At 35.3% G+C, this 72,089-nt stretch overlaps 1 protein-coding gene and 1 long non-coding RNA gene across 21 annotated transcripts; one reads left to right on the plus strand and one right to left on the minus strand.

Annotated features, from left to right (window-relative positions):
* The first annotated feature begins 21,383 nt into the window (after positions 1-21,383).
* LOC141676508 (uncharacterized) lies at positions 21,384-25,387 on the plus strand. Of its 20 annotated transcripts, none has more exons than XM_074482165.1 (10): positions 21,384-21,852; positions 21,934-22,008; positions 22,280-22,319; positions 22,417-22,582; positions 23,202-23,350; positions 23,480-23,509; positions 23,841-23,959; positions 24,363-24,548; positions 24,780-24,851; positions 25,080-25,385. In XM_074482165.1, exons 4-8 carry the CDS (start codon positions 22,564-22,566, stop codon positions 24,481-24,483), a joined length of 438 nt encoding a protein of 145 aa, XP_074338266.1. In that variant the 5' UTR covers positions 21,384-21,852; positions 21,934-22,008; positions 22,280-22,319; positions 22,417-22,563; the 3' UTR covers positions 24,484-24,548; positions 24,780-24,851; positions 25,080-25,385. The 20 variants fall into 20 exon arrangements, 10 of the variants coding, with proteins under 10 accessions (XP_074338266.1, XP_074338268.1, XP_074338271.1 ...); XM_074482167.1 differs by having other exon boundaries at positions 21,968-22,008; XR_012557045.1 differs by adding an exon at positions 23,645-23,696 and having other exon boundaries at positions 21,384-22,008; positions 23,205-23,509; positions 25,080-25,384.
* An 820-nt stretch (positions 25,388-26,207) lies between these two features.
* LOC141676576 (uncharacterized) lies at positions 26,208-29,711 on the minus strand. Its single transcript, XR_012557077.1, has 4 exons — positions 29,132-29,711; positions 27,483-27,547; positions 26,658-26,902; positions 26,208-26,523 (listed from the first exon to the last, which is right to left on the minus strand). It is a non-coding gene; the product is annotated as an uncharacterized LOC141676576 (long non-coding RNA).
* Positions 29,712-72,089: the final 42,378 nt, after the last annotated feature.

Here is a 72,089-nt window from a genome sequence, read left to right on the forward strand (position 1 = left end):
CTGAAATGACAGGTTGGTCCCCCATGTGGGCCCCACTCTGCTGACATGGCAGGGGCCCTACTGACGTGGCGAGTGGGTTCCCAATATGGGCCCACCCTGCTGACGTGGCAGGGGTCCCCATGTGGGCCCCACTCTACTGACATGGCAGTGGGACCCTGCTGACGTGGCAGGGGGTCCCATACTGATGTGGCAGTGGTGAGGTATTAAATCAAATATTTTTAGAAAATTTGCACTACCCAAGATTTGAACCCAAGACCTCCTACTAAACAAAGTTGAGTGCAAACCACTACACCAAGGAAGACAATGTGTTTTATTCCACAATATTTAAATATAACCTTATAGAAATAATTCATTTCTACTTAAAGTAAAGGCTCTTTTAACTCCTTTAATTTTTTTAAAATAAAATTTCGATGATCCGTCCGTACGGATGTTAGAAACTATCGATTTCAGGGGTGTACCATCATTATTAGGATTTCATTTATTTATTTTGTGGGATAATATAGCGGTCAAAGCAGTCAGAATACACTATGTCCTGTATGCGTCCCGAATGAAGTATCGATTATTTTAAATTAAAATTTTGACGATCCGTCCGTATGGATGTTATAAACTATCGATTTTTTGGGTGTACCATCATTATTAGTATTTAATATATTTATTTTCTGAGATAATGTAGCGGTCAAAACAGTCAGAATTGACTAATCCCTGTATATACTACTGTCCTGAAAGAAGTATCGATTCTTTTAAAATAAAATTTCGGCGATCCGTCTGTATGGATATTAAAAACTTTCGATTTTAGGGATGTACCATTATTTTCTAAATATTTGTAATTAATATATAATTTATTCTCTAAATATTTTAATTATATATTAGATTTTTTCACAGATATTGAAAATATGGGGAAAAATAATAAAAATATGACTTTTGATTTTTATAATTATCTAGACAATTGTTTGAGTGTATTGTAATTTTTGTGGAATTTTTAAAATTTTCTAGCTATTTTATAGTGATTTTTAAATAGTCTTTAATTCAGTAAATAGAAAATAGAAAAGTAGCCACTTGATTTCTACGTGGCAGAAAAGTATTAAGCGGTGAATGCATCACGCGGATCACCAGCTTCAGTTTTAATCTGGTCCGTCTAATCGATTTAAAGAAAAACAATTTGGGTAAATCCTCACCGTTGGTTCATATAAACTCATCTGAGCAAATATTCTGGTCCGTCTTCCTTAAGCTTATCGGACTTCTCTGAGCAAATATTTGGGTCTTCCCATCACATCCTTGTTTATCGAGCAAATTGAACGATTTTATTCAGCAAATCGAGCACTCGGGCTTTTTATCGATTTGTAAGTTTTCATAGATTAATACAATATTTGATTGAAATTGATTGGTTAATTTAGGGTTTTCAATTTTGGGTTTTTGGCCCCAAAATTAAAAATCCATTTAGGCTCTTATTTTCCAGTTGCTTATAAGGTATTTGGACGCACTTTGATTTTTCTTTGCTTGCTAGGTTCTTTTTCACTTAGTGTACAAATGAAGGTAAATTTGCAAGGCTAAATATTTCATTGATTTTAATCACTTGTGGTTCTTAAAAAAATTTAGGTAGAATTTTAAAATATAGATAAATAATATGTTCGCAATTCAAATTGATATTGGGGAATATGGCTTACCTTGCTCTGTCGGCTTTGGTCTAAGGTGGTTTTGATCTTTTTTGGTTCACTTTAAGAAGCACTGAACTATATCTGAACTATGTCAATACCAAGTTTAAGTAGTTAGCTCTGTTTCAATAGACTGGTTTTCAGTATTTTAGTATTTGTAAGTGCGGTTGCTCTGTTTTGTTCTTGTTTGCTAATTGTCTTCTCTACATAGAATTAATTTCATGAAATGACTCCACTAATTCTATGTCTAAACTAAAATATGGTTGAGTTTTTTTGAATCATATGATTTTAAAGAAAATGTACTGTAGGTTAGTTCATTGCTTAGTTTATATATACTTAATTTTTTGTTCGATTTGTTAGAATAATAATCATGGTCAAAGTTATTGACAATTATATGATAAAAACTTTGAATCTAAGTTAAAAAATTTATTATTATGCGACCAAATCAACTAGTTAGAATTGTTTAGCACTAAATATACTTCTTTTATAATAATATATTTCTAATACTTGCAAATACTTGCGAGAGAGAGCTCATGGGGTACGCACCGATTGTTCTTGTAACTGTTCTTTATAAATGTTTACAAGTTACTATTCCTATGATAAATGCATGTTCAATCTTAAATTATTTTGTTATATTTGCAGCTAATGAATTTACCGTCCTTTCTCGAACCAACACGTCCTCGTAGTGTTGTTTTGACTGGATATTACAACAAGGTGAAGCGAGTCTTCTGTTATAACTATATCTCGTTTATAGCATGGTTAAAAAAGAAAATAACTTTTATATTTATTTTCTTAGGTAGTTGAAGTTAGATTAATAGTGACAAGACGATTATTTGTCTATGTGCCTACGCTTTAGAACTTTTACCTTGAGAAATTTCATCGCAACTGAATCAGACAACCAAATTTACTAGCAAAAATCTAAATAGAATATCGAATGTAGAATGTTGAACTAAGTTAGTATTTCATTATACAGAAAACTGAAGCAACGTATCACATATGACTCGCTTCGTCAAAAGGTTTGGTTTGGTGTTTTTAAAACTGAAATCGGGTTGAAAATATGATTTACTGATCAAAAATCGACTCAGAATGATTCTTAAAACAAGCGAGCTTTCGAAACAAAAGGTTTTGTGTCTCGAAAGTATTTTTATTGAAAGCGGAATATTTTTCCGAGTCTAGAGGCTTTCGTAAAAATTTAATTATATAACCTCGTTCGACATCTCCGATAATCGTAGGTTATGTTCCTGTATTTTCGGAATTAATTTCCTGAAAATCGGGCAGCGTCTCCTTTGTTTATCGGTCTACCCGTCGAACATCCCGACGTCAAAACACAACAATGCAATCAATCGCAATCCCAAAATCCAACCACCAACTTCAGTTATCAACGTCAATTCGGAAATTCCCCAATACTAATTAAATATAATTATCAATCATTATCACCCGTATTTTTATGTTTTAAATCGTATTTTACAAATTTTATTCGTATTTTGTGTTTTAGATTGTAAGACTCAGATTATATCATCATAGTCCACCGTCGGCTCGCCGAAGCTCATCGCCGACGGCAATAAAATTTACGGGTACCCGATTAATTTCTGGTTTCCAACATAAATTTCACCGATTATTCAAATTATTTTCCGCACGAAAAAATATATTTTATATTACGAATGCTACTCGAATAATTCCTGCAGAAAAATAATAATTAAAAAAACAATTCGAATTAACCAAGACACAGTAGAGAAACACAGGGCAACAATCGCACACAGACATAACTACACGCGCTCCAACACACCCGCCACCACACTCCTCGCCGGAAACGGAAAGGAGGGCGGTGACAATCGCAACCAACCAAGCAAAACACACACAACTAAGGCACAACGCACAAAACACATATATATACGCATATATATATTCAAGGAACATGGGCAAACTCGACAGGGAACCAGAGGACAGGCCGGAAAAATCAGGCAGCCACCGGAATAAGAAAAATAAACCGTGAACTCACCGGAGAAGAAGGAGAACAGGTAAAGCCAGAGAAATAGAGAATCACAAGAAGGGGTGATTTTGCTCGAGTAATTTAAGGATTAAAACAAGAGAGAGAGCCGAGAAATACAGGGAAAGAAGTTGAGAGGTGGGATGTTCGGGTCAGAGAAAAAAAAATCGGGCATAAACTTTATCATGTCACAGCAATTCAAGACACGTGTCCACTAAAAAGGATACGTGTCCCTTTTTATTTTAGCGAAAAAACCGTAATTCTGACATCGAATTGCAAATATAAAAACACATACCGCTATTTAAATTTATCAAAATAATTCCAAAATAATCTTAAAATTTTATAAACATCCCGAAATTTATAAAATACAAATATCAAATTTTTAACCCATTTTTGTAATGCAACTTAAGTCCGCTTTTAACAATTAAACGAATCAACGTACGGGTGTAATTAATCCCAAATTTTCAAAAATAATTTTAAAATTCTCAGAATATCCCAAACTTAAATAAATACGAGTTTCATAATTTTTGAAGAATTTTGGAATTAAATACGGATTTTACAAATAAATAAAATCAGAAAATCATTTAATGGTAAATACTCAATGAAATATTGATTTCTCAATTTTAAAAACTCCTCAAAATAATTAATAAAATTATGAATCCATAAAAATGATTTTAGAGATAATCCACGTATTTATGAAAATAAATCTTGAATAGAATCACCTTTAAATATAAAAACAAAACAGAACAGTTTCACAACTAATTACACAATTAATCCTCGAACACCAATAATCACATATAATTAGTAACAAAATAATATCCAGCTAACTGAACCCATATACATATTTTATTTAATAAATCTGAATCACATCTACACATTAGATCCGAGAATAGATTACTTAGCCGCTAAGTAACTATAAAAACGATACAATTAAAAACCATAATTGGATAATTATCCAAACCGAGCTTCTCATAAAATACCATATACGAAAATAATGTAAAATATCCCGTCTCTCGAGAATACGGGTTTTGTTGATTTATCGAAATGGTTATTGTATAGAAAATCTTTCGCTGGGCCGCGCACGGGTTAAACCGTAATCCGGATTGAAAAAGTTAAAAAACAGAAAATGTCCGGAATTACCAGATTAAGTTAGGAAGGAGTTTTCGGAAGAGTTTCGGGTGATAAAAACGTAAAAATGGTTGAAGTTAGACGATTCCCGGCTTTATAAAATAATTTTGTACTTACTCAGAAAATAATTAATAAATACATAAATCATTATAAAATCATCTAACAATCCAAAAATTACCAGAAAAATATAATAATTATCTATATTTTATTCTGGACATATAAAAATTAAAATACTGAAATAATATCACATATAAATATCTCAACATCAATTCCAATTATCAGCTAATTCACCAAAAATCACATAAAAATCACATAAACAATTCCAAATAATAATAATAATAATATTTGAAAATATGGGATATTACAATCTACCCCCTTATAAGGATTCCGTCCTCGGAATCAGCAGAAGAAAGCACTAAGGGTTTTCTAACCAACTTTCCATTTCCAAATAGCCTCAATTTTCCATAATCTCAAACAAATCTTGTATTCCTTGTATAATAAAACTTTTACAGGAGCTTCACTGTGTACCACTGTTCCGTCTACATCCTTTGACCAATTCCTCAATAGAATCACTTTTACTGATTGCGAGAAAGAAAAATAGAGAGAAAGATAAAGAGAAAGAAAAGAAAGAGAGAGATAGATAGAGAGAGAAATAAAGAAACAGACCGACTTCGGTATATGCCACTGATATTTTAATCACATTGCAATCCACTGTTGATGTTGGTAATCTCATCTCATAGCCTTACTTTGACTCGACCAGGATAACCGAGCTTAACTTGATTGGCATACTTTCGAATGTTTGGGATGATAAAATCATGGAATTTTAAAAAGAAAAGAATTTGATATTATAACGGAACCAAAATCTGAATTTGAGAAAAATATTGTTGAAATAAAAGAATAACTGAGAGATCAATATGATCAAATGAACTTGGTATTGCTTGTCCAAATTAAGACACTATTAAAGGATGTTAACCTTCATATATTCACAACACACACAAGTGACGGCGTCCCATCGAACTCCTATCACACAGACAGGTATACCTTGTGTCCCCTATAGTTAGGGTTTTTCATCTCAGTCAGAATAAAGGAATATCAAAGGAATTCAAAATCAAATGAATAAAACTGAAAAGATTTCAAAGCTGATATTTCTGGAGAAAAAATGAAATCCAGAAAACAAGATTCTGGAACAAAATGATTAAACGAGTGTTAGGGAATATATCCTCTAACAATTACTTCTTTTTTTGAGAGATTTCAAAAGGAGTTATAGAGAGAGAAGGTATTGCCAAGGTCTTAATACTTATCTTCTATTTGAACTCTTCAGTTGACTCGTCGTCCGATTATAGACACTTCTTCATGTTTTAAGGATATCGATAATCTTCATCATCGTCAAATCATAGTAGCCTCGAAATATTCCACAGTAGAAGTTTGCAACTGCCAGGAGTTCCATCCAGCTCAACACAACCATCTCAAACGAATACGCCTTATCTTAACTTACTCGTTGGTACTATATCCAATAGTCCAACATGAACTCGATATGAGCTCAAGCGTCCTCACATTGCTATAAACACTCCTACACACTCTCATTTCTAGTTTACTATAACTTCAGCTCTGATACCAACCTGTAACGCCCCCAAATCCGGGGTCAGAGGATTTGGTCGTCACTATGAAACCTCAATCTAAAATAACCTGTTAAATCAATAAATAAATGCCAGCGGAAGATATTTATCATCTATGACCCCAAACTAATCCAAGATCTTTTAAGGTTACTGTTCTAGAAACAAGATATCCAAATTCCACAAATAAATTTTCACTTTCTTTTAAAACTCTTTTCAATAATTCTCAATCTCGAAACTAAATCCACTAGTATAACTTCGAAATGAAGTATACTAGGCCCAAATAAAATATCCAACTATAATATAATATAATATAAACAACTTTACACAATAAGACTTACACTAATTCGCAAACCCTGGACCAACCACCTTTCAAAAACTTCTTCTTTGCTTCCTCGAATTACGTAGTTGAACAACGCAAGCTAATCCTCACTGGAGGTTAAATTTAAAAACAGGCAAGTATGAGCGAAAGAAATACTCAGCAAGATCATTGTAATATATATATGGTATTTTGATATAAAACCGACATCTGCAATAGCGCAAAACATTTTAAAATCATAATTGCTGAAACAGAAATTTATTAAAGAATCGGATAATTATTTCTCCCTGTACTCAAAACTCCTTTTGATATTTTTGAGCGAAACGCTTCAGCAATACTTTGAATCTTGACAAGAATAAAACTCGTAAAACTGTGTTTACGAAAATATCGTGAACAATAACAAGAAATAATGATTATGGATTGAATCATAAACTTTACTCAAAACCGAACTCTTCAAATTAATACTTATTTTGCTGTCATATCAAATTAGATATCAATACGAACTTTGATGTTCACAACACCCATACTGAAGTCCACATCAATCATTTATACTAATACCACCTTTGATATTTAACAACAACATAAGTATCAGCATAAATCAGAATCTGAATCAAAACTGCATTTCACCACTATTCCAAAACAGAAACAGTTGATAAATCATTTATTCTATGAATATCAAAAAAACGATATGATAATTTAGATTGGGATCATTTTCTGACGGACGTACTATCACATGCTGATCAGCCCGTGTGATAGCACAAGGTCATGAATCGTAGAAACGTGACCCCAAAAACACGAGTACTCAAACAAAAGGCAATATACCTGCCTGTGGCAAAAATTGTGTCATAATATTCCATATGGCACTTAGAAATAGCCCTCCGCTGGATCGTCCGTCCCGGTCACTTACGCAATTATGATCCAATCTTAAAACCTTTTATTGAAATAGGGTCATAATAACTGACACCCGAAATAATTTTATTCCCCCAATTCTTGGGTAGGAATATTCGCAACCAAATCACTTTTCTCAAAATCCAAAACATTTATAAATCCGATAATTGGATAAGTAAAATCACTTAGCTACTCTAAACATAGAATAACGGAAGAATACTTGCATAAACAGAATTATTTAATTTAGCAATATTTAAAACATTTATCGATTCTAAACTGAGAATAGGGAAAGCAATACTTGCTTGATAAGATTCAAAATAAATATCACTTGAACAATAAGTGATGATAGAAATACCTGCCTTTGGAATTTAGCAGTTAGTCACACTCGTATAAACATAATTATCTCAGTCTGGCATCTCAATGCATCACCGCTTTTACTTCGCTAAATCTCTGATCTGCTGCTCATGTAGTGCTGCAACCCATTATTCCATAAAATTCAACTCTATCCTACATCCATTTCATCTGGTCCTGATCGTCTTGAAAGATTCGCATCTATAATTAAAAGATAAAAATTTAATCGTCTAAATGATAAATACTCGACGAGCTGCGCGTCAAAACTCTATTGTCTAACCATACGATGGCCCACACATAAAGAAACGGTCAAATACAAGACTCTTGACCCACGTACACATGTAATTCACATACCACGTAATCACATAATCCACGTATCACATAATTCACATCACATATGACTCGGTTCGTCAAAAGGTTTGGTTTGGTGTTTTTAAAACTGAAATCGGGTTGAAAATATGATTTACTGATCAATAATCGAGTCAGAATGATTCGTAAAACAAGCGAGCTTTCGAAACAAAAGGATTTGGGTCTCGAAAGTATTTTATTGAAAGCGGAATATTTTTTCGAGTCTAGAGGCTTTCGTAAAAATTTAATTATATAACCTCGTTCGATGTCTCCGATAATCGTAGGTTACGTTCCCGTATTTTCAGAATTAATTTCCCGAAAATCGGGCAGCGTCTCCTTTGTTTATCGGCCTACCCGTCGAACATCCCGACGTCAAAACACAACACAATCAATCGCAATCCCAAAATCCAACCACCAACTTTAGTTATCAACGTCAATTCGGAAATTCCCCAATAATAATTAAATATAATTATCAATCATTATCACCCGTATTTTTATGTTTTAAATCGTATTTTACAATTTTTATTCGTATTTTGGGTTTTAGATTGTAGGACTCAGATTATATCATCATAGTCCACCGTCAACTCGCCGAAGCTCATCGCCGACGATAATAAAATTTACGGGTACCCGATTAATTTCGGGTTTCCAACATAAATTTCACTGATTATTCAAATTATTTTCCGCACGAAAAAATATATTTTATATTACGAATGCTACTCGAATAATTCCTGCAGAAAAATAATAATTAAAAACAAAATTCGAATTAACCAAGACACAATAGAGAAACACAGGGCAACAATCGCACACATACATAACTACACGCGCTGCAACACACCCGCCACCACACCCCTCGCCGAAAACGGAAAGGAGGGCGGCGACAATCGCAACCAACCAAGCAAAACACACACAGCCAAGGCACAACGCACATAACACATATATATACGCAGATATATATTCAAGGAACAGGAGCAAACTCGGCAGCGAACCAGAGGACAGGCCGGAAAAATCAGGCAGCCACCGGAATAAGAAAAATGAACGGTGAACTCACCGGAGAAGAAGGAGAACACGCAAAGCCAGAGAAATAGAGAATCACAAGAAAGGTTGATTTTGCTCGAGTAATTTAAGGATTAAAACAAGAGAGAGAGCCGAGAAATACAGGGAAAGAAGTTGAGAGGTGGGATGTTCGGGTCAGAGAAAAAAAACCGGGCATAAACTTTATCCTGTCACAGCAATTCAAGACACGTGTCCACTAAAAAGGATACGTGTCCCTTTTTATTTTAGCGGAAAAACCGTAATTCTGACATCGAATTACAAATATAAAAACACATACCGCTATTTAAATTTATCAAAATAATTCCAAAATAATCTTAAAATTTTATAAACATCCAGAAATTTATAAAATACAAATTTCAAATTTTTAACCCATTTTTGTAATGCAACTTATGTCCGCTTTTAACAATTAAACGAATCAACGTACGGGTGTAATTAATCCCAAATTTTCAAAAATAATTTTAAAATTCTCAGAATATCCCAAACTTAAATAAATACGAGTTTCATAATTTTTGAAGAATTTTGGAATTAAATACGGATTTTACAAATAAATAAAATCAGAAAATCATTTAATGGTAAATACTCAATGAAATATTGATTTCTCAATTTTAAAAACTCCTCAAAATAATTAATAAAATTATGAATCCATAAAAATGATTTTAGAGATAATCCACGTATTTATGAAAATAAATCTTGAATAGAATCACCTTTAAATACAAAAACAAAACAGCACAGTTTCACAACTAATTACACAATTAATCCTCGAACACCAATAATCACATATAATTAGTAACAAAATAATATCCAGCTAACTGAACCCATATACATATTTTATTTAATAAATCTGAATCACATCTACACATTAGATCCGAGAATAGATTACTTAGCCGCTAAGTAACTATAAAAACGATACAATTAAATACCAGAATTGGATAATTATCCAAACCGAGCTTCTCATAAAATACCATATACGAAAATAATGTAAAATATCCTGTCTCTCGAGAATACGGGTTTTGTTGATTTATCGAAATGGTTATTGTATAGAAAATCTTGCGTTGGGCCGCGCACGGGTTAAACCGTAATCCGGATTGAAAAAGTTAAAAAATAGAAAATGTCCGGAATTACCAGATTAAGTTAGGAAGGAGTTTTCGGAAGAGTTTCGGGTGATAAAAACGTAAAAACGGTTGAAGTTAGATGATTCCCGGCTTTATAAAATAATTTTGTACTTACTCAGAAAATAATTAATAAATACATAAATCATTATAAAATCATCTAACAATCCAAAAATTACCAGAAAAATATAATAATTATCTATATTTTATTCTGGACATATAAAAATTAAAATACTGAAATAATATCACATATAAATATCTCAACATCAATTCCAATTATCAGCTAATTCACCAAAAATCACATAAAAATCACATAAACAATTCCAAATAATTATAATAATATTTGAAAATATGGGATATTACAATCTACTTCCTTATAAGGATTCCGTCCTCGGAATCAGCAGAAGAAAGCACTAAGGGTTTTCTAACCAACTTTCCATTTCCAAATAGCCTCAATTTTCCATAATCTCAAACAAATCTTGTATTCCTTGTATAATAAAACTTTTACAGGAGCTTCACTGTGTACCACTGTTCTGTCTACATCCTTTGACCAATTCCTCAATAGAATCACTTTTACTGATCGCGAGAAAGAAAAATAGAGAGAAAGATAAAGAGAAAGAAAAGAAAGAGAGAGATAGATAGAGAGAGAAATAAAGAAACAGACCGATTTCGGTATATGCCACTGATATTTTAATCACATTGCAATCCACTATTGATGTTGGTAATCTCATCACATAGCCTTACTTTGACTCGATCAGGATAACCGAGCTTAACTTGATTGACATACCTTCGAATGTTTGGGATGATAAAATCATGGAATTTTAAAAAGAAAAGAATTTGATATCATAACGGAACCAAAATCTGAATTTGAGAAAAATATTGTTGAAATAAAAGAATAACTGAGAGATCAATGTGATCAAATGAACTTGGTATTGCATGTCCAAATTAAGACACAACTAAAGGATATTAACCTTCATATATTCACAACACACAAAAGTGACGGCATCCCATCGAACTCCTATCACACAGACAGGTATACCTTGTGTCCCCTATAGTTAGGGTTTTTCATCTCAGTCAGAATAAAGGAATATCAAAGGAATTCAAAATCAAATGAATAAAACTGAAAAGATTTCAAAGCTGATATTTCTGGAGAAAAAATGAAATCCAGAAAACAAGATTCTGGAACAAAATGATTAAACGAGTGTTAGGGAATATATCCTCTAACAATTACTTCTTTTTTTGAGAGATTTCAAAAGGAGTTATAGAGAGAGAAGGTATTGCCAAAGTCTTAATACTTATCTTCTATTTGAACTCTTCAGTTGACTCGTCGTCCGATTCTAGACACTTCTTCATGTTTTAAGGATCTCGATAATCTTCATCGTCGTCAAATCGTAGTAGCCTCGAAATATTCCACAGTAGAAGTTTGCAACTGCCAGGAGTTCCATCCAGCTCAACACAACCATCTCAAACGAATACGCCTTATCTTAACTTACTCGTTGGTACTATATCCAATAGTCCAACATGAACTCGATATGAGCTCAAGCGTCCTCACATTGCTATAAACACTCCTACACACTCTCGTTTCTAGTTTACTATAACTTCAGCTCTGATACCAACCTGTAACGCCCCCAAATCCGGGGTCAGAGGATTTGGTCGTCACTATGAAACCTCAATCCAAAATACCTGTTAAATCAATAAATGCGGAAGATATTTATCATCTATGACCCCAAACTAATCCACGATCTTTTAAGGTTACAGTTCTAGAAACAAGATATCCAAATTCCACAAATAAATTTTCACTTTCTTTTAAAACTCTTTTCAATAATTCTCAATCTCGAAACTAAATCCACTAGTATAACTTCGAAATGAAGCATACTAGGCCCAAATAAAATACCCAACTATAATATAATATAATATAAACAACTTTACACAATAAAACTTACACTAATTCGCAAACCCTAATGAGATAAAGATAAACTAAGAGCATATGCACCCCTAATGGGCATCAATTCATCAATTCAATCAATGGAGTTAGTTACTATTATAGTTACTATTATGTTCACCTCCAACAAAGGTTGGCTCAGTTGGTTAAATAGGGAATAATTATCCTCTTGGTCACAAGTTCGAATCCCACGAGAGGGGAATTTATGATTATGCCTCCTGAGTCAGAGCCTGTCGTATTTATCTTGGTTCACGTGGTTTGCAGGATATTACGTGAGCCCGTTGGATTTACCCAGTACGCACCCGAAGGGTAGCGGTTGCGGGTTATCTACGATAAAAAAAAGAACAAATGCCCGAAATATAAACAATTTTTTGTTATAAAAAGTAAGATTTTGCGATATTTACCATCGTCCCCGATTTACACACCTACCATGATTTACATAAGCATATGATCTTTTTAACTATTTACACATTTATTTTGGTTTGATTAGTTTAAGGTTAAATTGATTAAACTTTTACGGTAAATTACGCATTTTACATAAGTAAGAAAATTTTAAAACTTAGATTATTAAAAAAATTATGTTTTAAATATATTTTTTTAGTTTTTTAAAAGAAATATTCAAAAAATATATTGATCAATATTTGATTCATTTGATCATCCAATGATTTTGTGACATGACACATGAAATATGATCAAGGGTGTATAATTTTTTACTTATGGCCTGTTTGGTGGACAACATATAAGTTGTTTATTGACTTATAAGCCCGTAAATATTTATCGATGAGTGTTTGTCAACTCACCTTATAAGTTATATTTTCAACTTATAAGCTGATAAATTGAATGTTAGTAACTGTTAGGAATATGTTGTAGTCTTGATGATAACTTACCAAAATACTTTAAGTAAAATTGTTAAGTGTCATTTAAAAGCCTTTAACAGATAACCACAGTCTGTCTATCCGTTGAAGGAGTAGCTTATATTAATAAGTGTGTAGCACATTCTTTATACTATGATAGCTGAAGGATTTGAGAGTTATGTTGACTACTAGAAAGATATACAAAATAGGTGGACTAAGTGTAGATATAAAATGTCTTGTAATTTTGTATAAGTGAATAAGTATCAACTGCTAAGAAAACATCTTCAACTGCTAAACTACAAGTTTCAACGGATGACTCAATATGCCCTTAACGGATAAACTAGTCAAGAAGTCTTCAACTGATATCAGATAAAGTTTCAATGGATGCTAACAAGAAAGTTTCAATAGATGACACTATACAATGTCAACGGATGACAACAATGAAGCATCAACGAATGATCAACAAGATAGCAGTTAATAGTGACTTGACAGGGGCTGACAGAATTACATTAGTTGATAGTGCACAAAAGGAATGTGGCAGCCTGCTTACAGGTTTTAGAAGAAAGTGAAGGATTTCCATTTTCATGCGAAACAAGGCCGTTCAAAGATGTTATATCTTACGGGGATTGCATTGGACAGAGAGATGAAGACGCATGTGTATGGACCTAGCTGTTAGGACTTTTATTCATGTTTATTACACATGTAAACTTGGTTCAGTATAGATCAAGTGTAGCAAGTATTTATAAAAAACAAAAAAGAACTCAGGAGTTTAGCAAGCTATATCTTTAGAAAATACTCTCAAGTTCAAAATTGTAAGAAAATACTTGTAAGCAGCTGTGTGCAAATTGCATCACAGAGATTTCTTCAAATATACGTGTAACAGCCCGCACTTCCGGACTGTTAATTCTAAATCAAAAGTAAAACAAAATACAATTATTAATTCAAAATTCTATTACAAAGATTATTATTATTATTACAAAAGCGAAGCTAACAGAAGCGGTCCAAAAGTCAATCTACTCCAATTCTAAGTCCTCGAACTCCCATGCTATCCAACTCGAATCTTAGACGAAACCTGAAATTGTAAGAATGAGCTATACAGCCAGCAAAAAAACAATCGATCCAACTAGTAGGCCAAGTAACATATACACATAACAAATTACATAATCTATACGATGTGATACACCAAACAAACACTTTCGATACATATTCTTATTCTTATTCTTATTCAATACACACAATTCACATACCACATAAACAATAATAATTCAAAATCAATAACTCATGTCACGACCACTACAACCCGGTGATAACAGTCCTAAATTTTCAAAAAACGGTCACTACAAACCGGTGACTACGGTCCTAAGTTCTTATTCGATATTTTCACAAACCATGGCACAAATCAGAGATCTAAAATTATCGTTGAGACAACACACGTATATATCGATACATATTCTATAACACATAATACTTTTAAATATATCATCACTTAGCCCAAATTTTGATAATCAAATATAGACACATGACTTACAATTTCAAAAACACTAGTAATATCGATCGAAAACTTACGTTAAAAAGTGGCTAGATCTGAATTAACTCTTTTTGACCATCTAAACGATGTTTTCTTGATAAAACATAAACCACGAAAGTTGTAGAGAACGAAAAAAACTTTCTGAAAAGTCCAGGATCACTGAATTCTGACTTACGATGAATTTTCTACGAATTTTACAAGATTGCTGATTTATGTCAAGAATAGCCCTACGAATTTTATGAATAAAAACGAGGAAGACGAATAAGATCTATTTATAACGATACAAAACCCTATATCTTAACCTACAAGTTATCCATATTAGAATCTGATCCAAATTTTAGGCTCATTAGTCTGATCCAATTTTAAATCCTAATCTTTATCTAATTTTAATACCTTTTTTCTATTATTCTATTATTAATCGAATTCTAAAAATTACGGGATATTACATACTACCCTCCTTAAAAAGAATTTGGTCTCCAAATTTAAAACAATCATAAAATTCGTGACACGTCTACCCCCTGATCTACCAAGGTCAAACTATGGTCCACAAGATCGAATCCTAGGGAATGTATTAGTCTCATACCTAACACATTCCGAAAGACAGCCTGCTCTAGATACCAACTGTAACAGCCCGCACTTCCGGACTATTAATTCCAAATCAAAACTAATACGAAATACAAATATTAATCCAAAATTCTATTACAAAGATGACTATTACAAAAGCGCAGCTAACGGAGACCGAAGTCCAAAAGTCAATGTACTCCAAAATTTAGGTCCACGAACTCCAATACTATCCAAATCAAATCTCACATCGAACCTGAAATTGTAAGTAATGAACCAAACAGCCCAGCAAAAAAACAATCGATCCAACTAGTAGGCCAAGCAACACGTACACATATAACAAAATACAATAATCTGTATGATACGATAGACGAAACAAACACTTTCAATATATATTCTTATTCTTATTCTTATTCGATACACACAATTCACATACCACATAAACAACAATAATTCAAAATCAATAACTCATGCCACAACCACTACAACCCGGTGATAACGGTCCTAAATTTTCAGAAAACGGTCACTACAAACCGCTGACTACGGTCCTAAGTTCTTATTTGATATTTTCACAAATCATGGCACAAATCAGATATCGAAATTTATCGTTGAAACAACACACGTATATATCGGTACATATTCTATAACACATAATACTTTCAAATATATCATTACTTAGCCCAAATTTTGATAATAAAATAAATATGAATGACTTAAAATTTCAAAAACACTAGTAATATCGATCGAAAACTTACCTAAAAAAATGGTCAGATCAGAATTTACTCTTTTTGACCATCTAAACGATGTTTTCTTGGAAAACATATTTTAAATCCTAGTCCTTATCTAATTTTAATACTTTTTTCTATTATTCTATTATTAATGTAATTTTAAAAATTACGGGATATTATAATACATCTCTGGTGGAAAGATAAATTCACCGGAAAGTTTTTAAACATTGTGTTTATTTACCTTGTGTGAGTAGAATACATTAAAAAAATTTATCTGCATTGTTGGTTATTCAAAAACACAGTTGTATATTCTATAAAGAGTTTTTTAGAAAAGAAAAAAAAATCAGAATTCCATTCAACCCCCTTCTGTAATTCTGTTGTTGTATTGTTGAGAAATAACAATGACATACTTTTTTCTCAACTAATTTTGATTTTTCTCCTTTTTATTAACTTAAGTTTTTACTATAAAATTCATGAATTAAGATAATTTTATTTAAAAATTATTTATTTTAATTTATTTAATTAAAATAAAATATGGCTTATAAGTAAAATTATTCAAATACTTATATATAACTTATAATGATTCAGATACTTGTTACTTGTAAGTCACTTATTTATTTTAAATTTTTCCAAACAAATACTTATTAGCGATTACATTAGGAGCTCTGACACATTTTATTTCAATACTTAAATTTATTCTGAATCATAATTTAGATGTATAAAAAATTTAATTCCGCCGGAGTAGAGGGTGCTTCACTCCCATCTCTATTTCACTCTTATCCAAATTCACCGAACCTATATTGATGTAATTAAATCATTTTAAATAATTGTAAATATCTGACACACTCCACCATTCTTGTCTAGCAATAATAATATAAGTACCATGAAAGAATAAACACCAACGATATTTTACAAACATGTTGAGCAAGTAATGTGACAAGATTATAATTAGTAGTTTCACTACACATGAGGGCAGACTGTACATGTGGTTATCATTTTATAGTTTACTAATATTTTAGTTATATATATTCAATCATATATATGGCCGGTTTCCATGTTTGAATCTCGTTAATACATAATTTTATGAATGCTAACATAGGCGATGCCCGTTCAGATTCTATACATATTAGAAATCTTGGGTTAAAAAAGAAACGAACTTAAAATCTGAAAAATAATAGATAAGTTTTTATCACTTAATTATCGATATTTTATCACGCTCAATATAAATTTATATAATTTTTTTCATTTATAATTTTTTTAGCTAAAATGCATACTTTAATTAAGGAATGAGAATGATAACGGAATTCATAAAAATGTGAATAAAATAATATGATTAAAAACATAGCATATGATTTTTCCAAACATCAACATTATTTAGATATATATAATCTATCAAGTCATGCATCTGCAAAATTCTACATAAATCATAATCATTACGGTGTACACCAACTGCGGAGAAGGTAGTTTTAAAAAAAAGTATAATTTTTTTAAGGTTCCTCGCCAAATAAAAAACTTAGGGGTGCTCACGGATTGGTTTGGTCCAGATTCTTATTTTTTACGAATCGAATCAGTAAGAACGGTTTTTTAAAATTCAAAATCAAACCAGACCAATTAAATGTCGAGACCAAACCAAACCAGGCCATAAAATAACGGATTGGTTCGGTTCCGAACCACGGTTTGAACTTAATTATTTACTTTGTTTTGTTTTTATTAAACTTACAACCATACAGTTATTTAACTAAATGTAATATAAAATTTATTATCTATTACAGATAAGTGTGTGATGTATATTTACAAATATTCAGTTTACATATAATTTTTATTTACTTTAATTTAATTTAAATAATATTAAGTATATGAAGTAGAGTATAATTATGACATATTAACAAATAACTAAGTTTTTATTTTAAAAATAATTTGATGTTTTTAATATAATATACACTTACATACACAAAACCATAGTTTATAATCGTAACTCATATATATATATATAGTAAATTTTTTATATATTATTTGTTTTAAACAGTTTTAATTTATTGGAAATTATAACCAAACCATTTATATGTAAACGGTTCGGTTAATCGAACCATTAAAAACAGTTTTACCAGTTTCGGTTTTTCTTGGTTCGGACTGCCATGGTCCGGATTCACGATTTGACGGATTTCTTGAACACCCCTAAAAAACCCCAACAAAATGGAAGATTAACTATGTTTTTATAAACTATAACATAAATATTTCAAATTAAACAAATATTACACTTAAAAAAATTATCATCCCACAGAATAGCAGAGCTAAAGCTACATACAACTAACTATATTCTCTCTAATAGAGATCGGTTGATTTTTCAAAAATCACTGATATAACGCTCGAAAATCGATCAAAAATATTTATCCGATTTGATCGATTTTCGATAAATCGCCGATAAATTATTCGATTTATTAAAAATCGTTCAATAAATTATAAATCGATACCTCAACCGAATAATCTCGATTTCTAAAATCTGTGACACTGTATATTATAATATTATATTCATGTATAATATCACAAAAAAATTCAAAAGAAATATAAACCAACCACATAGACTCGCTCTATATTTTACGGACACAACCCTATTAATATGAATGAACTCAAATATTATTTCCACTGTAAACTGAGTAATCAAAATATTAGAAAATAATAAGCTTACCAACCAAAACATATTGCCGGCAGCGTAGCGCGTGCAAACAGTACTGGTAACTTATAAAATTTTCGTACCATAAATTTTCGCCCATTTTCATATTACCAAAAAATGAAATAGTTAGGGTTTAAATGGCCGTTTTTTATTACACCGACTAAGCAAGTAGCAGCTATACATATGGCCGAAACTAGGTCCAACGATACACAAAAAAATTAACGGAGTAGTACTTGAAAGTGCAACCGAATATACGGACTGCCGGATACTATCATTTAATTAAATGGGTCCCATCTCGAACTTATATAAAAACTTAAATTAATACTTCTTCGCTCCTATTTTAGTCGTCACATTGTTAATTGTTAATATTGCTAAGATTTGATCGAATTTTATTATTATTTTATAATTAAATAAAAATAAATAATTATATTATTATAAAAATTTATTTAATTTTTCTTTTAGATTTTTTAATATAAAAATAATATTTAATATTTGATAAAATATTACTTAATTTGAATAATAAAAAGAAACATAACAACTAAAAACGGATAAATAGAGTACTTACGATATTAATTTGTTGCCCTACAACCATCAAACAATTCAAAGTTGAATAATAAAAAATGCCATTTTTCCTAGCCACAAAATTTGACCACCCTACGTGTAGCAACTTAATTTGTCTCTTTTTTAAGAAAGTCCAAATATTGAAGGCATGGAGGGGACGATGCTCCATTACATAACTACTATTAGTCACCTTCACCACATTTATGTTATTATATATATTTTTTCAATTTATAGTTGAAGGGATAATTCTTGGATATAATAATGATAAAAATATTATTATTATTATTATTATTATTATTATTAAAGTAAGGTGCGGTTGGTCGTTGAAAAATTATATAAATGGCACTGTCGAGTATACAGCCCCAAATGTGTCGGTAAGTTAAAACTATTTTAGAATCTAGTTAACAAAAAAGGTTGAAATGCTCTGCATTGCATAATTCTGAAAATATTTTTTACCAATTTTTTTTAATTACATGATATTATGTATCCTAAACCCTTTCTTTCGTATATGTCCATCTATTTATATTATACTATAATAACCGCAATGTGATATAATTTGATCTAACGATTATCACCTAATTTTGATTATTAAAAAAATAAATAAAAAGTGTTATATTTTTGCTAAACTACTAAATTATTAAGCTACTGCACGCATAATCTACTTATCCTACTAAACTACAATCACAGCTTAATTTTATATATCCGCTAAACTACTAAATTGTTAAATTACTAAATATAGTATACTTATTCTACTAATTTAGCATACCTATTATTTTTATTATAAATTTATAACTATTACATATTATATAAATATTTTTAAATAATAATATACCGGAATATTTTTTAAAAAAAATATTAACGGAACCGTGTATCGCACGAGATTTAAGCCGATAAATATAATTACACACTGATGGTAAATATACTCCCTCTCCAATAGTACTAGTCTCTTTTCTTTTGAGAAAAAATAAAAATTCAAATGATCACTTTCAGTTATCAATATATATAATATAACGATATTGAACTTGTACACTATAAAATTATGACCGTGGTATACTGGTGTGCTGGAGATTATATTACGTGATTGATCTTTACATCTTTATTTACGTGAGCTATAGCAAGCACAAGATGCAAATTACAGTAGTACATTAAAAATAAAAGGACATGAAATATGTATTACATAACAAATTTGCAGAACGCGCAAGGGCAGGAGATGAGAGGAGCAGGGAAAACAAGCTTTTGAAGCATGTGAGATTTGTGGCGTGTGATTATCATGATGAGCACATCAAATATCAGAGTCGAGATTTCTGAAATTGGGCAATGAAAGCTTTGCTACATAAAAATGTATCAATGGACGAAGTATGGATACCTATCTCTATTTGAACTATCACTACTAGAAATATGGGATCAGACATCGGTTCAAAACCGATGTTAAAAAAAATCTGAACCGATGTTTTCGCGTGTGATGTTAAATATCATCACCCTTTGACATCGGTTAACAGCCGATGTCTATTACAGTATTATACATCGATTTTAAAATTAAATGTGATATCTTTACACCAAATTTCAGCTTATATTACAGTGTTTCTAAGTGAATATGAGTATATTATGAAGTATTTATCCATTAAAATATGAAATCTACAAGCTCTAAACGCCATTTACTAAAATTCTTTCGAACAAACCGATGTGAAATGCTAGATCAGACATCGGTTATATTAGTTGCCCGATGTGAAATGTTTGATCAGACATCGGTTAAGTTAGCCCCCCGATTTGAAATGATGGATAAGACATGGGTTTTCTTCATGAAACCGATCACTACACAATATATGGCCTCTCCCAACACTTTTTTTGGTGTTACCAGTAAAAATGTTACCTTACATCCCCCAAAATTGATCTAAGCTAACATATTTTTTTTAACATTACAGTAGAGATTAAAAAGTGTTACCATAGACATGAGCAAATTGCTATTGTAACATAAAAAAAAATGTTAGCATTGCTATAAAAAATGTGTTACCATAGAACTGAAATTTTAGGCGGTTCTTTTATATCCCTTTGGACAACATTTAGGCGGTTCTTTTTTTGACCAAATTTTTGGGCGGCCCAAAACTAACTAATACCCCGCTTATCTCAAAATCGTATCTCAAAAACATACATAAACACTCTCGTCACACTCTCACACATCAAAATACACACAAAGAGTTGGGTTCAGAGCTATTGCAGAAGATAAATTAGGGTTCAGAGCGATTCAGAGTCTTCTCAGTTAGGTTATAGTTGTTAGGTTTGAGCTGGGCTTGAAGTGAATTAGGGTTCAGAAATTGGGGCTTTTCTCAGTCGGGTTTAGGTTTTGATGGGGGTTTCTTTTCAATAGAACTTTTCTCAGTCGGGTTTAGGAGTTGAGTAATTGGGGTTTTCAATCGCGATTGAATCGCCGAATGTTTAGATATTATTAAAGTTTTCGAGTTTTATGTATTTTGTATCGACTTCCTAGTTGTAGGTCTTACTGACGTTTGCTGTTATATACTCACTGGGATCGATAAATATTGGTGAAATACCTGGAATTTCGTGAGTATACCTTCATTTTATTCAGTCTTATCTTTTCTGTCATTTTTCCTGACAGAGCAGGTCGGTACTAATTTTTGCTAGATTTGATCTGCACCTGTAATTGCATGGACATCAGTTTATAGAAATTTACAGGCCATATTGCCTACTCATGTTAGTGTAAGGTTCTTAACCTCAAGTTCTTTATAACTAACAATTTGTGAATTTCATTGATATGTGCAATTTCTTTGTTAGATTAGAGTGCCAGTTTGAAATTGTAATTTCTTTTATATGGATATTAGTAATACTCTGCAGGAGAGATTTTCGTGTATAGTGGTGTATGTGTGTGCGCGCGCTCGCGCAAATATTAAAAAATTAAATAAGAATCTGCTTAACTATCCTGAATTCAAACTTCTGTTATTACAAGTTTTGAAATTTATTGTTGATGCAGATACAGAATAAAATAAATGTTGTGGGATTGCATGATAAAGGTTTGTGAATGATGTGATATATATATATAGCATTGTAAAATCTAATTGAATGTGATTTTTTCAGAGTTTAGAATCCTAATTGATAGTTTTTATGCAGGTTGACTCTATATTTACGGGGTGCAGGTGGCTTCTCAAAATCACCTCACTCATATTCTTACACTAACAATTAAGCAAATCGGAATCAAGCAAATAGGCACGTAGCTTTTAAACATCCTATTAGTCAGCCATTTGCAGTTTATGAGGAATGTACGCATCTCTCCAAGGTATGTCACATATTTTTACATATGTTGCCTCAGTGGGATGCATTTTGTTTTGGTGCTAACTGTTAAGGTCCATTTATTACTCAAGTGTTGGGTCTCTTCTGTAATAAGGGGTGACAAATAGGTTTTTTGATACTAAGGGGTGGCAAGAAACTCTCTGAAGTTATCAACCAGAACAATGTAATCCAACTTCCCGACTTCAGTTTTTTGATACTCTTACTGCTACATGTATGATAATTGATGTGTCTGCGTATTAAAATATCGAACATTTTAATTTTAATAGGAAACTGTTAGGTATAGAGACAATAAAGAGATTGCGGAGAAATAAGATCAGCTTTTCAACATTAATTACTTCATGGTGTCACCTGAGTACAATAAACAAGATTTTGTCTATCAAAATTTTAATTTTTTTGGTCTAATATTTGTCAAACATATAATATAAACTGAAGCACCTGTTAGTACTATATCAGATTGAATAAAAAATAAAGAATTTTGAAATTGTTGTAGATGTTATTCACCTTTAATATATTCATGTCATTTATTTATAGTATAACTAAGCATACAATTTCTCTTGGGAGCATCTCATTTGTGTTTTGATTCATAGTTTCTACTAATAACAAAGCAGGAAGGCAGTCTTGGATATCTCTGAGGCAGTGTAATTGCACAAAGGGGCCTATGTCCATCTCTCTAATTGTTACACAATCTAGGTGCACTTGTTGCTTTCTCAACCCTATCAAATTCACCGCCCTTCCTCTCTCCCACCGCCTTCAGGTTATAATCTATCCCCCCTCTGTATGTTTTTATTATCAGATATGCCATTCAATCTCTTTTTAATCTCTTAGCTATACTGCTCATTTTATATCGAATTGCTTACAATTATGCTGTATTACGGGCAATTAGCCAGGAGATGGGCTCACCAATTGTATACATGTAAGTAGTTAGTTTCTTTACCACATGAAAGCCTTGTGCCATAGTAGTTTTAAGTTTTATAAAATAGCTATTTTGAAGCGCATATACTAACACAATGACATGAGTCCACATGGTTTGTTCTTACATGTATGATAGTATTGGCTTTCTGCACAAGTGTTCAGGAATTTTCTAGACGATATGTCAACATGTAAGCTTCTTCTCTGTACCTGGAAGACTTTTATTTCAATGATCACTGATTGGATCTTCTTATGTATATAGATACCAAGGCCCTGTTGCCAATATAAATGGTTATCTTTGTGTTTGTTGAATATCCACGGTACTCAGTTTGCAGGTCAACATCTTTCCCAATGAGAAGACCTTTGCATTAAGGTACCAGACAACTGACATGTTGGAGACTATTTTAAGACAAGGGGTTCTAGGTGAAGATGACATCAGAGAAGAGTTTCCTAAGTGAGTGCATCTGTGTATTTTAAATATTTCTGTTATCGGTTCATGATTAGAAGTATACCTAAATACATTTATGGATTGGTAATTTGGTATAATCCATCTGTTGTGATGAAGAATTTAAGAAAGTAGTCATTCATTGTATTGGTAATTTGGTATAGTCCTCACCCCATTACTGGATTGATGAATTGCAAATTGCATAAATAAAATAATGATCTACGACAAGAAGTTTATACTTTAAGGTATTCTGAGATAAAGTCCCTAAAAGCATATTGAAATAAACTCATAGCGCTAGTTGCCATCATCTCTGAAATTTTCAACTTACTTAATATCCCTTGATTATAACAATCTGCCACAACTACTAATGTCAATTTGTTCTTATCTCATTGTCATCATAAACTAAATGCAGAAATCTGAAACTTCTCTCTTGGCGACCTGCTATTGTATGCGAGACTTGTCTCTTTTCCTTAGAGAAAGATATGCGAGCAAGAGCATTCATATCATGGATCCCAAAGGGATTATTGAAATGATTCTAATCTTTCTTGAAGAAAGAGGAGGTGAAGTGCTTATTGCCCCTTGCCTAAATGATTTAAAGGTATTTAATTAAAAGACAATGCCACCCTTTTTTTTGCTAAATCATAATGACACCTCTTCTAACGTTACACTTCATCTTAGTAAATGGTACTCTACACATATAATTCTTTTAAATTAAAATTGGGGTGTACTTCAACTGATATACTTACGCATTTAATAAGCTTTCTTTTTTCGGTCTATATGTGATTTACTCAATTATCATATGATGTTCTAATTTTAAAGTGTTCTGTAGGTCATCAAAATTAAGGACATCATAAGACCACCTGAGAAAGAGAATTTTGTTGATGTATCATACTCTGCCGAGGTCTATTCTTTTCCTTTTTAATTTCTGATATCTAGTTTGAGGCTTATGTGTTGCAGCTATATATGCTTCTGCATATTTCTAAAAATGCTGCATACAATGGCTGATTTAAGCTCTGTATCTTGTAATTATAATGATTTTTATATAGTGATAATTCGGTTATTTGCGACTTTATGTTATCATTACGTTCTCATTATCGATGCTCACATTTTCCTTTTTTCTCCATCATAGACCTTTAACAGCGCTACAGTTCCTCCTTCATCCCTAGACAACTTTCCCATACACTTTTGTAGTAGGGTTGTTAGCCCATTTGGATTTGACTATTACTTTTCTTCAATCAAATCAGTTGAGCCCCTCATAGTGGAGCTGCATAAAGCACAAGTGGAAGTACATGAATTGTTTGTGGTAAGGAAGAAACTTGTTCGAAGATAAATTTGATGTTAGAACTTGAGATTATTTTTGTTTAATTAGAAATATGGTCAAAAGTTGAGGCTTTTGGATGAATTTGCAAACTTTGTTTATTTTATTTGACTTAAAACTTTGTATTATTCTGTTGTATTTGAATTTTGGATTTGAGTTTTTAAGTTAAATATGTATTTAAATATTTAGTGTTACAAGTGTAATTAATAGACATTTTTATGTTAGTTAAAACATGAAAAATGTTTCAATAAATACAGAAGTGTTAAAAAGAAAATGTTATAATAAGATATAAAGATGTTACCAAAAAAAATAAACTGTTTTATCATCCGGTGTTACAATAGCAAATATGATGTTGCTAGAGAGTTTATTGCAACATATTTTTTTATGTTACCAGATATTTATGGGTGTTACAATAGAATTATGGTTACACCTACATTTTGTAACCATAGATACTGAAAGTGTAACCATATGGGGTCTATTGTTACATTTTCAGCTATGTTGCCAAATATTCAAAATTTGTTACCATAGACCCCTATTGTAGCACGAGCAAATCCAACACCACTAAATTTTCAAAAAGTGTAACCATAGCCCAATTTTTTGCTTTAGGTGACATTTTTTGGCCAGTTTATACTTTTTTTTGGGTGTTGCTAGAGGTCATATATGGTGTAGTGGATGTTAAATCTTTTTGTTTAACATCAACCAATTTCTCTAACCGATGTTAGTTGACTTAAAATATATTGTGTTTCTTTTCAGAACCGATGTCAAATGACTATTTCACATCGGTTTTTTTAGTTCTTTTTCATTTAATATTATTTTACATGATGTCTTTTGTACATTTTTTTACATCGGTTTACATGTACCATTGTGATGTTAATGTTTTGTAAATTGCATGCCATCCTGGTACTATTTACATCTATAGGGAACCAAAACAATGCAACATCCCAACAAAAAACATCCAAAGAGAAACATAAAGGTATTCATCCAAATTACAAGTATAATACCAAAATATTACTCATATCATACTATACATACATTTCATATAAAATACAAGCATTCCATTAGCCAACTTATACTATACTAATTTTTAAGTACCCTATTCTTAAATTCCGACAACTCCATCCAATTTAGCCAATCAACCCAATTCCGACAAACTAAAGAAGAGTCTGACTTCTGCATGATCAAACCAAAGAGCAGCAAATCAACCATGCAGGCCGATAATGTGTACGTCTGGTTCTAATGGTGCCGATGATTTAGACTGTAATAAAAATAAACAATATCAATCATTACTGCAGAACATTTGATATATAAACTATAATTAATAAAAAGTTTATGTTAGATGATAATATGATTTCATAAAAAAAAAAAGAAATTGAGATATAAAACATATACCCAATAAACATCTGAAAGTCCTGTAAAATCCTCCTCTGCAGAACTCTCCACAGCACTTGGATCAAGCTAAGACTCATCGATTGGGTCTCTATGAGCCTCGACATCTAACTCCTTCATTTCAGACAATTCCATTTCTATAGTGATATCAACTCGGTTATCCATCAATATAATCTAAAACCTTGCCAGATGAAAGAACGTAATTTCAACACCTTTATTTGGCAAATCATATACATCTTCACCATCATCTGCAGAACGCCAAAACATCTTGATGAACACTTTAAATGCATCCATATGATTTTTAACATATATTAATCTTTAAAAGATAAATGGGGTCTTGGAGTAAACTGGAGGGTAGTAGATCTCTCATTCTTACAGTAGCTAGTTTTAATTATATACTTTGTTCTAGTAGTGTTTCTGTAACTTCACCTTGCTATAAATCATATTTCACGATATTACATAAAAATTTTGGTCATATGACAATAGACTCAATGGTATAAAGAATGGTAAAAGACAAGGGACTGGCGACTAATAACAAACTTAAAGATACATAGTGGCTAGTAAGAAATAATGTCTATGGATAATCAGCTTAAAAATATAACTTCAGTAATGGTTTTGAGTAATTGGATACTGCAAATAAAACAGAACATTGATACATGTAGCAGCTCGGAGACTTGAAACATTATAATTTTCTTCTCCCAGGGAAAAGAAAATACATCACTTGTGTCCAGAGCTCAAATTATTGACAAGTTTAACACACCTACAATATTATTACCATGTGAACAAATTTTATTATTTGACTATTTGAGAATACGATATCACTAATACCTGTACCAAATTCAAATATGTTATCCTCTGTATAGCAGAATCCTCCTCTAGCCGTATAGCAAAACCTGATACAGAAAAATTAACAGAGTGAAAAGTTTGAAATTAGGTTCCAATATAACTGAAGAAAACACAAAGATGATTTAATGTCTACCGATAAATATAAGGGGTGTGTTTGCAGAATTGTATTTAAAAAAGCAATAATCAAACAAATGGAGTAAATCAGAAAGATTTATAGTTTCATACTACATATTCACCAGCAAGTCAAGCCTAAAGTAAATACATATACTAAATCTCAAGCAAGTTGTAAAAGATAATATGCAAAAAGGCTAGCTTTTACCAATAATTGGTGATATATTAGAAAGGGTTATTAATGCTGAAGTGAAGTTTCCTTGGACCCGAGGTCCCAAACAAAATGAGTCAAAGTTCAACTTACATATTCCATAAATCGCATTGTACAAACTAACTTTGTTCAACAAAGAGAGTCAAGTTCAACAATTGTAAGTTTTCAGATAAATATTCTCAACAGATTTTTGACGTGCAATCAATTATTATTTATTACAAACAACTTGAACGAGTGAGGTAAAACATAGATAAAAAATCAGAAGAAATATGCAAGAGTAAATGGCAATTAGATTTTTTCCAGTGGTAACGACCGGGGAATTGAAAAATCATGTAGCTCTCAAAATCTATTCTTACACGATTACATCCTATGGAAGACAACACAGAAGCACAATTATATTGCCCTATGGAGAATATAGTAGTCAACTAGTTAACAAGTACAATAGTTCTTTTAAGTCCCATAATTCGTGTAGATGTCCATAACCAATTACGAACACACAGCTGATGAATTTGAACATAATTACATATACTTGCAGCATTAAAAACTCTTCCATTTCTACAGATGATGCAAGGTAACATAAGACATTAAAAAAAACATTTGCATTGCTGTAACACAACTAACTAGTATCAATCAAAATTTCCTAAACTAATTATTAAATTAAACATTTGTATTGCTATCCCAGAAGTATGTTCACCGAAACTCCAAGAAGTATGTTTAGCCAAACTTATTTTCGATAAGTATTACTACACCTATTATTCACTGTATCACTGATCTATATATAAATGATCAATATATAATGTATAAAGAATCACTGTATGATTTGTATCAGTGAGTAGAGGAGGGAGATCCGACTCTGAGTACAGTTTATAAGATTAGTTTGGTGTGTAGAATAGTAAGGTATCATTGTCCAAACTCCGAATTGCATACGACAATCGACTTTTATTCCCTAGTAACACTTGTACAGAATCGTCGGAGAGGCCGTAAAACATAATGCATACTTTAAAATCAACATTGACAACTGAGATTTATGTACACAGGGGACACACAAGCATCGATTCCCAAAGTCTCTTTCGTAGAAGCTTGTCAGGCCTAAGAATGAGTCGATTATTTTGTGCAACTTATAAGTTGTTACCACTGTGATTTGTGTGTGGTGGAGTGAAACATACCAAACACTCTAATAATCTTATCTTGCCCAGAAGGGTTTGGATTGCCACTATCAGCCCTTCGAATATCAAGTGAATAAATCATGCATCTACGCCTCTTATAAACATATAGATTTTTCAGATTTATACATAAGAAATTAAAATACCTGGTCCGCATATACTTATCCTTGAAAACTTGTCAGAGCCATTTGACAGCTTATGCAAGCCATTTGCAAGAGAGTTTTCTGTAACACCTTATCAAAAATCAACATTCATAACGGGGGGGGGGGGGGGTCTGTAAATTAGAACCGATAGAAAAAGTGAAACATAGAGAAAGAGAATGAGGGAGAAAGAGAGGTGAGAAACATCCAAATTACCAAACTGTATACATATATACAAAATTAAAATTTACCAAAATAATTTTGAAATTGAAACCTAATGGAACGAAACCCATGGCCCTTTTCAAGCTCTAAAGCCATTATTTAGGTCTAACCTTACCAATTTGAAGCTCAATTTGGTTCCTAATCAGGTCCAATTTCAGTGTCGATTATGTACTAGTTTCTAATTAGGGTTTACGGGAGGGAGTGGCAAGAAAAGAAAGAAAGAGAATAGAGATGAGGGAGAGTCGTGGTGTTTGAGATGAAGTTGAGGTTAGAGAGAGAGATGCCATTGATGTTTGAGAGAGAGAGAGTCGGGTGTACGAGTAAAGAGGGAAAGAGGGAAAGAGGGGAGATAGTTTTGAAAAGAGGGAAATGAAATATGTGTAAAGGGGGGACAATTTTTTTTGTTAAAATTAAAGGGGGGAAAGTGTACTGAAACCGGGGGAAAAAGAGAAGTAAATTTTTATTTTTTAAAAAAGATCATAGATAACGGTTAACAAAATCAACTGATGTCAAAGTTAAAAGCATATATTTGGTTTTTTTAATTCTGAATATAGACAACGCCTATTATGTGAAATCGATGTTAGTATTCGTATTCAACATCGATTTTTTCTAAACCGATGTTAAACAGGATTTTAACATCGGGTGTATTAAATGTCGATGTCGTATCTACTATTTCTAGTAGTGTATGTGTGGAAGTGTGCACATCCACAATAGGAGGCCTTGAGACATATAATTTAAATTATAGATTTCATAATTATGATCCGACAAATACAATCCAGGTTTACGACTTTCAGCAAGCAAGTAATAAACATAGGCATGATTAACGCAGATATTAGCGTCCAAACCAGGATTCTTAATTATACCAAAGCTGACAGTTTAAACAACTTAGACATATACCAAAGATCAAATGTAGATGTTTACGAGTTTTCAAGTTTTCTGTATTTAACAAATACCATAGCTGACAACTCTTTGTACTCATCCGAAACTTCATTGCCTCTTCAAATGATATTTATATAATCCAAAATGTTAAAAAGACTACTGGTACTTGATTAATTATATGTATGATGTTCTCAGTCGCTAATGTATGCTAGAGGTTTGAGTTTTCTTTTGTTGCTGCTGCATTGCTGCCAGTTTACCAAGAATGTGATATTGGTGGCATATGATGATTATCATATGCATAATGAGCACATCGAGATTGATGAAAATGCAGAGGCATATGCACGGCCTAATGTCGATCCGCCATTGATCCTTCATATGCATCATGTACATATCCCTACTAGCCATTAATCCATATTTAGAATCTTAAAGAATATATGATTGTCTTAGGCAAATAAGTTGGATTACGATTAACTGATTAAGCCAGCAAGCAAGAGAGGCATATATATTCACAGACGTACAACCAAGATTCTAAAATATTTGGGACTGATTGCATTTTTTCTAAAACTCATCCACATCCACAGCAAGTTTATACATGAACCTTGAGTTGTGATTAAGTTTTAGTTATGATCAAATGAAGAAAATTATACGACATGAAAGAAAGGGTGGATTCTACAACCTATATATATATTTTTAATCACAAACTTTGACATACGCAGTAGCCATCAAAATTGAGGATTCGGATTTGACGGTCCTCCACGACCTTGTCAAATTCAGCCCATGGCATCTTGGTTACCGGGTTAAATTCCCGGCTGCGGATTTTTTTTTTTTTTTTGAAGAATGTGACATTTGTGGCTTTGCTCTAGTTTTCAGAATCCTTTATAAATTCAGAATACGTTTGCACTCAACTCAACCCAATCTTCCTTGCTTCTTTGATTGATATTAAATATCCGAAAAGTTAAAAAGTGGTAACGTTACATAATTAGCATATGAATGTATCGCTGTCACTAAAAAATGCAAGCAGTTAAAGGTTTGTTCTTGTTGCTTGTAAGCATGGATGCTGCATTGCTGCCGGTTTACTTGCATTGTAGTGAAAATTTTCTACCTTAACCCCGCCGTCTTCAGTTTTACTGGTGTTGACACAGTGATGTCGACTACTGTCTGATCTCGACTAGTAGTAAGTTCAGTATTGATTTAATTAACATTTGAATCAGAACAAGTAATATGTTTTTAGTGCAAATCTTGATTAAATAGATTATAGACTAAGCTCCAAATAGACTTGATGTTGAAACTAATAAACTTCGTGAATCAAAGTCTTTAGCCTCGATTTTAATCAGATTCTTATCTAGTTTTGATAGCTGAGGCTTAGAAACAGTGATGAATAGAAGTTTTAGTTATGATCAAGAATGAAAACTGTAAGGCATGGAACAATTCTTGAACCTTAATATATACATTCCTTTATTTTCATTATACAAGTGGTTTCCCCCACATTAATCCTTAATTTTAATCGCAAACTCTAGCATCCGCAGTAGCAAATCAATATGAAGATTGAGTTTGACGGTCCAAACACGATACTGTCAAATTTACCCTGTGGCACTTTGGTTACCGGGTTCGATTCCTGGTTGCGCATATTATTTTTTTTCCACAATCCACTATGTAACAACTTCAGCTTCTTATTTTGTTTTTTTTTTCACAATCCATTATGTAACAACTTCAACTTCTTTGATAGGGTATAACTGTATAAGTAATCTGGCTAAGACTCAAGCGTGTATAAGTAATCTGGCTAAGACTCAACCTGGATCTAAGGGGTATCAGGCTCAATTGATGAACCAAGACCCCCTCACCCAGCGCAATCGAGTGGAGAGACCCAGACTCAGGGCCAACCTAGGACCTGGATCATCTCCCAGCCAGGATCCAACCCAAGACCTGGGTCATCTTCTACCAGGGTCCAGCCCATGACCTGGATCACCTGCCTACCCGGATCCGGCCCAGAATCAGGATCACCCTGAGGGGGTTCCAGCAAGCACATGCACATTCCGCAACCCGCCAAGGAAGGGTACGTGGGCACGTGATAATGACAGTTATCAGCAAACAATATATCAGACAAACACGACACGTGTCAGAATGCCGTTAGGACATCTTGGAGGGGGTCCTCTCCTGGACACGTGTACGCGATCCACCCAAGCCAGGCGTCCTCCGCCTCCAAGAACCAACGGTCCTGATCTAGAGGTACCAACCCCCAAACCCTACCTTTGAGCTATATATACCCCCAAAGATGAAGGGTTTAGGGGTTAGAAAACACTTTCATTACACACACACACACTCTCAGACACATAGCCTATACACACACAGCAACCCTAGTCCCCTCTGTCTTCATCTTCCCCAACCAGCTTCTTATTCTTACACCGGAGGCGCCGCGGGGACAAAACCCCCCTCCGGTGTTGTTTTGTAGGTTCCCAACAGCAGCTACACCTCATTCAAAACCAGAAGGTCCAGGAACGGCGTCGGAAGGAACCGCCCCGCTCACCGGAGTTATCATTTGGCGCTAGAAGGAGGGGCTCTCCATCCTTGGGTCTCGGTGCCCCTGGATTCATCTTCATCAGCAAACTCTTAAGAGAGTCCACATCTTAAACCTGTAAGAACAAAAGCAACCATACCCTCTCTTGAATATGAAAGTTATTCATTTAGACCACGTTTGTGTGAGCCCGCTCTCGTTGATTAGTTTTGATTGTTTGGGGTTTGATAATCTTGGTAATCTTGAAGCCTGGGGTTTGTAAGTTTTGATAGTTTTAAAACACAGATTTACTTTAGTTTGAATATTTTCTTTGTGTTCTAGAGCCTGTTGTTCTTGTTCAGTAGTATTGTTAGCAAAACCCAGAAAGTTGTTTAGTGTTATTCTAGAATTTTTTTGTAATCTTCAAAAAAAAAGCAAACTTAGATCCACATTTTTAGCCTCAAATCTTGGTCAGTTGTTTGTACACTTGTGGTAATGGCAAGAGCAGGAAAGAGTACGGTTGACAGACCCTCCGCCAGTACCCATGTTCAGGACCAGGACCACTCTCAGGCTCAAGGACCCGGGGGGACCAAGAGACCCTCCAAGAGCAACCATTGACACAACATACCCTGATCCGGGATGTCAAGAATGTCATCGAGCTCAATCAGTATAAGTATATTAATGTTCCAGTGGCAGAGGAGCATATGGCCAACTTAACAAGCCATGAGCTGGCTGAAGCATTCAGGCTCTACAGAGATGAACAAGCCCGGGCTCAGATAGAATATGAGCAAGAGAATGAGCAAGAAGAGTTCGGGGACTCTCAGCAATCTAGGAGACAGAAGCAACCAGAAAGAAAAAGTTGGAAGAAATGAGAGAACAGATAAGACGAGAAGAAAAAGCAAAGCTTGAGCTAAAGATTCAGAAAAGAATACAGTTGGAAGAGGATAGGCTCCTAGCTAAATGCAAAGGTAAAAGGACCCGGAGGGACCCCACCCCCGAGGTCATTTCTGATGATGAAGAGGAGGGGCAGAAAGACCTGAAAGACATGCTTTATGAGCTCCAAAGAAAGATGGAAAAGGACTCTAGAATGGAAGTTGGGGAAACTCTAACACCCTTCAGTCATTCTCTGGAAGCCATCCCTCGACAGAAAAACCTCAAGCACTACAACTTTGATTCTTTTGATAGATTGGGGGATCCGGAAGAACACCTGAATTATTTTGAACAAATTGCCCAGATATACTACAATAATGACTTGACAAAGTCTAGATTCTTCGCCTCGACCCTCAAAGGGGGGGGGTTAAAGGTGGTTCAGCAGGATCCCCTCATGAAGCATCCATTCCTGGAAAGAGTTTAGAGGAGCCTTCCTCGGAAGATTCATAGCCAATAAGACACACGAAATGCACATGTGTCACCTCGAATCTTGATGAACGAGAGGCACTGAGAATATTTCGAAGGAACCTGGATCCAGAGCACAAGGAGAGATACATTGTAGAGCTGATCAATAAAAAACCGCAAAGCCTAGCTGCTGCCTACTCTATGGCAGCCAGATTCATAAATGAAACAAATATGCTCCAGGCTATGAGAATGACCCGGAATAGGGGATCCAGGGGTAAGAATTCTGATGACCGACCGAAAGGGGGTTACCATAAGGAGAAGAAATTCAAGCAAAGCCAACAAACCCAGCAAACAAATGTGGTGCAAAATACTCCAATATTTCAGAGGCTAGGCCCTAAAACAGAATCTAAAAGCAACCCTGGTCCACCTAGGCAAGCCAGAGAGCCCAGGTAAGAACCAGACTGGACACCACTGAACATGACCCGGGAAGAGATACTAAAGGAGATCAAAGGGAAGCCATTTTACTACCCGCTGAAGCCCATGCAAACTCCCCCAGAAAGCAGGCCCTACAACAGACAATGTGACTATCATAAGACCCATGGGCACAAAACTGAAAATTGTCTCTCTCTCAAATATTTCATTGAAGACCAAGTCAAGAAGGGTAACCTGAATCAGTACATCTCCCGGTATACAAACCAGAAGGATGACAGGCAAAGACGAGGAACGAATGTAGTGAATGTGGTCCTAAAAGGGTCACACTCTCCCCCTAGGAGCCCGGGCTCAGGAGATGAAGTATTCTCCATCCAGTCGTACCCATAGATGGTGATCTCATTCAGCAGCAAAGATTATGAAGGAGTCAACCCGAACCATAATGAAGCTTTAGTGGTGACACTTGATATCTTTGATAACGAGGTCAGGAGAATGCTGATAGACAATGGCTCCTCAGTAGACATACTCTTCAAGCATACTGTGGACCGATGAAACTAGGGAGCGTCCGCTCAAATGAATGCCGAGAGGACCCTCTCTATGGGTTTGGGAACAATTTGGTCCCGATCCAGGGGACCTTATACTTGCCAGTAATATTTGGATCGATCCCAAACCAAGTGACCCATGTCATAAAATTCTACGTGATCAACACTCCCTCATCCTACAACGGCATAATTGGCCGATCAACTCTAACCAGGATCCAAGCAATCACCTCCATATCACATTTGAAAATCAAATTCCCAACTCCAACCGGGGTAGGAGAAGTTAAGGGAGATTATGTGGTAGTTGAAAGATGTTATAGCCAAGCTCTGGTCATGGATGAAACTCATCAAGACAACAAGAGGAAGGCCGCAGTCCTTCGAAAACAGCAAAGTATTAAGAAACATCGCCCCCACTCAAGGGATGATGCGAGAAAAAAAAGTCCAGATCATAGAATCCATCCCAGATCCAAAAGTAACTAAGCCAAGCTCGAAAGAGCAAAAAAGCAACCAAGTCACAACAGAGATTGAATTGAGCCCAGACCTCGACCAAGGAAATCCTACTGTGCAAACAACCAACCCGGAATTAAGTCAAGTAGGGGAAATCAATTAAAAAGAAATGACAGCCCAGGGTCAGGTCTATATGAAGAAGAATGCAGAAGCCCGGATCCAGCAGTTAGTGTCAAGTATGGATCATTCCAAGATTGAGGATGCTGTAGAAATGGAAACAATTCTGATCAATGCAAACAATCCTTCTAAGAGGGTAAAGATAGGATCTGGACTCGAGGCTAGCTTCAGAAAAGACCTGATATCATTACTCCAAGGGTACTCTGACATATTTGCTTGGAGCCCCAGAGACATGCCCGGTTTGGATGATTCCATAGCAATACATAACTTGGATGTCAACCCCGAGAGGAAACCGGTTAAGCAGAAGAGAAGAAATTTTGCCCCAGAGAGGCAGAAAGCAATAGATGAAGAAATTGAGAAACTACTCAAATCTGGAATCATATGCGAAGTCAAGTAACCGGAATGGTTGGCAAATGTTGTGATGGTGAAAAAGGCAAACGGGAAATGGAGAATGTGTATCGACTACACCGACTTGAACAGTGCATGCCCCAAAGATCCTTACCCTTTGCCAAATATTGATCAATTGATTGACGCAACATCCGGGCACGTCATGCTGAGTTTCATGGACGCCTATTCGGGGTACAACCAGATCAAGATGAATCATAAGGATATCCTAAAGACAGCTTTTATTACCCACAGGGCAGTCTATGCCTATTTAATGCTGCCTTTCGGATTGACCAATGCGGGAACAACCTACCAGAGAGCATTGAATAAAATCTTCAAAGACCAGATTGGAAGGAACCTTGAATCCTATGTTGACGACATGATTGCAAAGTCCACAAGCATCCACGGTCACATAGGAGACCTAAGAGAATGCTTTGACAACCTGAGAAAATACTCACTCAGGCCTAATCCAGAAAAGTGCACATTCGGAGTAGGGGCAGGAAAATTTCTCGGATTCATGATAAGAAACTGGGAAATTGAAGCCAACCCAGAAAAGATAAAAGCAATTTAAGAGATGAAGCCTCCCAGAACACAAAAGGAGGTACAGAAGCTAGCAGGGTCACTGATAGTGCTTAAAAGATTCATATCAAAGCTAGCTGAGAGATGTCTACCCTTCTTTGATCTATTGAAAGGGGCAACCAATAAAAGAGAAGTTAATTGGAGCCTGGAATGCCAAAACGCATTGGAAGAAATTAAAAAGTATCTTTCTCAACCCCATGTGTTAACCAAAGCCCAACCCGGGGAGCCCCTATCCCTTTACCTATCAGCAGGGGCCCTGACAGTTGGAGCAACCCTGATCAGGGAAGAGAATGACAAACAACAACCAGTTTACTATGTGAGCCAAGTACTAAAAGACACGGAGACCCGATATCCAAGGCTAGAAAAGTTTGCTTTTGCCTTAGTACGACATCCAGGAAACTCGGACACTACTTCCAGGGAAGGGAGATCAGGGTTGTAACCAATCAACCCTTAAGGAAGATAATACACAAGCTAGATGTCTCAGAAAGGCTAGTAAACTGGGTAGTTGAGCTAAGCCAATTCAACTTGAGTTTCATTCCAAGAACAACAATCAAAGCCCAGGTTCTGGCTGACTTCATAATAGAGTGAAACTTTCTTGAAGAAGAGCCTAGCCTAAACATTGACCCTGAGAGAAGCAATGACAATAACCCGGGAGCATGGGCTCTCAAAGTTGATGGATTCTCAACAAATGAAAGGTCAGGAGCAGGACTCATTCTAAAGAGCCCAGAAGGCTTCACAATTCAAACTGCAATCTCCTTTGGCTTCGCAGCAACCAACAATCAGGCAGAGTATGAAGCGCTGATAGCAAGATTGAAGCTAGCAAAAACCTTCAGGATCCAGGACCTCAAAATCTACAGCGACTCCCAGATTATAGTAAAGCAAACAAACGGCGAGTACATAGCCAAGGATCCAGTTCTAGCCAAGTACCAGGCTCTAGTCCAAAGCTACCTGGCCTCAATACCAAAAACACAAGTCCTTCAAATCTGCAGAGAGGAGAATTCAGAGGCTGACACACTATCTAAACTGGTTCAAAACTCATCAGACTTGGATTGCTCCGTCTACTTCGAAGAGTTACAGAGACCAAGCATGGAATCTGAAGAGGTTATGGAAATAGATAACAACCCGAATTGGATGACTCCATTTATCAACTACTTGGAGAAGGGAGAGCTCCCGGAAGATAAAGGGAAGGCCCAAAGGTTAAAAGCCTAAATAACAAAATTCTTCATTGAAGAGGGAATACTCTATCGCCGGACCTTCTCGTCTCCAATCCTAAAGTGTATTGGCTCAGGGGAGGCACATTACTGTCTGATGGAAGTTCATGAAGGGATATGCGGGGATCATATGTCCGCAAAGGCCCTAGCTCACAAGATCATAAGCAAGGGTACTACTGGCCAACGATTCACCAGGATGCAACATATTTTGTGAAAAAATACAAGGAATGCCAGTTCTTCAGCAATGTGACCCGGATGAGCCCAGTCCTACCCTCCTCGATCTTGTCACCAATCCCCTTTGCTGTACGGGGAATTGATATCATGGGACCCTTCCCCAGGGCCAAAGGAGACCTCAGGTACTTGCTAGTCTCAATTGATTATATGACCAAATGGGTAGAGGCAAAGGCCATGAGAACAATAAACCAGCAAGATTGCATTAAATTCATGGAGTACATCTTGATGAGATTCGGGATCCCGAGAGTGCTGGTCTCGGATAATGGGCCACAGTTTATTGGATCAGAATTTGAATCCTACCTTCAAGAGCGGGGTATCCGGCATAAGAAATCATCTGTAGCCTAAAGAACCAATGCCTGCTGGTAAATCAGTCTACCCTCAAGGGAATGGCCAAGTAGAAGTAACCAACCGGATCCTTCTCCGGGGAATCGAGAAGAGGCTCAGAGAAAGCAAAACCAAATGGCCAGAAGAATTGCCTAATGTACTATGTGCATACATAACAAGCCCTCGAACAAGCACATGAGAAACACCCTCCAAACTGGCTTATGGGACTGAAGCAATGCTACCAATTGAAGTGGGATTCCCCTCCCATCAAGCAATAAACTTTGATAAAATAGCAAACGAGGAGGGGCTCAGAACAAATATTGAGCTAATTGATGAAGTCCGAGACCAGGCGGTGGCAAGGATGGAGAAGTACAAGGAAAAAACTAACGAGCACTTCAGCAAGAAGTCCCGGGTCAAAAACTTTCAAGTTGGAGACCTGATACTTCGAGACACAGAAGCTTCAGATCCTACCAACATTGGGAAGCTAATGTCAATGTGGGAAGGCCCTTATAAAATCAAGGAAGTTCTAAGGCCAGGAACATACAAGCTCATGAACATGGATGAATCAGAGATCCCGAACACTTGCCATGGACTCAGGCTCAAAAAATTCTATCAGTAGAAAAAACAACCAAAAGCAAACAAAAAACTTGTAGCCTAAAGCAAGCATCCATTGTATGAAAATTCCAAATCAATGAAAAGAGTTCTCCTTTCTCAAAAAATTGTTATTTCTCTTACCTTAGCAGTAAAGCAAACAACTCGGATAGAAATTCAAATCCGGATTGACAACAACCACTATTTACTTAGAAATTTTCTAAGTACATAGAGAAAATATTAAAAGCAATCATCAATCTGGTTTGTCAGCATACCCGGATTGAAAGCAGATATAAAAAAATAAAGAGCAATCACCAATCCGGATATGGCATCATACCCGGATTGAAAGCAAATATTATAAGCAAAAAAACAACCCGGATAAGCATCCAGATCCGGGTTGAAAACAACCATTATGTACTCAGATTGTTTTCTAAGTGCATAAAGCAACATAAGCAAACATCACTCCGGATTGGTAGCATACCCGGATTGAAAGCAATATTACAAGTAAAACACAACCCGGATAAACATCCAGATCCGGGTTGAAAACAACCATTATGTACTCAGATTGTTTTCTAAGTATATAAAGCAAAATAAGCAAATATCTATCCGGATTGGTAGCATACCTAGATTGAAAGCAATATTACAAGCAAAAAATAACCCGGATAAGCATCCAGATCCGGGTTGAAAATAACAATTATGTACTCAGATTGTTTTCTAAGTGCAAAAAACATCAAAAGCAAACAATAATCCGGCTTTGCTATAATACCCGGATTGAAAGCCAATATAAAAAGCGAAACAAACCCGGGTAAGAATCCAAATCTGGGTCAAAAGCAACCATTGTGTACTTGGATTATTTTTTAAGTACACAAAGAAGCAAAAGAAACCATCAATCCGGTTATGGTATCATACCCGGATTGAAAGACCATATGAAAAATAAAAAATAACCCTGATAAGGCTTCATACCCGGACCCACCCGACTATAAACCCAATCCGGGTAGAGGGACATAACCACAGCTCGGGTTAAAATCATTCGTGCGCTAAATATTTTTTAAGTGCCAGCAACAACTCCGGTTAGAATCCAATCCAGGATCCAGATCAAGCAACAAAGTGAACTGCCCCGGGTTGGCCGTCTAACCCGGATCAAAAGCTTAAACAAGTGCGATATCCTCTAAACAAGCGAGTTAACAAAGCAAATCTAATTAAAAGCAAGATCTGGATTGCCACCAATCCGGAATAAATCCAAATATTACAGTTAAGTTCGAATTAAAGTACGAGAATCAGAAATCCTAGAAAAGGGAAATTACAAGGGCTGGGCCCGAGAAGCTTAGCAAAGTTGATCAGGATCTAGAGGAAACTGGGGATAGGACCGTCATATGGTTCCGGTTCACCTCGGCCCTCTTCAACAGCCGATTTCGCTGTAAGGAACTCCCGAATGAAACTGTCCCAGTTGGCCAGAGGGTCGGATTTGATGTGCCTCTCTGCAACAAGCGAGGCTCTGCAGACCTCGGGAACCCCAGCCTGGGTCACCTCAAAGTCGTAAACATCGCTAGCCTTGAACTCGGTGATGATAGCTTCCTTGTTCAGGTTCTCCTTAGCAGCCAGATCAGATTTAAGCGTCTCCACCTCCTTGGCAAGACCATTAGCCCGGGCCTTCTTATCCATCAGCTGCTCATTCAACCCAGATTCGACGGTCTTGAAGCCCTCCCGAGCCTCATCCAACTCATCCTTCAGACCATCAGCTCGAATCTTCTAAGCCTTAGTCCGGTTGTTGGCCTCCCGGACCTCTGTGAAAGCTATGTTAGAACATATGGATATGGCACTCCCAACCTGAAAGAAGACAAAGAAGAAGCTAAGAAATCAGGTGGGAAAAACAATCCGGACATAAAACCATAAAAATAATCCGAGTCTCACCTGACCCCATTTCCCGGTCACCCTCTTGAAAGCTGATGCCATACTAGAGCCCTAAACCTCCTCCCAGTCATCCTCGGAGGGGATGCTAGACATGAATCCAGCCAAATCAACCAGGGACTCCCCACCTTCACAGGATCCCCATCCGGACCTTTCCCTTCCGAGTCATAGATAACCCGGCTAGAGATGGCAGCTTTGCCCCGGGGAGACTTGGTTGGGACTGATTTCCTTTTCTTCCTTGGGGGATCCTCGTCATCCGGAATCTCCTGAACCTCGGGCTCAGAGTCCCCTGCATCATGGCCCGGATTCGAGACGTTCTGGGGGACAGAAGATTCAGCCCCACCCTCGATGTCAGCAGATCCAGATCCTAGTCCTGGGGCCCCCTTAGTAGTCTTGAAGGCCAGGCCAAGAGTATTGAATGTTGCGACATAAGCGGAAGAAGACATGATTCCGAGAAAGTCACGGTTAAAATGAGGCAGACCTGTAGATAAACAAGAAAAGGAGGTCAAATTCCGGAATAGGATGATCCGGGTCTAAATGCACAATAAAGGACCCGGATCTAGACAATACAAAATTTATATTACAACTCAAAAGCAAATAGGACCGGGATCCGGATCAAAAAGTGAAGCAAGAGACCCGGATCAAGGGCCAACATATTCTCTAAATAAAGTACGATTCAAAAGCAACTAGAACCGGGATCCGGATCAATAAGCGAGGCAAGAGACCCGAATCAAGGGCCAGCATGTTCTCTAAACAAATTACAAGTCAAATACAAGTGGGAAAAGCAAATCTAAACAGGACAAGCGATCCGGGTCATGCACATATAAACAAATAATAATCAATAGAAATGGAACAGGGATCCGGATCAATGGACAAAACAGGAGACCCGGATCAACGGCCAACAAGATATGGAACTACGAGTCAAAGGTAAATGGGGAGAGGTTCCAGATCAACAACCGAAGCAAATGATCCGGACCAAGCAACCAAAAAGGTAAGCCAGAAGGAACACATAATCCAGACCAACCAAGTAGCAAAACAAGAAAAATTCAAAAGGGAAAGGACCCGAATCTATATATCTAAAAACTTACAACCGAGTTTAAAAAACAACTTGTGGTTCATGAAAGTGTCCCGGGTCGGCTGGAATCCGAGGGAATCACAGAAAGTCCTCATTTGGGACAAGGCCCGACCTTCAAGTATAGCTGGGCTAAACTTGGTCTCAACACCTTCCATTGTAAAATAAGGGAGATAAGCTAGATCATACCCCTTCAGCAGAATGATCTCCCCATTCCAGAACTTCAAGGAGGTCTGGTGCATAATAGGCTTGGCTCTACCCGGGCCATACCCACACTCTGCGGCCCGAAATCTAATCTCGTAAAAAGGTTTCTGGCTGGATTTGGAAAGATAGAAGATTTGGTGGAAGAGCTTCAGGGTTAGCAGAAACCCGGACTTGTTGCAACAGGCAATGAACCAGGTCATAGACTTTATCCCATTCAGTGTGATCTGCATTGGGTATATCTTGTACACATGCTTGCAGAAGTGTTTGATAAATATATGGCAACAGGGGCTACACCCGGATCTAAGATGCTCCATCCAGACCGGGACAAACCCGTCTTCCGGGCGGTGATAGATCCTTTCATGAGGTTCCGGCCACCTCCACTGAACATCAGGGGTCAATTGGAACGCAGCTCAAACCGCCTCATCCATCTCAGCCGGGTCCGCCTCGGAGTATAAGTCTTTCAGTTGATAATGATCCCGGCTTATAAGGAACCCGACGAACATCCTCTCGAGAGCCTCCTGGTTATACAACCCGGGGTGACCGTTAGGCTGTCTGTCATACCTAACCCTACCATAATAGACTTCATTATCAATGTCTGCGGGCTTCTCAACAAAATGGTACTTTACATCTATCTAATATCCCTCAGGTGTGAAGGGGACCGAATTCCCTGGAATCTTCTTGTACCGGAACTTTGAGATTATCTCTGTGGAAGGGGAAGCCTTCTTACCCATTTCTACCCGAATCTGCGTCCCCTCAGATGAACCCTGATCACTTCCTTCACTTGAAAAACCAGGATAACAATTAAAAGCTCTTCTTGGAAGCCTTTTGATCCGGACCATATACCTATTGAAATCAGGATGAGTTAGTCTGGATTCCTACTATTTTTAAGTTTTTGCTAAGCGGTCCGGATCAATGGCGTTATGTTAATCTTTCTATAACCTAATGATCCGGACCGCTAATGCAAGTCCAATCCGGAAAAACATCAACGATTCGGATCCAAATTGGAAACCATCCCAGAAAGCATAGAACAGTTACGAGCCCGAATCCTAAACAAGTACCCAGGATCCATATTGAAAGCAACAAAATAAAATTCTACACTAGCATGGATCCGGGTTATGCACCCTCTACCCAGATAAAAAACGAAACCTCTACCCACAAACAGTCACTTTGAGAATCAAAATGCAAAATATACAAAACAAACATATACATACACATATTTTCCTCAGGAACACGAAGAACAGCCTCACAAAGCCCAGAAAAATAAAACGCCAAAACCCAATTTTCGTGTAAAAAACATAGTGAAAATAACCAAAAATCTACAGATCTAAACATAAAAACCACAAAACAACAATACCCACCACAAAATAAGACTAAAAAGGCCGATTTGTACTTCCAATTCATGAATGGAAAATAAAACTCGAGCATGCATCAATTCAAAGAAAAAGCGCAAGAAACCGAAGAAGGAAAGAAGGGAACTCATGAATCGAAAGCGAACGGAGAACCACGGTGACACAGCGGCGGAGAAATCCAACGGAAAATGCAGTCCTTCGAAAAATCTTGAGAAAAAGAGAGAGGAAACAAATGATTGTTCGGTTATTTATGAGAAAAAAAAAGAAATGAAAAAGGGGTGCAGCCTTTTATAGGCAAGGGAAAAGCGAACAGCCCCTGCCACATGGCAGGGTTTGGTTGGTCCAATAGCAGTTACAAAAAAAATATATATATAAATATATATGTGTATTTACACACATATAAATGCAAATTTAAACCCCATAACCATTAGAGGGCGCTTTTCAAGGAAAGTAACTGCAAAAATTCAAAATCATGGGGGGAAGGAGCAAAACCGTTACAAATTCCCAAATTTTTTCAAAATTCAAAGCCCTAAACCCGGATCATGATGAACCCGGATCAATGATCTTCAGGGAGCAGAATTTTTTCTGAAGCAAAATACCACTATCTTAATCTGGATCGTCATCTACTGCACCAGATCCGGATTGGGGGGCAACCAGGGAGCATAAATTTTTCCTAAAGCAGCTAAGTTCTTTTACCTTAATCTGGATCTGTCTCTGCTACACCATATCCGGATTGGGAGGCAACCAGGGTGCAGAATTTTTTCTAAAAGCAGCCAAATTCTTCAACCTTAATCCAGATTGGCATCTACTACACCAGATCCGGATTGGGGGGCAACCAAGTGCAGAAATTTTTCTAAAGCAGCCAAATTCTCCTACCTTAATCCGGATTGGCATCTACTACACCCAGATCCGGATTGGGGGGCAACCAGGGAGCAGAATTTTTTTCTAAAGCAGCCAAATTTTCCTACCATAATCCGGATTGGCATCTACTACACCCAGATCTGGATTGGGGGGCAACCAGGGAGCAGAAATTTTTTCTAAAGCAGCAAAATTCTTCTACCTTAATCCGGATTGGTATCTACTACACCCAGATCCGGATTGGGGGGCAACCAGGGAGCAGAAATTTTTCCTAAAAGCAGCAAAATTCTTCTACCTTAATCCGGATTGGCATCTACTACACCAGATCCGGATTGGGGGGCAACCAGGGAGCAGAAATTTTCTCAACAACAGCTAAGTTCTTCTACCTTAATCCGGATTGGTATCTACTACACCAGATCTGGATTGGGGGCAACAAATATCAGAATTTTTTCTAAGGCAACAAAATCCACCTACCTTAATCCGGATCTATCCCTTCAACACCAGACCCGGATTGGGGGGCAACAGAGGAGCAAATTTTTTTCTCCAAAAGCAACAGCTATGTGATACTACTCTACTCCCTCATCCAGAAAATCTGCATAAGGGAGTGGGGGGCAAATGATAGGGTATAAGCAACCTGGCTAGAGCCCCACCTGGATCTAAGGGGTATCAGGCTCAATTGATGAACCAAGACTCCCCTCACCCAGCGCAATCGAGTGGAGAGACCCGGGCTCAGGGCCAACCTAGGACCTGGATCATCTCCCAGCCAGGATCCAACCCAGGACCTGGGTCATCTTCTACTAGGGTCCAGCCCATGACCTGGATCACCTGCCTACCCGGATCCGGCCCAGATGCAGGATCACCCTGATGGTGGTTCCAGCAAGCACATGCACATTCCGCAACCCGCCAAGGAAGGGTACGTGGGCACGTGACAATGACAACTATCATCAACCAATATATCAGATAAACACGGCGCGTGTCAGAATGCCGTTAGGACACCCTGGAGGTGGTCCACTCCTGGATACGTGTACGCGATCCACCCAAGCCAGGCGTCCTCCGCCTCCAAGAACCAACGGTCCTGATCTAGAGATACCAACCCTTAAACCCTACCTTTGGGCTATATATACCCCCAAAGATGAAGGGTTTAGGGGTTAGAAAACACTTTCATTACACACACACTCTCAGACACATAGCCTGTACACACACAGCAACCCTAGTCCCCTCTGTCTTCATCTTCCCCAACCAGCTTCTTATTCTTACACCGGAGGCGCCGCGGGTACAAAACCCCCCTCTGGTGTTGTTTTGCAGGCTCCCAACAGCAATTACACCTCATTCAAACCCAGAAGGTCAGGAACGGCGTTAGAAGGAGCCGCCCCGCTCACCGGAATTATCATTCTTATTTTGAGTAATCTTGTGTTAACCCCCTGTCATTTGAGGAGAAGCCCACTGATTTGTGCTAGTTAACTATTATCCTTAACAATTAAGGGATTCATCGTCCTTCTTAAACTAAAACACGAAAGTTTTCTATATAATTTTGAAGAATGCCCTCTATCAAATATTTGAATTCAAAGCATTCATCATCCTTCTTGAACTTGTATTATTCGTATTTGGTGATTAAAAATACATAAAGTATTACCAGTGACTAATCTATAATTATCATATGTAGGATGAACACGTCAGAGATTAATCCGAGATTGAAGAAATTGATCAATAAAAGCAGAGGCTTTGCTATCAATTTAATTATCACACTTAGATTTTAGCGTAGAAGACCACACCTGGTAATTATCAGGGACCAAGATTCTTAAATCCGAATCAAGATTCTTAAATATCAGGGACTAAAATATTTCTTGTTAATTGCATTGTTACTGAAAATCATCCATAAGACCACACCTTGTAAATTTATGAACCTTAAGTGTAAGTAGCAGTTAAGTCAGACGGGCGGAAATGACAATCCCGCATAAAATATTATTGAACTATGTCATAGTAGCAGTAAAGCTGATAGTTTAAACGATTGTACTCATCGAAAACTTCCTTGATCCTTCGATTGATATTAATAAATTCGAAAAGATAAGAGATAAACTCTTAACAATTGAAGTCATCTCATCATCGCACTCTTAATGGTACTTAATTAGTTATAATGTATTACGATGTATATCAGCCGTATTGCATGCTAGAGGTTTGAGTTTTTTTATGATCAAGAAAAGTAAAAATATAAGAAAACAGGGGTCAAGGAAAATATACATGTATATTATTTGTTTTTTTATCACATAGGTTGTTTCCCGTTCTACTCTAACCCGTCTCTATAGAAAAAATATGTATATATATTTTAAATTAAAAATTTTTAGCATCCGCAGTAGCAAAGTAAATTGGATATCGAATTTGACGGTCCTACAAGACCTTGTCAAATTCACCCCGTGGCATCTTGGTGACCGGGTTCGATTCCCGGCTGCGGATTTTTTTTTAAAATTCTGTAATTCAAAATCCAGTATGCAACTACTTGGCTTCTTATTTCTAGACATCTTATGCTTACACTATCATTCTTCACATTTGCATTTTAAAGCATCAGTCCCTTTATCAAACTAAAACACAAAAGTTTTGTATGGATATGAAGCACCGAGGACTCCTTCAAAGTTTTACCAATCTAAGAACATCAAAGATAAACGACATAACAGATTTGTGTTACTCCTAACTTTGGGAGACTGAGAAAGACCAGGTGAAACTAGGTATTGAATAACTAGTGATGGTATCTGATTATCGCAAGTATGATGATGCGCGTCAAATATCCATACGAGACTGATGAAATCGGGCAATGAAAACAGAGGCTTTGCTATCAACTCGACGATCACCGATCCATCTTCCTTTATCTTCATCACTTGCCCATATCCTTCTGGTGTATCCACCTGCACCATCATCCCAGCTATCGCAATCGCTTCCACCAAAACAACATGCACTCAACCAGTTAGCCAATAATGAAGTTGATTTTTTTGCTGATCTTCCCATAATATCTTTATGCGCTTCTTTACAGATTGTTTCTATTTTAAAGGAAGGGCCGAAGAAACTAAAAGTAGAGAATAATGTAAATGGAGTAGTGGCATGTGTTAGAATATATATCTGAATTGTGTTGCAGAGTGCACATCTATATATACTAATTAGAGGAAGGGGAATATTATTTGCATGATATTTATGGCTAATTGCCTAATTTTTCAGTCATCCGCAACTTATTTAAGTATGAACCTTAAGTTGTAAGCAAGTAGTTAAGCTAAAACACTATTGTATTGGTAGCATTAAAGTTGACAGTGTAAACAAATACTAAAGCTCAAATGCTGGTGTGTTCCAGTTATCAGAATTCTTATTCTGTCAATAAAAAACACCTTTGCAACCATCCGAAACCTCCTCCATTCTTTGATTATCCGAAAAGTTAGAAAGTAGCAATAGTAATTAATTACTAACATGTCTAATGTATCTTAGTTGCTAATATAAGCCCAGCGGTTTAAGGAGTTTCTTTTATTTTCGGCTTTACAGTTCACAAGTATGGATGTTGCATTGCTGCCAGTTTGTCACTTTCGTTGTAGTGAAAAGCTTCTAACTTAACCTGGTGGTTTTTAGTAGCATTAGCATCAATTTCTCCCTTTCTCATGTTAATATTAATCAAGTCCAGTCTATCATTATCGGATCTTGACTGGTAGTAACTTTTAAGTTCGATATTGATATAATTAATTTTGAAGTTTAGTTCCTGATTAAACTAAAATTATGCATTTGAGTTCTGCGAACTTGACAATCATACAAGCTTAAATCAAGAAAAGAAAAATTGAGGCAAAAATGGTGAATCCCACCTTCCGAAGACATCCAATCATCATAATATTCCATAAAACTCATCATAATATTCAAGCAGAAAGCTAAACAATCAGAAAGCTCATGATTATAGCTAAATCACATTTTGAAAGAGGTAATATTCTTGTGACTTTATCGGGCTTTTAACAATTCTTGACTCAGAATCCAAATGCGTGAAGAGATATATCTAATTCTTGTTTTTAAATGTTCGTGAAGTCGACTCCATCTTTTTTCACGAACAATGGACCCAAATGTAACTAAATGAGTGAATAATTCCCAAATTGTCACTATTGGTATTAAGGCTCAAATTATCACTTTATAACGGAATATAATGTACCGTTTTTATTATATAATAAAACGGAAGTTCATCTACCGTTTTATATTTTTTATTTTAAAAAATATAACTTAAACGGAGAACCGTTTTCCGTTTTACGCCTTTTAATTTCAAAAAACAAAACATATGAACACACCCAACACACGAACACACCCAGAAAAGAACAGAAAACCCAGAACACAGACTGAGAGGAATTGCGGGTGAAGGAAGAACACAGACTGAGATAGAACACGGAGAGCTTCAAAATCCTTCATACTTACAATAATCATGAATCTTGAGATAATTAAAGTTGCTTTTTGTAATTTTTGAAGATTCATGGTTTGTTGATAGTAAAATGTAAATTGTAGATTTATAGTTTAATTGGTTGTAATTTGAACTTCTGTTATAAATTAAGTCAATTAGCATGTCAACCATTGCAGAAAGCCTGAATTCTTAAGTATCATGCTTGGGATTATATCTATGATTATTTTTTTCTATATGTGACGAGCATTATTGTTAGTTTTGCTTGTTTGATGTGTGACACTGTGACAGATTATAAACAACACTTGACAAAGTATTATTACTCTCCCAGTTTATTACTCTCCTAGTGAGAAAATGGAACAAAGGTTGAATTTTATAGAATACAAGCACAAATTGTTCAAACTGTAGCAGAAACCAAATTCTCTAGTACAAGCCAGATATAAGATGGATGATGTTACAATGTGTGATCTTATAGGTGTATCATCATAAAATCAACTTGCAACCAGTTAGTGATTGATTTTCTTTAATTTTAGAATAATATGATTCATTAAAATCAATCAAGTATCTGCTCTCAACTTTACGCAGGCTTGATCTAGCAGAATGTTATCATATACCATTGTTATCATTATTTGCAGTGTGTAAAAAAATCACGACTTTATGAAATCTTATTAGCATCATTGCCTCATTGGCCTTCCTGCAGTGACCAACACTTAAAAATATATGTTCAATTTTTAGAAAATGGAGAGGAATTAGTTGCAGAAGCTGAACAACAATTAGATATGCAAAGAAAAAGAAAAGGGCAAGTGGTATGAGATTATCTTATCCTTGCGCCGCCCGATTTTTCTTCTTTGCATTTGAAACCTGTGTAAACTTCACTTCATTTGGAATCTCAGTATCTATATCCTTAAACCCTCCTATTAACATTTCAAGTTTTTTCCTTTTCGACAAACTCGTAAACTTACAATCCCCTGTAATAACATCACAAGCCCTTTTCACATTGACATCAACACAATTAACATCATCTGATGCTAGATACATTACTCGATCTATCTAAAATATTGATAAGATGTTATGACACCTACCGCCAAAACTGACTTAATACAAATATGTATCCTTATTCCCTCTACTTGGCTGTCTCTGTGTAGTTTATAACTGAGAGAGTTTGCCTCTATTTGTACTTCTATATGTTTGATCGTATTTTATTGGGTCGTGTTTTATTGAAATGATTATTTATTTTTTAACTTGTTCTTTTATATATTTACAGGACGTGCATCCGGACCCTATTAATCCTAGCCTTCTTCATCTTCAGCATACACATAGATCGTTAGATATTTGGAGGTTAGGTGGTGGTGATATGTTGAAGTGTCGCCGAAAAAATCCTAATAACGAAGATGATCTTCCACCGCTAGATCTTCGTATGGTCCCTTTACTTCAGTCTACTGGTTTCTATGGCGTTGCTCGAGTGGCATCTTTACAGCTTGATTGGAGTCTCATATCAGCTCTTGTTGAGAGATGGCGTCCACAGACTCATACCTTTCACTTGTCGGTCACTATTACTCTACAGGATGTAGGTGTTCTTTTAGGGCTTCCTGTTGATGGTGATGTTGTTATTTCTGATGTGACCCCTGACCCTGATATGAGTTGACGTTCTTATGTTACTGAGCTTTTTGGTAGAGATCCTGATCCGAAGAGAGACATGAATGGATCCAGAGTTCGGTTGTCCTTTATTGCTTCATATGCTCCATCACGTTTACCGCAGGAAGCATCAGCAGAAGATATTTGCTTTCAGGTCTTGTGTTATCTTGTTCATCTGTTTGGTGGTGTACTCTTCACTGATCATTTGGGAGGTCTCTTCCACCCCATGTTTCTACATTGTATTCGTGATCTAGACAGATGCGGAGATTATACTTGGGGTGCTGCAGTTCTTGCAATTTTGTATAGGGAGTTATGCAAGACAAGCAAAAATAATGTTGATGAGATAGCTGGTTGTTTGTTATTGTTGCAGTTATGGGCGTGGGAGAGATTGCCCACTTTTGTTCCCATTCGCACCTCTTCTACCTTATTTGATGCTCGTTTCTGGGAGGGTCAGGTTCAGCTCCACGTGGACTCGGGTACTTATCATTTATTAATTAGTTTGTGTTTTAAATTTTTTTAAATGAACTTCATATATTACGAACGGTTAGGGTTTAGGGTTATACTTTATTTTCATGTTAGATTAGAATTTAATATTTTTTAATATTTTAGGGTTCATTAATCCCCAAATTGGGTTTTAGAAGCGTTTAAATGAACTTGATATGATATTGAACGGGTTAGGGTTTATGGTTCGTGTTAGATTACAATTTAACACTTTTTAATGTTTTAAGGTTAATTAATCACCAAATTGGGTTTTGGAAGCGTTTAAATGAACTTGATATGGTATGGAACGAGTTAGCGTTTAAATGAACTTGATATAATATTTAACAGGTCAGGGTTTAGAGTTCGTGGTTTAGGGGCCCTAAATCATGGAGCATAAACCCTAATTGTTGCTAGGGTTTAGGGCTGGCCTAAACCCTAGGAACCAGAATTTATTTTCATGTTAGATTACAATTTAACACTTTTTAATATTTTAGGGTTCATTAATCCCCAAATTGGGTTTTAGAAGCGTTTAAATGAACTTGATATGATATAGACTATTAATTTAAATATGAAACTGACTGTTTATAGTAATGTTATTATAGGTGGCTTCATGGTCATTCCTACACTAGTACGGGTGATCGTACCCTTTCAGCTATTCGGACGCTATTGGATGGGTTTGGACCATCTCAGTTTATATGGCAGCCTTACTCTCTTGATGTCATTTCTGAGCATCCTGCATATTGTTTCACTGGTGAGCGTATTTGACGCTACTGCGGGCCTTTGATATGTATTTTCATAGTCGAGCTTCACTTCCCTAATAGAGTTGCTAGACAGTTTGGGCTCGTGTAGACTATACCAGTTGATGTTGTTTACTCGGAGGTAGAGCATAGTACAAACTTGAGGGGCAATGACAAAATCAGATGGATTCAGAAACATGCAGCTAGCACATCTATATGGGCGCATCATTTAGATTATTTGTTTGTTGGAGATGCGATTATTGCCGAGAGTTCAGTGCCTGAGTACCATCCTAGGTATTTAGAGAGGACTGTTAGATTCATTTCTCATGTTGGTGCATTTAATCATCGCATTATAAGTTTTCTTCTTGTTCATTTAATTTATTGAATAGGTTGTTTTGCTTTCGTATTTTCATTACAAATGCTTTAATAGTTTCTTTATTTCATACAAGAATCTTGTAATATGTGTGTCTTTTCTTTGTTTATTTTTTCAGGATCTTATGTTCAGGCAGATATCTGAGTGGACACATGATGTTCTTTCTGATGTTTCTCGTTATGCTGACCAGTGTTGTGATTTTGTCAGAGCGTACACATTACATAGTTTTGATGAGATGCCCGTGGAGGTTCGTAGAGCTAGGCAGTTGGAGGAGAGGCAGCAACCGGCCCGTCGAGGTAGACGCGGCGGTGGACGAGCTGCTGCTAGTAGGCGAGCTAGGGTTTTGGTTGACGATGATCCTGTTGCTGCAGAGCTTGGAGATGATGGTATTCCATTACATACTGATTCTCATTATGTGCTCGATTCATCTACTCATGCTCGTACTGATCCTATAGCCACGGATCTTGGCGATGATCGGGATCCTCCTATACGTGATTCTGTTGCTCATACTATTTCTGTTCATGTATGATCCTCAGATTCTGGATAAGTATGGATGTGTTCCCCCTTTTGATCTTGGCTTGACTCCTACTCCCGAGCAGCCTCATACCGAGGACCCTTCCACAGAGCAGCCTCGTACCGATGATCCTTCCACTGAGAAGCCTCCTCCTCTGCATCATTCTCACTGGCCTACTGAGCATGTAACTATGGATTTCTCTATTCCATCATTCAGTTTCCATATTACACCTACACCTCCTACTGATCCTGATGCCGGTACGGATGTCACTTCTTCACAGAGTACCCAGGACCAGAGTTCCCAGGACTGTCCCGGGAAGTATGAACATTTCTACACTTCTTAGGGTAAACGGCGTTCAAAGAGAACTGCTAATCCTCCAAACTGTGGAACAGATGGGCAGAATTGCGCGAAGAAATGAGAGTAAGCTTAACTTTAAGTTCTTAAGTGTATATGTTTAATTGTGTATGTTTATGCATCTTAATTGTAACTTTAACTGTTTAAGTGTGTGTGATTTGTCAAATGTATTTCCTAAATTTATACTGTATATTTAAAAAATTTATTTTTTATGCAGATGATGGAGTGGATTGTGGATTATAGGCACTGATGATGGAGTTGCTTGTAATTACTATCTATATTTTTAGGAATTTATTTTTGGAATCTTGTAAAAAAAAGTATTGGAGATATTGTGTTGTTTATTATGATTCAAACTTTTTAATTATTTGTATTAGTTTTTTATTTTGTTGTTCGTATTTTTTGGTGTTTATTTTGTTTTTGTTATATTTTCTATAAGAATCTTTTTCTTTTACATTTTAAGTAGTATTAAAAATTAAATTTGAACAGGTGATTATATAACTGTTAAAAGGAAAGGGCAATGAAACTGTATCAAAACGGCAGATGAAAACCCGTTTTACTTGTTTTATAAAAAAAATAAAACCAAAACGATATTTCATCAACCGTTTTAGTGTTTTATAAAAAACTGAAGCTTAACGGTTGATCGTGTAACATTTTAGTATTATTTAAAAAAAAAATGAAAAATGACCATAACAGTGTTTCGAGTTCCGTTTTACAATCTTTTAAAAAAATATTAAAAATGACCATAACGGTCTTTCGTGTTCCGTTTTACATATTTTAAAAATTAAACCCTACAACGTTCCTTCATGTAACGTTTTGGTTGTATAATAAAAAAATGGCATAAACGGAGAACGAAGTTCCGTTTTGCATTCTTGTTTGTCATACCCAGCAGACGCACACAACTGTCTCATGTTTCTCAGTTTGCAAACACAACTGTCTCTTGTTTCTCCCTTTGCAAACCTAAAATTCAAATATCAAAATAAATTTTTTTACATATATATTAATTAAAATTCTGACAAATTTATTAATGGCTTCAGGTTCGGGATGTTGGGTTTCGAGCACATAAACGCAACAGAAACAGTAATTAAAAACGTAAAAAATCAGAATTCATGCGAAAAACATATATTTAATTCGTAGATCAGATTTTTTACCTTAAGAAGCTTTACCAATTGGTTGATTAATGGAGATCCAAAGCTTGTTCAATCACCACGCATCCCGCTCTCGCGATCTACGCTCTATCGGTATCCACGCGAATGCTTGAACTCAAGGATTGAATGTGTACTAGAACAAACTCGTTTTTTCTTGCTCTCCCCGTCTTCTCCCTTGGTGGCTAGGTTTTTTTTAGTAAAAGTCTTTTTCACACACAATCAACCACATAAGAGATATTATATAGATAGTAAAATAAGAATTATAACTCTTAACTAATTAGAAGTTATTATTAATTCGAAATTCTTATTTGTATAATAATTAAGTCACACTTAATTATTTAACAAATGAATTTCATAATTAATATTAGTAAATTTGAATATCAATATTTATCTAATTAATTAAGTCATACTTAATTAATATTATAAATAATTCGAATTACTTTAATATAATTTAAATCCAATTTAAATTAAATAATCCTTCAAGCATTCTTAGTGTGTGACCCAATAGGTTATTATTACGTTGACAACGAATTTTATATCTAATATAAAATTATAAATAATGAGCGGCATCTAGTAATACATCATTGCTACCCAAGTAATAATAATTAAATCGGTGATCGATTAAACCTTTCGTGAATAATGTACAATGTAATATATAATCCCTTTGACCACATATTATAGATTAAACTAGAGGCATGTTATGTTTCATCCTCGTCAATGTTTAATCAAGGTTTCCTTGATCAATGAGTAGACTATCATATCAAATCAATATTTGAGCGTGGCCACGCATTTTATAGTCCAGCTCACACAAGAGGCCAATGATATTAAATCTCATCTAGAGCATTCATATTTCTCATATGATTCATAATATACTCAATGTCCACTTTTATCATTACCCGGTCAAGGATAACTTTTAATGGAATCAATGTATATTAATTCTCGTATAGAAATATATTGATTTAAGGTCTAAGGACCATTACATCATTATCACTGTGAGAATTAGTTATGACACAACAGACATGTAGAATCTCACATTGGGTCTGTCAAGCACCATGTACATGTACATCTGCCTGTGTTTTTTACTTTGGTATCATCAATACCTAGAATCAATGAGATGTGATCATCAGTCAACAAAAACACCAGTCTTAATGCATTATTATTGTCCCTTAATAATAATACTCGACTAGGGACCTTTAGGAATATTGATATTATTCTCATAATCTCATTTCTAAGTCACGTACTTAGAGATATAGAATTACATATCATATTCCCAGGATATTTATTAATCTAACATTTATATCGCGGTAAATTAAGAATTAATAAATTATAAAGGGAATAATCTATAGAACATAAACATTAATAATCCAAATGTCTTAAACTAAAACATCATAGTATTGTCTTTAGGGCACAAACACTAACAATCTCCCACTTGCACTAGAGCCAATCACCCATGTATCTAATACTCATGGAACTAGTATGACCATCGTGCTTCTGCTGCAACAAAGCCTTAGTCAGTGGGTCTGCAATAATATTATTACTATCCACTTTACATTTATATCTCCTTGATCATTAATCTCATTAATAAGGTGATATCGCTTAAGGATATGCCTAAACAGTCTCCTTGGCTGTTTCGAAAACATCAATATATTCGGCTTCCATAGAATCATCAATGTTCTTGTTGTGAACTATTCAAGCTAACATCAATTATATTTAGACAAAACACAAACCAGGCATAGACACATAATTATCCTTGTCTATCCATAAATTAGGTTAAGAAACTATTATCAATGTAACCCTTTACAACTAGTTCCCTATCTTCTCCTTACACCAAAAATAAATCTCTAGACCTCTTTAAGTACTTAAGAATATTCTTGACAACTATCCAGTGACCCTCACCTGGATTAGACTGGTATCTTTTCGTCATGCTCAAAGCATACGAAATATCAGGACAAGTACATATCATTGCATACATTATAGATCCAATTACCGAAGCATATGGAGTTTTTCTAAGACGACCCTTGTCATCTAATGATTTAGGGTAGTTATCCTATGAGATCACTATCCCAAGAGACATCGGGACATATCCACGCTTTGCTTCCTGCATCTTAAAATGATACAATAATTTATCAATGTATGTATTGCGACTAGATCGATTAATCTCCTCAATCTATCTCTATAGATCTTAATCCTTTTTATCTAGGTAGCATCGCCTAAGTCTATCATCGAGAAACTATTTCTCAACCAAGTCTTAACAGCCTGTAGAAAATGTATATCATTCCATATCTGTTATATGTCATCTACATATAATACTAGGAATGTCACATGGCTCCCACTAACCTTCTTGCAAACACATCCCTTTGCCAAATCTCATAGTTAAAGTAAGCAACTATTGCTAACAAAATCCTGATGTACTTGACCACAACAACTAGTGAAAAAGTCTCATCATAGTCTATACCATGAATTTGTTTGAAACCTTTTGCCACTAGTCACACCTTATAGGTCTGTACTTTACCATCCTTGTCAGTTTTCTTCTTGAAAACCCACTTGCACCCTATATGTTTTACCCCCTTGAGTGGATTAACTAAATTCAATACTTTATTTTGATACATGGATTTCATCACGGATTTCATGGCCTCCAGCCATCTCTCGGAGTCTGGACTGTTCATAACATCTTGATAGGTGTGAGTCTTATCCTTATCCGTAAGCATCACATCACCATCTTGAGTAACAAATAATCCATAATCTCTCCTGGACTCATGGTGAATCCTATTGTTAGTGTTTGTGCCCTAGAGACAACACTATGATGTTTTAGTTTAACACATTAGGATTATTAATGTTTATGTTCTATCGATTATTCCCTTTATAATTTATTAATTCTTAATTTACTGTGATATAAATGTTAGATTAATAAATGTCCTTGGAATATGATATGCAATTCTATATCTCTAAGTACGTGACTTAGAAATGAGATTATAAGAATAGTATAAATATTCCTAAAGGTCCCTAGTCGAGTATTATTATTAGTGGACAATAATAATGCATTAAGACTATTGTGTTTGTTGACTGATGATCACATCTCATTGATCAAAGGTATAGTGATACTAAGGTCAAAAACATAGGCAGATGTATATGTACATGGTGTTGGACAGACCCAATGTGAGATTCTAAATGTCTGTTGTGTCATAAGTAATTCCCACAGTGATAATGATGTAATGGTCCTTAGACCTGAAGTCAATATATTTCTATATGAGAATTAATATACATTGATTCCATTAAAAGTTATTCTTGACCGGGTAATGACAAAAGTGGACATTGGGTATATTATGAATCGTATGAGAAATATGAATGATCTAGATGAGATTTAACTCTCCTATTTTAGAAGTGATATTATTGGCCTCTTGTGTGAGCTAGACTATGAAATGCGTGGCCACACTCAATTGTTGATTTGATATGATAGTCTACTCATTGATCAAGGAAACTTGGATTAAACTATGATGAGGATGACATATTACATGCCTCTAGTTTAATCTATAATATCTGGTTAAAAGGATTATATTATATTGTACATTATTCACAAAAGGTTTAATCGATCACCGATTCAATTATTATTACTTGGGTAACAATGATATATTAATAGATGCCGCTCATTATTTATGATTTTAAATTAGATTTAAAATTCGTTGCCAACGTAATAATAACATATAGGGTCACACACTAAAAATGCTTGAAGGATTATTTAATTTAAATTGGATTTAATTTAAATTAAAGTAATTTGAATTATTTATAATATTAATTAAGTTTGACTTAATTAATTAGATGAATAATGATATTCAAATTTACTAATATTAATTATGAAATTTATTTGTTAAATAATTAAGTGAGACTTCATTATAATATAAATAGGAATTTCGAATTAATAATAAATCCTAATAAGTTAAGAGTTATAATTTGTTTTTCTACTCTCTATATAATATCTCTTGTGTGGCTGATTTTTTAAGAGTGCAAGACTTTTACTAAAATCTTAGCCACCAAGGTAGAAGATGAAGAGAGCAAGAAGAAACGAGTTTGTGCTAGTACACATTCAATACTTGAGTTCAAGCATTCGTGTGGATACCGATAGAGCGTAGATCGCGAGAGCGGGATGCATGGTGATTGAACAAGCTTTGGATCTCCATTAGTCAACCAATTGGTAAAGTTTCTTAAGGTAAACAATCTGATCTACAAATTAAATATATGTTTTTCGCATGGATCCTGCGGTGGGTTTTGAAAATTCTGATTTTTTACGTTTTTAATAACTGTTTCCGTTGCTTTTATGTGCTCGAAACCCAACAATGGCATCAGAGCTACTTGCTAAAAGTGTTTAATTCATTTATGTGTCTATTGGTTTTATGATGATAATATGTATACAATATTCCATGACTGTTATGTATGCGATTTTGTATGTTTTACATGTTGTTATGTTTATATATGCGTATGTATATATATGTTTTGAATATATGATATTCATGAGAGTTGTATAATCATAAGATGATTATATAATCTATATATATATACTGATATATACATGTTTTGTGTTTGTTCTTATTATAAGAATCGTATTTGATACGATTCTGAATCGGATGCAGCGGATTTGCTGAAATCTGTGTCTGGTGTCCGATTTTGGCAAACGAATACACAATTTCTTCTTGTAAGTTCATTAGATTAGTTTTCATATTTCGTTCTTGTAATGTACATGAAGACATGAAGATTTGAAGATCAAGGGTAATCCCACACGGAGGCCATATAAGAAAGCAATACAAGAAAGAAGACATGTAATAGTTAGCCTGTATTTATTTTCCACCTTAGATTGACCTAGATCTTTGTCATTAGCTTGATAAAGATCACATAGGATGAAGCCATAAACAACCATGTTTATTTATTGTACTTTACATATACATGTGCATATGATGAATGTATGTGTAGAGTAGCTTATAAAGATGCATGCTTAATTAGATTAAATATGTATGTATTAGATATGACACCCATGCCATGTTTGCTAAACAAGATAAAATCTGTAATGACTCAAGATTTTAAAATGAATAAACGATTATGAGATTCTCGTGTTTATGAAACACAAAATAAAATATAAATTTTCTTTATTTCTGACATGGGGCAATTTTGTCAAAAGCGAGTTCATTGAACTTGTAAGGTTGTGGGTTTTAAGCGAGACCGTTGTGACTCCCTCACTACCTGGAAATCAAACCATTGATGAATATTGATTTGAAGTATTTTATTCAAGGAAAAATTGGAAATCTTTTTATGATGGGATCATGATCGTTTTAAAATTAACAAAACCCTAAAGTTAATATTAAGTTGATCAGATGTCTTCCAGTGAGTCCAATGCGTTAACCCCTAGATCTACCGGGAGTGGGTTCGCCAAAGCGAAGTACTCCTATCTATCGTGGGAGATGTGTTGAAGTATATTGATACTTTTTGACTATTGGGTTTGACTTAACTAAGTTATCACAATAGGATTGTGAACTTAGAGGCATAGAGTTTGGCGAGATTTATTAGATAAATATGAACAAATGTTGTTCCACCAAGCTATCCAAGAGTTATATAGTTGATATAATTGACACATGTTGTCTACCTAAATAATCATATTTTAGGAGAAAAGCCAAAGCTGACCTAACGCATGGTGAAATATGGATCTTGGCTCACTCGAAAGGATATAGAAGATATTTTTTCCAAATTAATAGTTAGGGCTATTGATTTGATAAAAATAGTGGGAGATATATATTGTGAATATATAATGAATAATCACTTGAACATAATTTAATGATCATCCATAGACTAAGTCATTTTATGCACTTTAATAGTAGATATTAATTGACAAATAACATAAATAACTTCTCTATGTAATAGTCCTTGAGAAGGACAAGCTGACATGAAATAATTTCCTCGATTGACATGGGAACTTGAGGATTGTCCTCGGGTTCAATGATGTCACTAAAACCCCTCCCTTATTTCTTCTAGCTGAGATTGAAACATGTGCCAAATGAAATGCTTACCAGAAGCAAATTAATTATGCAACTGATGTTTCATGTCTCATGCTTGTAATTATGAGTGCTGAGCTTTAGAAGCAACAAGGCATAATGATGCTTATGATATGATTGAGCACCTTCAAAAGATGTTTGAAAGATAGGCTCGTCAGAAGGATTTGACAATAATAAGGCACCATACTTTGCATTAATGGGAGAATGATATCCAGTTGGACCACATGTTCTAAAGATGATAGGTATATGTACCTTGATATTTTGGGTTTCAAGAATAGTCTAGAGACCCAGCTTGATTTGATCAAACAATCTTTGAACAAATTATATTCTTAGTTTGTTAAGAACAAAAGGAATGAGATAGACAGAACACTCACTGAGTTGTTAAGCATGTTTAGAACTACTGAAAAATAACATGGTAAAGGCATGAATTACGTCCATATTGATGATGTACATATGGAATGCAAATGGGAAAGGAAAGTGGACAAGTAAGACGAATATTTGATCTTATTCGGTGCCAAACCAAAGTCCAATCCCAAAGGGCTTTTGAAGCCTAATAATGGTGTTACTAAAGGAGATGATTGTCATTTCTGTGGAAATAACTGGATGAATGGAAATTAAATTTCGAGCTTATTTGAAAGATCTAAAGAAGGAGAATAACAATGGTCAAGCTTTAGGTATCGGGTTACAATTGGAGCAAAAGTTGTTGCTCTAGTTGAAGGAACTCGATACCTAATTTTGCCCATATAGGCGAGATTGAGAACTTGATAAATTGCTATTACGTGCCTGCCTTTAGGGGATACATTAAATCAATTTCTTGTCAGGACAAGAAAGGTTTTCATTTTAATTAAATAAACAATAGTTGTTTATTCTATTTTTATGATAAGGCCTATAATGTTGTACAATTAGTTAACAATTTATATGTTCTAAGATGACTCAAATCAAACATTACCTCTACCATTATCGTTAAGCCATACTAATGAAAAACGCATTTCTGAGTTACATTCAGATGGATACTTGGATAAGTTTGATTTTGAATCATACGGAAGATGCGAACTTTGTCTCATTGGCAAAATGACTAAAGCTTCTTTTACCAGATCTGGTGAAAGGGCCGCCAAACGATTATGACTTATACATAATGATGTATATGGTAGAATGCATATGATGGCAAGGGGTGGCTTATACTACTTCATAACATTTACTGATGATTTTAGTAGATATGGATATATGGTTCTTATAAAGAACAAATCCGATTCTTTTGAAATGTTCAAAGAATATAAGGCCGAAGTAGAAAAGAAAACAAGGGAAAAGTATAAAAGTTTTACGATCAGATCGTGAAGGAGAATACTTAAACCTCAATTTCAAGAGTTTCTTGAAGGAGTGTGATAATGTATCATAACTTACTCCTTCTGGAACACCTCAATGGAATAAAGATTCTGAGAGGAGAAATCGTACCTTGTTGGACATAGTGCGATCGATGATGAGTCAAGCGGATCTTCCATTCAGTTTCTAGGGTTATGCTCTAGAAACGGCTGCATATACACTTAACCAAGTTCCGACTAAAGCGGTTCAAAATACTTCGTATGAGATATAGAGTGACGAATGTCATAGCATGTCATTTATGAAAATTTGGGGACGTGAAGCGTTTGTGAAATGTTTAGCCTCTGACAAGCTTGGACCAAAATTAGATAGATGCTATTTTGTGGGATACCCAAGTGAGACTAGGGTAGTTTTTATAATCCTTCCAGGAACAAAGTGTTTCTTGCTAGGGCCGATGTATTTCTTGAGGGAGAACTACTTTCTAAGAAAATCAGTGGGAGGATAATACATCTCGATGAAGATCGAGAACCACATGATAACATTGAACCAGAGTTGGAATAAGATCAAGATGTACATCAAAATGTTGAAAGTAATCATGTCCAAGAAACACAGGTTATTCGTAGATCTAGTAGGATTCACCATGAGCCCGGGAAAAATTATGAATTTCTTTTGAATCAAAATGGTGATGTGATGCTTACGGATAATGATAAGCCTCTCACCTACCAAGATGCTATGAACAGTTCAGACTCTAAGAGATGGTCAAAGGCCATAAAATCCGAGATGGAATCCATGTATCAAAATAAAGTACTGACTTTAGTTGATCCACTCGAAGGGGTAAAACCTATAGGCTGCAAGTGGGTTTTCAAGAAGAAAACTGACATGGATGGTAAAGTACATACTTATAAGGTGCGATTAGTGGCAAAAAAAAGTTTTAAACAAATTCATGGTATAGACTCTGATGAGACTTTTTTATCAGTTACTATGGTCAAGTCCATCAGGATTTTGTTAGCAATAGTTGCTTACTTTGACTATGAGATTTGGAAAATGGATGTCAAAACTGCTTTCTTATATGGGAGCCTTGAAGATGATGGAAATATGATACAACCTGAGGGTTTTGTCGATCCAAAATTTGCTAAGATAATTTGTAAGTTGTTTCTATTTATTTATAGATTGAAGCAAGCCTCAAGGAGAATGAATATTCATTTTGATGAAACGGTCAAAGAGTTTGGCTTTATTCAAAATGAAGATGAACCATGTGTTTGCAAGAAGGTTAGTTTGAGCCATGTGACATTCCTAGTATTATATGTAAATGACATATAACAAATAAAGAATGTCATACCTTCTCTACAGGCTATTAAGACTTGGTTGAGAAATAGTTTCTCGATGATAGACTTAGGCGATGCTACCTAGATAAAAAGGATTAAGATCTATAGTGATAGATTGAAAAGATTAATAGACCTAGTCGGAGTACATACATTGATAAAATATTGCATCATTTTAGGATGTAGGAGATAAAGAAAGGATATGTTTCGATGTCTCATGGGATAGTGATCTCAAAAGATAATTGCCCCCTAAATCATTAGATGATAAGGGCCATTTGACAAAGCTTGTAACACCCCCAAATCCGGGGTCGGGGATCCGGGTTGTCACGAGTTTCATTTCCCTTAATAACACCCAATCTTAATAAACAACCAACTACTGCATACTGTGACCCCACAATAAACACACACACCATAAGTTATAGTCTCAGAGATGAACATCCAAAAATAACACAAGTCATTTTATTCCAAAATTATAAGCCATTACACCTCAAAAGGGTTTCTGAATAAATTTACATTTTCTTTGCCATTATTACAATTCATAAATATACATAAGTCTGGTACATCAAAAGTTGAAATCCTAGCCTATTGGTAGTTCCTACCTCAGCTACAGCGACATCAACGCCTATAGGAAACTGCGGAACGTTTCCTATCCGCTCGCGAATTGGGAGCTTGGTCATGTTCATCTTGCCTATCTGATGTTGTGTGATGAAAGAAGAAAGCAAGGGTGAGCAACAAGCCCAACGAAATAATATGTATAATAATTAACAATATATGAGCATTCTCATAGTACTCATGAAAGTCTTGGTCAAGAAGAAATGAACCAAGCTGATATCTTAACGCGACCAAGTCGCAAAATATTCAGTATATATATATATACATATATACTTTTCAAAATCTTTGAAATCCTCTGCCATGTATAATATACACAGAGTTCCAGTTTATAATTGTATAAAAATATTGTTGTAAGGTGATCTGTTAGGTCCCAATGTGTTTGTAGAAGGGGGGTTGAATACAAACGGTACCGAATAATCGAATAAATGCGGAATAAAAAATGTGAAACAAAATTCAAGTTAAATAAAAATATTATTAAACTTGAAAGGTGTTACAACAACTGTATCGATTACAAGGTATTAATCTCAAATCAATTATCACAAATCTAGAATAAATTCGACATGAACTTTTTCTATTTTTGCAATAATTAGAATCAAATGCTAAAAGCGATTTGAGATTAAGTTCTAGGGATTTTGATCCGCTAGATTGTTACACAAGAACAAGAGAATGATTTCTAGTTGATTGGATTTAACATTACAAACTAGAAATTGTGATCTTGAATTAGCAGATAAGATGAAATATTTGGCTGCTTTTTCTCTCTGTATGTCCTTGACTTCTTTTCTGTTGGATGATTGAGTTGTAGTGAACTGCTGCTTGCTGCTTCTTTTTAATCAACAGAATAGAATTGACCTAGCAAGACAATCCTGAGCTCATCAAGACAATCGATAGGACTATCCTTAGAACTAGCAAGACAATCAGAATGAACTAGCAAGACTTTCGGTATGACAATCAATTGTCATACCGATTGTCATAGTAGTTCAAGCAGATTGTTTTTGCTGAATTAATAAGTGATTTTAATCTAATAATAATTCTGGTAAGACAATCAACTGAATTAGCATGACTTTCGGTATGACTATTGATTGTCATACCGATTGTCATACTAATACAATCAGTTGTCTTTTTGGAATTAAAACATATTTTAACCAATTAAAAATTCTGAAAATTCTAGATATTAATTCAGAATTAATTAATCAATTAATTTAATTAATCAATAAATTAACCTTTGCAGATATAATTTATTTTCTTAATTAAATTATATGACTTAATTAATTAATAGAGAATTAATACTAATCCTGAGCAGCAACCAATCTTCTGAATATCTTCTGAAAATCATTGAAATTATGAATCAATTCCACCACTTCAACGTTGATACTCGATGTACTGTCTGGTTCATGAGTGACTAACTTCCGTGACGTTTCTTCATGTCTTGACTTTGATACTCTGATTTTCTTCAGTTTAAATCCTTGTAATAAATGATACTCTAACGAGATCTCTGTCACTTGATTAAATCCACGATCTTGATTTATATCACTGAGGCATGATCAGTTTCTTGAACTTCTTCCAGTGAATTAATTCCTCAAGTCTGTAGATGAACCTTGTTTCCGAATCCTTTGACAAATATTACTTTGCGAGATCTCTCTGACGGTCGATCCACTATTTACTTATTACATTCTTATTTGAGTTGAGTTGAATCCTCGAATATACAAATAGGCCTATGACATATGACTTACAATCTCCCCCTATTTGTTTGTTAGACAATAACACACAAATACCTAGAGGATAACTCAACTAACAAATAAGAAAAAGATATAAACAGAAATGCAAAGTAAATAGTAGAAAAGTTCTGGACTAGATTTAACATTTTCCAGATTCCAAGTAGATGTTCCTCTAGACTGAACATATCTTCAAGTAGTTCCATCTTCATTTGTACAACCACATTTCCTGTTGAGAAGCCCATATCTCTTGCTTCTCCCCCTATGAGAATCAACTGATTAAAGAAGATCACCTTCGTTTTACCACCTCTCCCATACAATAGGATCCGCAGATAAAAACCAATGGTACTCCCCTAACTGCTTCTTCCCTTACTAGGAAATCACCTTGTGTTTACCACCTCTCCCGTACAATATGATCCGTAGTTAGAAACAACAATGGTGTGGTGTAGTGTACATGTAGGATCTTTTTCTATCTCCATGCTATTTCTCCCCCTTAGTTGAGGAATCCTCCAAACTATTACTTAAGCTTTTATCTCCCCCTTAAAGAAGGAATGTATGCCGTCGTCTGAAGGAGTTCTCATATTTCACTTGGTTGGAAAAGAAATAACAAGCAGTTTCTCTTTCTTCCTCACTGTGAGTGTGTGATTGTGTTTTAGTGTACCTCACATGTGTTTCACTCTTCTCTCCACTCGTGTTTACACTCATTCTCACAAGTGTATCATTCTTCTCTCATAGCTCCATAATCCAGCTGTACCTGCAAGGAAAATCACCTTAGCCATCCTTAAGGAGGTCACAGGTGGTGCAATGGGAGTTCACAAATCCCCATCCTTGTTAAACTCGTCAGATGAATCTGAGTCATAATTTACAAGTTGCTAGTTTCCCTTTTAGGGTTCCAGATTTGAATTCTGGGAAGGTAAACAATGATCCAACGAATTTAGCATAAAGATCAAAGTTCCCTTCTAATGTCTGTGAAGACATTTCCTTGTGACTTATCAGGTAATATCTGAATCATTATCAACAAGTTGCCGATCTGCACCTATGTCAGATCCACTATCCGCAGATGCATCCAGGAGATTTAAGCCTGGGGAGGTAGACACTGACCACTGACATATGGCTTTTGGATCAGTATCCTCTCCTAACACCTGTAAAGGCAATTGGTCCACTAACGAACCTTGAACAATCGAATCTGACCTTAAAATGGTCGAAACTCTTGTTTCCGTCAACTCATCCTTTGTGTGTGTAACCTCTCCTTGTGCATCAAGAATTGATTATGTTTGAAGTGGTGACACTACATCGGATACCTTGGCCGACAGGCAAAATTCAATAGATGCACCCTGTTGAGAGAATGAATCTAGTAACTGTTTTTGTGCCTTTTCAGCCATTACATCTTTTTGAGAAGATGTATGGGGGCTAGCAGTTGTCTCGGTTTAAATACTACTCATCTATGTAGGAGACAGAGCTACTGGGTTGACTACAGAACCTTCCTTATGTGGTGCACTAAGGCACTATCTCCCTCACGCTCATTCATACTACATTTTGTGGTAAGAGAGTGTTGGTTGGTTCTGTTTTTGTGTTTGTCTTTACAGTCTGGGATAGACGTTGTGGGTTTTCAACCTCATGACTGTCAATGAAAGAAAGTCATTGGAGACTGAACCTGTAACACAGAACATATGGCACTATAGAGAGATAAAATGATTTACAATAGTGATTTCAAAAGATTTTACATGAAATAAGAAATCACTAATGTAGAAAGAAGTTTGATTTTGTTTTTCAATATGAATGAGTTTTGGATAAAACATTGATCACTTAGGGTAAAGTCTAAGTAATTCTCATTCATGTCAAAAGCTTACAAATATCTGCAACATAATGTTAACAAGATATCATTGACCGATACTTGTCAAGTACTTTATATACTAATTGTTATGTTGCATAAACAATATACCACTGCACATATAAAACAATATGTTTGTGCCTAGTGATAAGAGAGTTATAAATATGACGACTCTACTTATTCATATAAAACTGTAACTGCAGTTAGAGTGCCATACCATGTCCTTGACGATTGCTTGAGCAGTATACTAGTTCATACCAACCTGAAGTGAGATTGTGAAGAAGAGATTGCATAGTCCAATAGATCTGCAGCTACAAAGTCCATGAACTGTGGTGCATTGACTTCCTCTTTTGACTCACCAACCAGGAGTACACTTGTACACATCTTACTAGAGTACAATTCCAAGTGTAATGTGCAGCAGGTGCTTGATATGTCGTAATATTCTCAAGTCTCGTCACTGGTGCTATATGTTAGATACTGCTTCCTGATAATAACCTAGCACAATATACAAAATTACAATGATAACATTCCCAGCTTGCAAACAGCCATATCCCTCAGATAAACCTTTGCTGTTATCTCCAAAGGTAACCAGGGGGCCAGCTTTCTCAATCCTCATTTGATAGCAGGGCTCTATCTCCGGTCATATGTCTTGATGATCCACTGTCAAGAATCCACACTACCGGTTACACCTGTATACTGCCCTGCACTTCAAATGGATTAGACCTTCTTCGGAACCCAAACTTGGTTGGGCCCGGCATACTTGTAGAATTGTCCTTTGTCAGGCAAAACAACATTTTTAATTTTAACGATCTCAACATCCTCAATGACTGAACATTTGACCTTGTAAACAGCCTTAACAAATTTCTGTTTAAGCTTAGGCACAAATGTCTCCTTTCTAGCCTTAGAAGGACTAGCAGTCTTAGACCTATCATGCTTCTTGTTATTCACATGCTGACGAGGAGTAGTCTTATCATTAGACACATGCTTACCATTAAAATAAGCATACATCATATTAAAAGCACAAGACATACAATTAGCAACACCACATGTTTTATGAGAGTGATTAACAGCAGGCAATTTATGCATGGTAGACATGGCATTATTGTTATCCAACTCATGTGTGTCTGAGTTAGTCTCAGTTGCTTTCACAACTTTGACTGGAACTTTCGACTCACTTGACTTGGAAACAATCTTCTCATTAGCATGATCCTCAGCACGTATTTCTTCTTGAATAACAGAAGAGGTCGCATCAAATGGTTCAGCAATTGATGTTTTATAGAGGGGTTCATCAACACCCTTAAGCACATGTGGTACTTCCCTCCCTTTAGCACAGACATGAGGAGGGGAGTTTATGCCTAATTCTCCAATAGCAGCATTGTAATCATAACCTATTCCAGATGTTTGATTAACAGCTTGCTTACTGTAGAACTCTTTAGCCTTCGAACAAGAATTGAAGTAGGCTCTAACCTTAGTCTCAAGACCGGTGATCTTGTCTTTGAGAATAGTTTCGAGTTTTCTATAACAGTCAACTCTATTCTCTAGAAAAGATACATGTTCTTTTAATTTGTCTTGATTAATGTGCACAAGTCTTAATTCATTGACCTCTTTCTCAAGGTCTGTGATCTGTAAACTTAACAGTTCATTATCACGACGTGCACAATCTAAGTTACCTCTTAGATGATAAACCATTTCAGCATCAGAAAGTTTTACCTCTATTCTTGACGATGAAGCTTTTCCATCAACAGCCATAAGAGCAAGATTTCCTTCATCTTCATCTTCACTGTCAGTATCATCCCAGCTTCTTCCCTTTGCCAGATAAGCCCTTTCAGAGTTCTTTCTTACTTGCTTTGGCTTCCTACATTCTGTGGCAAAGTGTCCCAACTCATTGCAGTTATAGCATCTAATGGTGCTCCGATCAACCATTCATGTTTTGTACCCACCACTGCTGGTGTTAGAGGATGAAGATCCACCTTTCTGGAATTTGTTGTAGTTGGACTTGTACTTAAGCTTGGGATTCCTCCTGAATCTGACATGGGAGAATCTCTTGACAATTTGGGCCATTGATTCATCTTCCAATTGCTCCAGCTCTTCCAAGAAATAAAAATCATCACTTGATTGATTTGTAGTAGGAGGATCATATTCTGCTACTAACTCATTTTCCTCACCCTTGGAAAACTGTACCATTCTTTCTAACTGTTGAGATTGTTGTTGTTGTTGACCTTCAGCTACAAGTGCAGTAGATATGCTGACCATTCTATCCTTCCCGTAGACTTCCTTCTGTTGAATCTGCTCCAACTCATAGGTTTTTAACACTCCATAGAGCCTGTCCAAAGAAATCTCATTCAGATCTCTAGCTTCTCTAATGGCAGTGATTCTATGTTCAAGATGAGCTGGCAGTGTTAAAAGGAACTTTTTGTTGACCTCCCTGATTGAATAATACTTTCCATTGATGTTCAGGTTGTTGATCAACGCATTGTACCTCTCAAACACTTCAGTAATTCCTTCTCCTGGATTTGATTTGAAATGTTCATATTCAGAGGTTAGGATTTCCAACTTGTTCTCCCTAACTTCCTCTGTGCCTTCATTAATTACCTCAATAGTTTCCCACATGTGTTTAGAATTTTTACAGTTCATCACATGTCTGTTCATCAAGGGATCAAGGGAATCAATTAATATTAATTGAAGGCTGGCATCCAAGGAGGCTTCTTCCTTCTCAGCAGGAGTAAAATCTTCGAGCTCTTTTGGATAGGTTCTAGCTTTAGTAGTCACCACACCATCTATTATTACCTCCGGTTCAATAACCATCGGAGTTTTTATACCCTTCTTTAACAAGTTTGAATATTTGGGATTTGCTACTTGTAAAAATAATAGCATCTTCTTCTTCCACATGATATAATTCTCTTTATCAAATTGTGGAATATTAACGGTTCCAACTTTATGTGAAGTCATTATGAATTTTTGAATAAATAAAAATTCAAGGAGTTGAAAAATCACAAAAGTCTAGGATCTTGATTTGTTCGTTAATCAGAAGGCTCTGATACCAATTGTTAGGTCCCAATGTGTTTGTAGAAGGGGGGTTGAATACAAACGGTACCGAATAATCGAATAAATGCGGAATAAAAAATGTGAAACAAAATTCAAGTTAAATAAAAATATTATTAAACTTGAAAGGTGTTACAACAACTGTATCGATTACAAGGTATTAATCTCAAATCAATTATCACAAATCTAGAATAAATTCGACATGAACTTTTTCTATTTTTGCAATAATTAGAATCAAATGCTAAAAGCGATTTGAGATTAAGTTCTAGGGATTTTGATCCGCTAGATTGTTACACAAGAACAAGAGAATGATTTCTAGTTGATTGGATTTAACATTACAAACTAGAAATTGTGATCTTGAATTAGCAGATAAGATGAAATATTTGGCTGCTTTTTCTCTCTGTATGTCCTTGACTTCTTTTCTGTTGGATGATTGAGTTGTAGTGAACTGCTGCTTGCTGCTTCTTTTTAATCAACAGAATAGAATTGACCTGGCAAGACAATCCTGAGCTCAGCAAGACAATCGATAGGACTATCCTTAGAACTAGCAAGACAATCAGAATGAACTAGCAAGACTTTCGATATGACAATCAATTGTCATACCGATTGTCATAGTAGTTCAAGCAGATTGTTTTTGCTGAATTAATAAGTGATTTTAATCTAATAATAATTCTGGTAAGACAATCAACTGAATTAGCATGACTTTCGGTATGACTATTGATTGTCATACCGATTGTCATACTAATACAATCAGTTGTCTTTTTGGAATTAAAACAGTTTTTAACCAATTAAAAATTCTGAAAATTCTAGATATTAATTCAGAATTAATTAATCAATTAATTTAATTAATTAATAAATTAATCTTTGCAGATATAATTTATTTTCTTAATTAAATTATATGACTTAATTAATTAATAGAGAATTAATACTAATCCTGAGCAGCAACCAATCTTCTGAATATCTTCTGAAAATCATTGAAATTATGAATCAATTCCACCACTTCAACGTTGACACTCGATGTACTGTCTGGTTCATGAGTGACTAACTTCCGTGACGTTTCTTCATGTCTTGAATTTGATACTCTGATTTTCTTCAGATTAAATCCTTGTAATAAATGATACTCTGACGAGATCTCTGTCACTTGATTAAATCCACGATCTTGATTTATATCACTGAGGCATGATCAATTTCTTGAACTTCTTCCAGTGAATTAATTCCTCAAGTCTGTAGATGAACCTTGTTTCCGAATCCTTTGACAGATATTACTTTGCGAGATCTCTCTGACGGTCGATCCACTATTTACTTATTACATTCTTATTTGAGTTGAGTTGAATCCTCGAATATACAAATAGGCCTATGACATATGACTTACATGATCTTATATATCTAACCTTGTCTCAACGTTTTTCTGAAAATCTATGTCATGCATAAGATAATCATTAACCAGATATAAGTTGAAAAGATGAAGTTACAAGATACCTCATTATACTTATATCTTTTACAAATACTACTTGAACTACCACCGTTCAAGTTATAACCAGTTTCAAAAGTTCATCACATAGATGAGACTACAAGATAAGACTTGCATAGATTCGATCTTTGAAATATTATTGAATGAAATGAAATTACGAGATACTTCATTAAGTCCCGATATATATATATATATATATATATATATATATATATATCCATATATATCTCTTATACATTTCCTGAAAACCTCTGTCATGTAAAGTATGGACAGAGTTACAATATCCAATGAATTTTGGAAAGAAAAGAATTTTGGCATAAACCCGATATCTTGCTGATCAGGCAAGGATACCGATAAGTAACCTTTTCTACTGTAGATGGATGAATTCATCGCCGGTCATCACCCTGGCCGCATTAGGACCTTGCGCTAGACCGTTACCCGGCCACTCACGCGTGGATGGACTGTCACCCAGCCTCTTACACCTTCATAGACCGTACCCCGGCCTGTCGCTTATGCCGACTCAATTAGATGGACTTACTTCCCAAACATTGGGCAAGTAATCAAATTGTTTTCTCAAAATAGCAACCACGTTGCGAATATAAAATACACCACATAGCCGGATCCCTCAAATTTTTGAGCGAGTATTCAAGTCCCCTTCAAAAGGAAGATCTTAAATTTTAAAACGAGTTTTGGGATCCGCTTTAACTTTTAAAATCATTTTGAAGACTCGAAAATATTTTTGAGAATTT

Source organism: Apium graveolens, chromosome 8, assembly GCF_009905375.1.
Source record: "Apium graveolens cultivar Ventura chromosome 8, ASM990537v1, whole genome shotgun sequence".
Taxonomy (NCBI): domain Eukaryota; kingdom Viridiplantae; phylum Streptophyta; class Magnoliopsida; order Apiales; family Apiaceae; genus Apium; species Apium graveolens.

Bases quoted from the DNA above. Each gene is read 5' to 3' on its own strand.
- LOC141676508 (XM_074482170.1), top strand. The intron at 23,351-23,479 runs GTTATAATCTAT...ACGGGCAATTAG, and splicing joins CTCTCTCCCACCGCCTTCAG to CCAGGAGATGGGCTCACCAA. The intron at 23,960-24,362 runs GTGAGTGCATCT...AACTAAATGCAG, and splicing joins ATCAGAGAAGAGTTTCCTAA to AAATCTGAAACTTCTCTCTT.